The 72,089-nt window shown below is 35.9% G+C and overlaps 7 protein-coding genes across 8 annotated transcripts; 5 read left to right on the top strand and 2 right to left on the bottom strand.

The window, feature by feature from the left end:
• The first annotated feature begins 7,630 nt into the window (after nt 1–7,630).
• LOC113309529 lies at nt 7,631–8,666 on the top strand. The gene is made up of 2 exons (XM_026557959.1): nt 7,631–8,248; nt 8,368–8,666. Exons 1-2 carry the CDS (start codon nt 7,871–7,873, stop codon nt 8,455–8,457), a joined length of 468 nt encoding a protein of 155 aa, XP_026413744.1. The 5' UTR covers nt 7,631–7,870; the 3' UTR covers nt 8,458–8,666.
• A 21,346-nt stretch (nt 8,667–30,012) lies between these two features.
• On the top strand, nt 30,013–31,335 carry LOC113312151. The gene has a single exon (XM_026560905.1). The coding sequence runs from the start codon at nt 30,013–30,015 to the stop codon at nt 31,333–31,335; it is 1,323 nt and encodes a 440-aa protein (XP_026416690.1).
• Nucleotides 31,336–41,437: 10,102 nt separating this feature from the next.
• Nucleotides 41,438–42,448, top strand: LOC113312150. Its single transcript, XM_026560904.1, has one exon. It carries the CDS (start codon nt 41,438–41,440, stop codon nt 42,446–42,448), a length of 1,011 nt encoding a protein of 336 aa, XP_026416689.1.
• A 5,660-nt stretch (nt 42,449–48,108) lies between these two features.
• Nucleotides 48,109–53,921, top strand: LOC113313134 (probable arabinosyltransferase ARAD1). The gene is made up of 9 exons (XM_026561859.1): nt 48,109–48,658; nt 48,764–48,937; nt 49,497–49,654; nt 49,796–49,943; nt 51,481–51,596; nt 51,706–51,844; nt 52,519–52,629; nt 52,992–53,060; nt 53,688–53,921. Exons 1-9 carry the CDS (start codon nt 48,167–48,169, stop codon nt 53,778–53,780), a joined length of 1,500 nt encoding a protein of 499 aa, XP_026417644.1. The 5' UTR covers nt 48,109–48,166; the 3' UTR covers nt 53,781–53,921.
• An 839-nt stretch (nt 53,922–54,760) lies between these two features.
• On the bottom strand, nt 54,761–55,810 carry LOC113312149 (uncharacterized mitochondrial protein AtMg00810-like). The gene has a single exon (XM_026560903.1). It carries the CDS (start codon nt 55,808–55,810, stop codon nt 54,761–54,763), a length of 1,050 nt encoding a protein of 349 aa, XP_026416688.1.
• Nucleotides 55,811–59,675: 3,865 nt separating this feature from the next.
• On the top strand, nt 59,676–61,428 carry LOC113307653 (pentatricopeptide repeat-containing protein At3g21470-like). The gene has a single exon (XM_026556102.1). It carries the CDS (start codon nt 59,723–59,725, stop codon nt 61,280–61,282), a length of 1,560 nt encoding a protein of 519 aa, XP_026411887.1. The 5' UTR covers nt 59,676–59,722; the 3' UTR covers nt 61,283–61,428.
• A 142-nt stretch (nt 61,429–61,570) lies between these two features.
• LOC113310054 (histone-lysine N-methyltransferase, H3 lysine-9 specific SUVH1-like) lies at nt 61,571–65,183 on the bottom strand. Of its 2 annotated transcripts, none has more exons than XM_026558609.1 (2): nt 62,607–65,183; nt 61,571–61,963 (listed from the first exon to the last, which is right to left on the bottom strand). In XM_026558609.1, the coding sequence occupies exon 1, from the start codon at nt 64,788–64,790 to the stop codon at nt 62,655–62,657; it is 2,136 nt and encodes a 711-aa protein (XP_026414394.1). In that variant the 5' UTR covers nt 64,791–65,183; the 3' UTR covers nt 61,571–61,963; nt 62,607–62,654. The 2 variants fall into 2 exon arrangements, with proteins under 2 accessions (XP_026414394.1, XP_026414393.1); XM_026558608.1 differs by having other exon boundaries at nt 61,571–61,908.
• Nucleotides 65,184–72,089: the final 6,906 nt, after the last annotated feature.

Raw genomic sequence — 72,089 nt, 5'->3', positions numbered from 1 at the left:
ATATGATGATGGGTATATGTAGATGACAGATGCCCCTTGGGTGTTGAGATGTGACATCATATCTTGATGTATCAAGGTTGTGCATTTGCCACGTGTGGTTCCCTCAACATGTGGCAAATGATGAATTATGTGTATACATGTTTAACTGTGGATTAACTCGGTTCCTGCCGATAATAACATCAGTAACACAATCAGAGAAATCAATTGAACCAATCTGGAGTAATCAATTCAGAATTATTTAAATCCTAGAAATAAACAAAAAAAAATTCTTTAAACCATAGGAAGAACAAATCACTCTCTTTAAACCATAGTATAAAAGATAACAAAAACAAATAAAAGGAGAATGCTTGTAGAAGTATATATTTTCTTTTTGTGTTCCTGACTGTGCTTATTTATAGCCAAGCATCTATAAATAATAGGAAACCTAGATTTAATATTTCACTCCACGTGATTGATTATAAAGCAACAACTTCAACTGCATAAATCAATGACTATCTATACACTATTCAATGTCATCGAAGTGATTTGAATGATCACTGCATTTGGCTAGTGGTGTGTATCGACAACTCACTGCGACGTGTATTGAAAACTCACTGTAATGGGTCATTGAGGTTTATTGAAAAATGTAAATGCCATAGATTCCTCACTAATGTGTTTTCATTACTACCAAATTACTATAAAGATGTAAATGCAAGAATCATCCATGTTACACCACATTACTAAGCCAATCTTGTGCAAAGTTCTTTGGATGTTTTGAGGCCAATTTTAATGGGTTGTAGTGTACAGTTTGAGTCGATAATTGGTATTTAGATCGATTTTTATAAATATAAGTGACAAAGATGCATAAATAAGTTCATTTTATTTAGATACTTTAGCAACGTAGTACACTACATCAAAATTACTCAAAATTATCCATATTTCACTGTCGCAGCCAACGCGACTGCACTAAGCCGGTGCAACAAGCCTTTAAACCGGTCGGTGTCCCTAACGGCCGAGTGTAGTCTCGGGAGCGTTTTCCAGAAATGTACCCACAAAACCTTTACTGTCGGCGCAGCCGAACTAATCTTCATCACCGTATTACAGCGGATTTTTTGGTGGTTGTACCATGCTAAGTTCCGGAAATGTATTTTTCAAGATGACGTAACATTCATAATACTTGAACTCTCTTATAATTTCCCTAGCGTGCATAATAGTCGCAAGATTTTACTATAATAAAAAAAACATGAGTAAGTAATTTAGAGACGAAAACGGTTAAGAAGTGGATACATCTACGAAAAAAAGAAACACTTACAAGTCTTTCAACGGTCAATAACGGAGATCTTTAATGTTGCTCATAAATATTTTTTTGGATGCGTATGTATTGGCTCACTACTTTTTTATCACACCAACCCTACTCTTTATATTTGCTTATGTTCTTCGATGAACTTTTATAAATACATCTTTATAGTTATTGAAAACTTGTCTCCAAACTCTAGCAACGGGGACCAAATGACGACGAACCTCCGGGAGAGTAACAACATCTACCCAAGCATTTATTATAATATCTTCTTCTGTGGTATACAAAGGCATTATGGATTGTGTTGAAATGCTTATAGAAACCCTGATACAAAAGGATCACGGTATTTTTAAGGGAGATGCAATTTGATGGAGAAGGCAATCTTTGATTAGGTGTGTGTTGATTGGCGTATGGACAAATGAATTTATAGGGATTGAATGCACAATGACAGATCTGACATTATATCATTCGTGCAATGGGTTAACTGATCGTCTTGTCTTTCATTTGACTGAATGACCTAGCAGAAGTAAAGTGACATGTAAGTAACTAAAAATAAGTTATTTTAAATGTAAATAAATTAAAATTTCATTAAAGTTATATGAGATGCTTTAGCGATTTGATTCGGATTGATGGAGTGACAACACATAACCATTGTGTTATATTTTTTACCTTCAAACTTTATTATGTTATGGGTGTGATATCATTTAGCTTGAAAAAAGTATAATAATTGTAGCACAAATAATCAAACACAACACATTATATAGTGTTATTAAACCGGATATCACTTTCGCAGTCATCGCGGTTACATTTAGCATATATGTAACAAGCCTTCAAACCTGTTGGTGACCCTAAAGTACGAGTGTTGTCTCGTGAGGGTTTACAAAGATGTATGCCCACAAAACCTATCACCTACCAGTGTGTAGAAATAATTTGTGCATCACCAGAAGTTCTTTTAATCTTTGTTAGGAAATGAGGGAACTTGGTCTTTAGAAATAGAAAAACTTCCCGGTGTGGAAATTCAATGCCTTTAACTTGTCGGTACTTCAACTCGGCCATCCTTTCCTGTAACAAATAACAAAACATTAATATTATTGTTTATCTTTTTGAACATAATTATTTATTTTAATAAATAATTATATTTACCATAGTTTGAGTTGTAATAGATTGAGGATCGTGACAACTGACGACAACTTCGGCTTGATAGGCATAATATAATTGCATTTCCTCCTGAATTATGCCATATTTTTCCTTTATGTTATCCATGGTTCTTTCGCGGGAATTTCCAAACTCTAGCTTGTAATTGTGCCGCACCCTCTCCCAAAAGTTTTCAGTAGGTAAGAAACCAAGAACGACTTCACGACGGGAGCTTATATTCACCCAAGATTTCATGATCACCAAATCTTCAGATGAGTCAAACGCAACCATTAGATTTCAAAAAAGGATAACAGACGAAGAAGAAAAATGATGGTTTTTGGCGTGAATTATTTAGAGGCTACCTAGGCTTTTAAAGGAGTCTACGTAGTGTAAATGCCGACATGGATAAGTATGAGTCGTTCTTTTTTAAAGCAAAATAAAATCACTATTAGTGCTATAGATAAACTATGTCAGTAGTCATTATATATAAACACTATAGTTTTGAAAAGAAATGTCATTGCACACGAAAAAGAAAGATCTTTTTTAACAAAGAAATACAAAAAGAAATATAAAAGAGTTTCATACATATTAATACAACAAATTCGTACAATCATAATCCCGGGAACAATTCAAACGCCCTTTTTTGTTGGTTCTGTAACTGGGTCTCAACGACAAACTCCATATTTGTATTTAAATCTACGCTACTATCCCGATTTTCTTCTTGACTTAATCCTGGAATTGAGTATTACGGACTGATATCGACGTCACCCACAACTGGGAAATACCCTTTTGTTTGATCATCCAAACTAGAAGTAGTTTGACGCTTACGACTACACTCACCAGAACCACCTAAGCCCAACATACGAAATGTCTCGTGCAAAGAAGCTTCTTCTTGGGATTGCTCAGCACTAAAAACACTAGGAGATATAACGCCAGTATCGGTAGGTCCATACATAAAACGGTCATATAATAGCTTCTCCAGTGCCTCATTCTTTTGGTAACTTAAATGTGCTAATCATTTCCATTGTTCCTGCAACATCTTCGATTGGTAAATATATAAATCAATAATAAATAAAATGAATACTAATAAATTTACAAAATATAGTTGAAGTACTAACCTCGGTGCCTTGGATATTACTCCAATCTTGTAGATGGATCATTATTGGAAGATTATATATTTCACGTATCCCCTCCGAGTTGACATAAGAAAATGACCATTGTATTGTATGAAATGTTGATGTCTGACTCCGGTTGGGTATAGACAAAGGTTTCTGGATACTGTGTAGGAAGAGGTACGTTTGGAACGAAATGAGAGCTTCTGATGTGACCAACCCCAACCTCGTCATGGTTGTTTACATGAATCAAATCTGGCAACAACGGTCCTATGCTGCTAGATTTCCAAAAAACAGCATACTTTGTCTCATTTGCTACCAAATAATGCATTCTTTCAATGATATCCTTTGTTTTAGTGTTGGAAAAATGTGGAGGCGGACAAGGAATTGTAAACAAACCTAACACCTGCCTCAAACATCTCTCCCCAAGATAAAGTGCCTAATCTTTCTGTTCGACTATTCCCTTGAAATATATTCTCGTTCGACTAACCTCTCTTGCTAAAACTACATCATCATCTCCATAGTGTAAATTTCCGACCAATGGTTGTCAAACAACTGCTCCAGGTGACACTCTCAAATCCATCTGTCTTTTAGCGTTGTTCGCGGAATGTTTCCCAACATCTGTTTGTTGCACACCCTCTTTATGATTTGATTTAAACATATTAATCGCAGGGTACATGTCCTATGGTACAAATGAAGCCATCTTGAGTAATGGTTGACAATTACGGAAGTAAATATAATACCAATACTCCAATATCATCCACATTGCTCTCATGTTATTCTTTAACAATCCACCATAAATAAATGAACCTCAATCATACCCGCCAAGGTTTTTCCAAGATTCTAGTGTCTCCCAATACAACAACCCATGCTTTTGAAACCGTAGACAAAGTCGTTCTGGTGAATACTTGACCAATAACCCAAAGAAGAAAAATTCGTGTCAATTCCTCCCAGTTCTCAGAGTTATCCAAATCCTTCCTACTGTTTATATAAGATGAAAGTTGAGAGATATATACAACTGAGGATTTACAATCCCAAGGTTTTTTAGAACCTCTGACTTCTTCTGGGGGGCATCTTCTTCCATATTTGCAGGTTGGTTATCACACCTCTAAAGTACTTATCATCTAAACTTTCTAAAACATATCTTGATAACCGTCTAGGAAAAGTGATAGACTCACCTTTACATATTGGAATTCCAGTTAACATTACAATGTCTAAAGGTGTCAACCCTATCTCAAACCCCATGAAATGGAAGGTCTTAGTTGTATGCCACCATCTAGCTGACAGTGTATTTGTGAGATGCACATCTGAATTCTTAAAATTAAATGAAAATATAGAGGAAAACCCATAATTGTCTAGTACCTGAAGTGCGCGAGGATTATTCTTAACAACAATTTCGTAATAATCATTTAGGTGCCCCCAACTAGTCCTCATTTTCATCTTCGGTGCATCTTGACCCGATATATGGCCATCTTTACTTTTGACGGACAATTTTAGGTTGGCGTGGTACAACATGTCATAACCTATACACCAAACAAATATAACGTATGAATATATGTCAACATTTTAGAACAAAAACTATAATTCAGACTCACAACAAAGTGTTCCTAACAAATTAGGCATCCAACATTCCAATTGTGAATTACCTAGATAACAAGACATGCAACATCATTAAGGTTATTTACATACAGATATCACTAGAAATACTCCATGTTCATCAATAATTCACTAAAACTTATTATGTTAAACAAATCAAACAAGCACAAATCACTAACTAATAGTAATTGGATTCAATTTATGTTAATCATCACCAAAATAATTTCAATTGAACAAAAATTTTAAAACTATGGTTTAGGTTTTCATTATATTACCTTAGACTATTGAGATGATTAAAGCCCTCAAAACCAAATGCAAAATGAAACTTAGAGTTTCTTCAACAAGCCCAATTAGAATTTTGAGACGTGACAATGGGAAAGAGATAAAATCAGGATGAAGTATCCTCTGCTTGAAAGGAAAGACGAAGAACTGAATTGTATCGTTTTCTCTGGATGTTTTTAGGGAAAAAATTAAACGGGCAACCATTAGCCGATTCAACAGGTGGTTGACTGGTCAAGGTAGGATAACTGTTAATGATGAACCGTATCAAAGAAAACGGACGATGACTATCTGTTATAAGAAGAACAGTTTATGGATTATTATTTTTTTTTACCTTAGAACGGCTAACCATTAGCCGTCCCTAGATTTCTCAGGGAATTACCGCTAGAGTTAGGCCCATTCCAGGATGATGTGTAAAGGCATTTGGGAAGAGGTTGGGCATCTCCATAAGACCCGGTCTAAGGATATTTTAGTTCTTGTCATAAAACAATATTGAATGGGTAATAGTTAGGGTAATTCCTATAGCAATCAACAAACTTTTTATTTTGTTGAGCCACGTGGATGAACAAATTGCATTTTCCACTATGGGAAACAACGCAAAATGAACAAATTTGATATTTTAGGGATCCACTAGTAATTTTATTAATATAAACTAATAAGAGCTGGGTCCCACTAATGATTTTATTTATATAAACTAATAAGAGTTTGGTCCCGCATATTATTTAACTAATAAAACAAATAATAAAAAATAAACCCTAAATATAATAACCGGGTTTGGGAGAGAGAAAAGCAGGGGGCGTTTTTGCTTCAAACGCTGGAGTTTTTCATTCCAACTCCAACGTTCTTCCATCCAACGCCAACGATTGTGGCATGATCGCTCGGCCTTCTATCACACGCGCGCTACATGTTTCATCTCACTCAACAAACCAACAAATTTGTTGGTTGTACATCCATTTTTCATGTTTGTTGTGTCCATAGTGGGATCAAAATCAACAAACTTCAAGTTTGTTGAGTCCATAGGAACTGCTTTCAGCGAGTTGACCACGATTTTTGCACTCCTCAGATCAACTTTTGCTCTCCTTCTAACAAAAATCTAATTCTTAGTCATCAAATTTAGGACTATTCCAAAAAAGATTCATGGCACAAAAAAGATTCCTCTCACAAATTGTTGTTCTCAGTCATTTAATCATTAGATTTTGTTTTTTTTATTAGTCATTAGATTTTAAAGGAGTGATATAATGAAAAGTGTATAAATAGATTAAAAATCGGTATTCACGAAAATACCATTTTTGTAAAAGTGAAGATAAATATTTAAAAACTTATATCTTTCAAATTATGCATCGGATTTTGTGAATTTTATATGTTTGAAATGCCCTTTGTACGTAACGAGTATGAATAATAATATCTAGTTTTTTTTTTCAAATTTTTTCTAAGTTTTTCCAAATTTTTGTATCTTTTCCCCAAGTTAGACATAGTTTAAGAATAAATTGCAACATTCTGTTAAAAAAATTAATTGATTCATAAGTACATAATAGGAAAACAATGATTCATTTTTGGATGAAAAGTATTACGTATGTTATCAAAGCATCACAAAGTAGGAAAAAATAGCATTATCAACGTGCAACGCACCAACTCACTACTTGTCGGATTAATTTTTGATGATGACGTTTTTTTGATAAGGACATGGCAGGTAAATTAGATGTTGACATGCATCTTTTGTATTAATTGATTCCAACAAATCTTGTTTCCAAAAATATATAAAAAAAAAATATTTCTGGAGGAAATATTGGTTATCTTTTCTCTAGAAAAACAAATTGTGAAATCAATTAATAAAAGAGACGCGTATCAACATCTGATTTGTTCCCCCACATCAAAATCCCACATAAAAAATTTATTAGGTAATTATTTCAAGACATCCCATTGGAGATTTTGGGAGGGAGTGTAGCCGTAACCGGCTCCTTGAAAGTATCTAGCGTTCATTTGACCAAACATAGGAAATGTGTTTGACCTAGTCAAATTCCCATACATAGGAGCCCACGTGGGTGTGGTCACTGTGGTGACAGAGAAAATGTTGAATAAAGCATCTTATTTCGTTACTTCCCTTGCTGATTACCGATAAGATTCTTCCTTTTGGGCTGAGTCGTTTGTCATCATTCATCACGCTCCCGTATATATTCTAGTACGAAACTCACATGCCACCCCCGCCCCATACATGATTATTCTGAGCAATCCGCGCTTGCATTTCCCAACGGCTATAATATTCCTCTCCCATCCCATCCTTATAGCTCCAAATCTTAAAATAAACACTGAAATCCATCATCTCAATTGCAGTCTATTAACGGTCATTTCACCCGATTTCAACTCTCAATAACCCCCCTCTCGCCATTCTCTAAATAATCCATCTCCCTTCTCTCCCACCTATCTCTGTCCTGTCTTTCTCTCTGTCGTTTCGTTTGGAACATATTCATCTGTGATGGAGTCTGATACACCAGCTACTACTACCATTACAACTGCCACTGATCAAGCTAACGTAATTCAGCACGTAAACAAGGTATCTTCAGATCAATTACTTCGTAAATTTGCGGCGATGGAAGAGGATTATGTATCGAAAAAGAAACAAGATAGTATTTTGAAACGGGACAAAAAAAGGTGTAGAAAAGATAAGGATGACAATAAAGAAAATGAGAATAGCCCTTCTAGAAGTATGATTGTAGAGAGGAGATCACTTCTTCCTATAACCAATCGGAGATCATCATCGGGGTTACTTCGAAAGATTGGAATTGGGAGATCAGCTCAAGTAATTAAAGCTAGAGAAATGAAGAACAAATCCTTTGTGAGAGCAATTGGGAAGGTAATTAACTAAAATGATTCTTTATTAACGATTTGAAGTTTTAATCAAATCAATTTGGAGTATTATTCTTTGAGTGATCACTAATGCTTAGTTTTTGTTTTTGGGGTTTGGATTGGCAGACATGGCGTAAAACAGTTGAGGGAGCTTCGAAGGTATTCGTAGAGAAACATTACAACAGACATAATCGTTTGATTAACGATTTTGTTTAACTTAATTTTGATTGATCAGGACCATCAAGGTCACTCTTTAAATTTCGCCGTGTGAATTAAGATGGTTTCACCTGAAACTTGATAGCCTATAGTACGAAGTATGTACCATTCGTGTCTTTTCTTATTATTTATTAAGGAAAAATTATTAATAAAATGTAAGAATATCCTGCTCTAATTTCAACAGTTTCTCGCTTGTAGTACCTTGCTGTGAATTTTTTTTTTCTTTAAGAGGAAAGGATAAATTTAATTAAAAATAAGCTTCATCAAAGAGATGAAGTTTACGGTTACAAAGAAAAAGCAGAATTAGATATTTCCAATTATTGCCTCCTAGTTACAAATCAAAATACTCAAAGAGTAACCTTCAAAGAGCTTAGTGTATAAAGACCAGTTATAAAGAGTATATTTTATAGAGATGATTAGCTAGTCAATATTCCTTCTTTGATTCATATATAATCTGTTGTTGCGCTCATTCCAGACGGTCCACCATATAGCAAACGGAAGAATACTCCAAAGTTTCCTCTTAAAACTTCTACACTTAAAAGAAGACCATTCCCATACATTCCTCTTAACAGAATCAGAAAATACCCAAAGCAATTTGAAGTTGTCAAGAAAGTAGCGCCAAAGCTTTCTAGTTTCAGAACAGTGTAAAAACAAGTGATTTTGGGTTTCTTGCTCGGTATCACACAGTAAACAAATGTCATTTTGAATTAAGCCGGCTCGTAATAGCATATCCAGAGTAGGCGCTCCGTCATGACATATTGACCAAATCAGAAAAGACACTTTTAAAGGAACTTTAGGATTCCATACCTGCTTATGAGGGAAAGCCAACAATCCTCCAATGTCTAAAGAAGCGTAGCAGTTTGCCACTGTAAAGTCATCGCCAAATCTCCAAAGTCTACTTTCCTCCAAGGAGCTGTCAAACAAATTTGAAACTTCACCCAAAACCTAATGCATCTCAACAACATCCCCTATTATTTGATACCATCTCACTGACAGATGCATGTTTAGTTCTTGAAATAGTATAGATCCTTGGAAATCTATCTTTTAGACTAACAGTTCCTATCCAAATATCCCTCCAAAAATCAATACTCCCACCATTCTTGAGAATCAGGTTAGAGTTATCAATTACATACTGTCTAGCCTTTAAGATACCAGACCAAAGACTAGTACCAACAGATTTTGTAGTAGTCTTAGGGAAAAATGAATCTTGCTTACCTCCAAATTTTTCAAAAACAATTTGTCTCCACGGTGCTTTTTTTTCCTTGCCATACCGCCAAGCCCATTTACAATGCAAAGCTTTATTCACTAATTTTAACTTCTTAATACCAATTCCACCTCTAGCTTTCGGTAGATTTGCCTTAGACCAAGCCACCCAACTTCTCTTTTTAACCGAGTCTGTAATGACCCGTCCCTCCACCGATACTGTCCCCACTTAGCCACTGCGGTTATCCGGCAGTGTGGGGTTTTCAACGGGCATCACTGCGGTAATCCAGCAGTAACTTCCCGGATGGTCACCCATCCCTGGATTGCTCCCGCCCGAGCACGCTTAACTGCAGAGTTTTCTGCCAACTCTGGAGCCAATTGTGCTGAAAAGGCCTCGGTGTTAGGGAAGGACAAATCATTACTTATATTCCATTCGGCCAACCACTGCCGAATATCGGGGTATTACAATACCACCACCTTAAATTGGAGCTGTCCTCGGCTCCAGAATATATTCGCAAGCTCAGATCTCCGACGTTCCCTACCCCTCATGAGAAGCACCTGGAACAACCCCGTCCAGCGTGCCTTCCCACCCTCGGCAGGTGAACCGTCGTCGGCTCTGATACCATTTGTAATGACCCGTCCCTCCACCGATACTGTCCACACTTAGCCACTGCGGTTATCCGGCAGTGTGGGGTTTTCAACGGGCATCACTGCGGTAATCCAGCAGTAACTTCCCGGATGGTCACCCATCCCTGGATTGCTCCCGCCCGAGCACGCTTAACTGCAGAGTTTTCTGCCAACTCTGGAGCCAATTGTGCTGAAAAGGCCTCGGTGTTAGGGAAGGACAAATCATTACTTATATTCCATTCGGCCAACCACTGCCGAATATCGGGGTATTACAGAGTCCGAAAAACCCCATAGAAATTACGAACAATTTTCTCCATCTCCTTGACCACAGATGCAGGCATTTGAAACATAGAGAGATAATATATCGGAAGACTTGCAAGAACACTATTTATCAAGATAAGTCTTTGATCCTTTGATATATATCTCCTCCTCCAAGTGCTCAATTTTCGCTGACATTTTTGAATTACTACGTCCCAAATCTTCTTGCTTTTATACTTGCTCCCCAATGGGATGCCGAGATAATTAATGGGAAAATGTAGTTAGCTGGCAACCAAAAGTAGATGCACAATTTGCACCATTGTGAGAATCTCCAATACCAAAAATAGCACCTTTCAAAAAGTTAACCTTTAAACCTGCCACAAGTTCAAAGGCAAACAAAATATTCTTCAGGTTGAGAAATTCCTCTTCACAATCATCCAAAAAAACCACCAAGTCATCAGCAAACTGCAGATGGTTGATGACGGTACCATTTTTAGCAACTTGAAATCCAGTTATTAGACCTCCGGCTGGTGTCTTTTTAATCATTAAAGACAAAATTTCCACCACCATAATGAACAAAAACGGAGATATTGGATCTCCCTGCCTAATCCCCTTCTGACTCTTAAAGCAGCTTGTAGCTTCGCCATTAATAAGAATTGAGAACCTAGGAAACGAGATACACCATTTGATCCAATTCCTCCATCGAATACCAAAACCAAATCTCTCCATCGCAAAATCAATAAAATTCCATTTAACATTATCGAAGGCTTTCTCAAAATCAACCTTACAAACAATTCCAGATTTATTAGCTCTAATTCTTGAATCAATCACCTCAGCCGCAATAATAATACCGTCATTAATCTGCCTATCATGAATGAAAGCTCCTTGGTAATCAGAAATAATATAAGGTAAAACTGTCTTTAATCTTTCCGCCAGCAGCTTTGAAACAATCTTATAGACTCCTCCAATAAGGCTAATTGGCCTGAAATTGTGAAAAGAAACAGCGCCGCTAGTTTTAGGAATCAGCTTCAAAGAAGTCACATTTAGTCTCCAGTCTAGATTACCAGTAACTTCAAATTCCTTAATAACTTTCATAAGGTCTTCCTTAATAATATCCAACGAGGCTTTAAAAAAGTCCATGGTGAAGCCATCAGGACTCGGGGCCTTGTTAGTACCAAAATTCCAAATTACATTCTTCACTTCTTCCTCTGTGAATGGTTTTTCAAGAGAAATACTGTCTGGCACAGAAATTGAAGGCATTTCAATATCCTCAAAACTTGGTCTTCGTACATGGTCTTCAACGAAAAGTGAAGAATAAAAATCTTTCGCCTCCGAAGAAATCTTTTCCTTATCATAACACATAGAGCCATCAATAAGAATACAGTTAATGCTGCTGCAAGTGTATTTATAAGAAGCAAGTTGGTGCAAATATTTTGTATTCTTTTCTGCATCTCTAGCCCACTTTTCCTTAGCTCGCTGACCCCATTTCGTAGCCAAACTCAAAGTAAGTGAAGCATGTTTGCGCTTAGCTTCTTCCCTAGCAACGACCTCATTTGACGGTAGAATGATATTATCTTCTTCTTGCAAATCCCAGCAGTTTATATTCCCCCCAACCTGATCAGTTTGGAGTTGCAAGTCTCCCAAAGACCTTTTCCAGGATTTAATAAAGAATTTCAGGCCCTGTAACTTTTTTGCAAAGACAAAGCTAGGTCTGCCGGAAAAAGTTAAATTTTGCCACCACACCTTGAGATTAGCTAGGAAATCCAGATGAAACAAGAGATAATTGTCTATCCTAAAAGGTGCCTTAAAGGTTAAACCAGAATTGCAACATAACATAATTGAAGTGTGATCTGACACTGGCCTTTTTAACCTCATTTGCAAGATAGCATGACATTTAGCTTTCCAGTCTTCAGTTACTAGGAATCTGTCAAGCCTAATAAGAAGAGGAGGTTGTTGAGAGTTTGTCCAGGTATACTTACCTCCAGCCATGGCAAGTCGATTAGCTCATTTCTGCTTACAAAACTTTTGAAATATCTTATATTAGTGATGCTACTACCTGAAGTATTTCTTTCTGATTGTGCCAAGATAGCATTGAAGTCCCCTCCTAACACCCATGGATCATCAAACACTAACCGAATATCAGATAATTCTTGCCAACACTGCCCCACCATCTTAAGTTCCATAAACTGCAATGAAAAGCCACTGGAAGTTGTCTGAAATATTTCTGAATTTAATAGAGACTGAAAAAGCACCAATTAAATGATCCTACATATGTAAAACCCCCTCCTTTCACATAATGATGATCCCACCAGAAGCCCCAATGGAAGGCTGAAATAGAAAATTGCAATTACTATTCCCCCAAAGAGATCTAATCAAACCCTCACTTACTGCTTTTTTCTTTGATTCCTGAATTGCACATAAAGTAATTTTATTCTTCCAAATTGCATTTCTAATAGCAGCAATTTTATTGTCACCAAGTCCTCTAATGTTCCAGCACATTAATCTATGATCCATTGACAGAAGAAGAAGCCCTAGAAACAGCAATTGGTTTGAAACCCTCTCTATCCACAGAATCATTCAAATATAAATCAGAGACAACATCAATTTTACCTTCCTCCATCATTATTTCCTGAATTGGTGCTTCCTTATCAGAATCATAATCCCCTAAACCATCATCATCAGCCTCCGACGGAATCTCCATATTTTGAGGGTTCAAGGATTTTTTGAGGATTAAGCTCCGACATATGTCTCTCATATTAGGATGATCACAAGGAATCCCCAATTTCTTGTTGAAATCGATATGAATATTGATTTTTTCCTCCAAATCGATACCCTCTTCCTCTCTATTATTAGGTGAACTCAACTCAACATTAGCTGCTCTATGTAGAATCAGAAGAGAAACTGAATCATATATCTTGTGGCAATTAGGAGTAGTGGAAATCAACGGAGAGAAAGTGTTAGATCCTAAAGAAGCAGAACTCGAGGATAAATCCAACGAAGCACACTTAGAGTGATCACGGGATGGTATTCTGCCACTCATGCCCAAAAATTGATCACCTACGCCTGTGTGGTTCAAGTCATGGACTGGAGACCGGCTATTAGCTAAATTTGAGACCAAGTTCAAGCTCATGTGTCCCTCTCAACGGACCAATGCTGAGCCCAAGTTCTTTTTCCTTCCAACTGTTATCCAAGGGTGAATATTTTCTTCACTGTTTCTCGCTCTAGCTAAAGGACTAACTGAATCCGCAATCGTAGAACTACCCCTTAACCGAGACTCGTTTACCTGATTCCAACTGAATTTAACCCCTTTAGCGCCGAAATATCAGAAGAGTTTAGGTTTGAATTATTTGGAGAAGTAGATTCCGGTGAAGCAGAAGAACTGTTATTCCGAGAATAATTCAAACCCGATATTTTTTCCACAGATTGAGAAGACTCAGCATCCATATTCACAATTTTTGACCGAATGAATTTTGCAATAGGCAGCTTATCTGAAGACTGCTCTTGAATCCACTCAATAGACAACCAAATACCTTCAAACTTAGTGGCAGCTGGTATCAAGCTCAGATCACACTGAACTAGTAATTTACAGCTATTAAGTTTTGTGAAATATATGGTAGAGGAATGGACTTCAACTAGTTTACCCCAAGGTTTGCAAATAGCGTCAAAGCAATTAGAGTCCCAGAAATGAAACGGTAGGCCTCTAATTCCAATCCAGTGATGATTTCCGGCATTTGTGATTTTTATTGATATAAGAATCTTGTGGCTTCCAATAGCGCAAAGTGACCTTCGACCTCCTAATATTATTGAATGGTGCAATAATAGTACCCGTCCTGAAGGACTAATCGTAAATTTCAAGATAAGTGGATTCTTTCCCCGAGTTAAGGACAACCATCCATATATCTTATAGGAGGTTCAATGAGAAAAAACAAATACGGGTACTATTTTATGATTCTTTTATGATGGTCGGTGTGAGATAATTTCTTTTTCTAACTTACATACTAGTTGTGACATTTTATGATTCTTTTATGATGGTCGAGGTGAGATAATTTCTTTTTCTAACTTGCATACTAGTTGTGACCTCCTTTGCATGTTGAGTAAAAATAAGTACAAAATATTTTTGCTAAAATAGCATTGTACTATTCAAAATCGACTCAGACCAAGAAAGTTGATCAAAATAAGACCGAAATTAGCGAGACCTAACTAGCATTTGTGTTTTTGGGTGAAAAAAAATGTATTATAAAAATACTTTTTAGGTTTTAGATATCAACAGCGTACAAGAAAAGCCTAAACCAAAAAATGGTCGTTCACGTCTTGCTTCAGTCACAAAGGTGGAGACAATGAGTTGATCTTAGGGGAGGGAAGCAGAGAAGATTGAGATATCATTGGGTGATGAACTTTGCAATGTGGAGTTTTTGAACTACTATGTGAAGGCTAGACTTGTTAATGGAAGTCTTATTCTTATATGAGAGACCTTCCTTTTTGATGATTGAAGTTATCTATTTATAGTTGTAGTGAACACACACCGATTCCCTGTAAATAGTAGAAGTTGTGAAGAAGTGGAGAAGTGATATTCATGGAAGTTGTGGTGAAGTTTGATAAGTGCATAATTCATATGATTTTAGTGTCCATTCCATACTTGTTCTAGCTATTATTCTTGCATATTTTCGTATTATTATTCTTGTTTTCTATTGTTGGCCCCTATTAGGTGAATCATCCAAAAAGGAGCTACAAAGTGCTAAAAGGAGCTAAGAAGAGAAGTGTTCCAAGTATCCAAGTGCCCAAGTCCAAGAGAAGTGGAAGAAGTGCGACGAAAAGGAGCAAAACACTCAAAATCAAGAGACGGGACAAAGACCGGTGGATTAACTCATTCAAATTCAGGATTTCTCATCACCATCTTGAAGAGAACTGAAATAGAAAAATAATTCAAAAAGAATGAGGTCATTCCGAGTTCGGACAAAGAAGTTGTGGGCAAAACAAGCTTTTTATTGAATACCGAAGACAAGCAAGTATGCATACGGGTATGCATACCTTGGAACGAATTTTCAGTATGCTTACGGGTATGCATACTTATTCCCCTGGATTTTAACTGAAATTCAAGTATGCATAGGGTATGCATACCATGGAAGGCCAAAACTCACGGTTATGGTCCTTATTTAGTGTTTTCGGGTCGGGTTCTTGAACCGAACTAAATACTTGAAGGCCAAGCAATGTAAACCTATATAAAGAGGTATCAGGTCATGAATAAATATCATCAAGAGGTCACGAAATTGTAAGACTTGGAGAGAAGAAACATCACACAGAGCGACAACTAGGGTTTCAAAGCGATGCTTCAATCGTAACGATATCTCTTAACTTTTATCATATGTATATCATGGATGTTTCTATATCCATGAGTATATAAACACCTATTGATTGAGGATGAATTCTAAGTTGTAAACAAGATTTGAGTTATTATATTAATCTACTTTGAAGTTCTTCATATGATTATCGTTTTTTTGTATTATAACGAATATTTATGACTGATTGATAGATTATTTAGGTGGCAAACTAAATTGATTTGTTGATTTCATATATTGCTAGTATTGAGTTAGGAGATAAGTAATCTTCGAATAACTTTTACACAAGTAGAGAACACGAGACCTTACAAAGGGATTTTGTGGAGCGATTGTGGGTATAAACAACACGAGAAAGTGGACCTTGAGCTAAGAGTCTAACTACTAGGATCAACCTATAAATTCACAAAAGATAAAGCATTCAACTAAATTACACCTTGAGTGAGCTCCTACTACGTTGTTTAGACGAATAAAATCTGGTATCGGAGAGTTTCTGTACTCAGTGATAAAAGGAATTTAGGGAATAACACTGAGCTAGCTGTTATTCCACGGTTGGTGATAATCTATGATTAACGACGAGTAGGCAAGTATAATAACTCATTGACGGTTTATTAACGAAGAAGGATTCCTCTATCATATCTCTCTTTATTGATTACAATTCAACTTTATTTGCTTTGATTATTTATTTTGTTTAAAATCTAAAACAAAACCCCCCATTTGTGACACTTTGACGACTAAAACTCACTGCTCTTTGTGGGAACGATCCTTAATTCCATTATATTACCAGTTAATTGTGTGGAAATAAGATTATTAATTTGATTGCACTTACGACAGCCATCAAAGTCGTGTCCACTGTGTCAGGGAATATTGTATGACCACTACTTTCTCATCCTACCAATCGCTCTTAACCATCCCACTACTTATTATCTTCTCATCATTGATGTGTTACTACTTCGCATGTTGCTGTAAACCTCCAGACCATACCCCAATGAGAATCCCCTCATGTAACATATTTGATGTTTCATAGAAAGTAGTGAACACTACTACCATTTTAGTTAAGCCATGGTAATGATTTGTCAAGTCTGATGAATATAGTAAGTCTAGTAGTAAATTGCATCATCGTGACTTGAGTGTTGAGATTGACGACGTCATTGAGTAAGTTAATGCTCAGAAATGAAAGCAAGTTACCGATTGTGGCGTCTTTAGTGATCACAGATGAGAGACTCACTCGTAGAGTATTAATGGCTCAAGGCTTCGAGAAGGTAGCTCATACTCAAAACACCCATGAGCAGGATGAAGAGAACGGTATTGGCCAAGAGCTTGAGGCATTAGTTACCTCTAGTACTGTTAAAGAAATACCAGTATGACCTTGAGAACTATCGGTGCTAGTATTAGGGAATAATAAGCTAACACTGGTTAATCTTTTCAAGACGCTCTGTAGGATTTGAACCCACTACACCGGATTTTAGAAACCCACGGTATTTATTAGTGCATAACAAGCTTGATGAGATATTTGACCTTTGGCTTGATAAGATGCTAGAGCAGAACAGAAAATGACTATGTTAATGCGAGTTAGGATCGACTTTCATTGGAATAAAAACGAAGCCCCAATATGCCTGGCAGTAACGCTGGGCTAGCACAAAGAGTAGAGCTCGAGCGCTGGCCTAGTCTTGACGTTGTGGTGCTAGTACTAGGATAGTGCCAAGACAACATAGGTCGGCGCTGGACTATGCCAACACTAGGAGTTATTGTGACGTTAGCCTAAGTGCTAGAGCCAAGGTGTTGGCTCCAGCACCATGAAGAGGAAATTGTCGCTTGCAGTCAACGTCGTGAATAGATAAGATGGCGCTGGCAATATCCAGCACTGTGAAGAGCTAATGTTGGTACTTGGTGCACCAGCCTTGATAGTTGAGGTCAGTACTTGTTTGTACTAAGTCCTTTGAGTGGTCAACATACAAATGCTAACATCAATTTGACTTTCGATGCCAATTTTAGTCGAAGCCATTATCGTGAATCTTAAAATATTTTGTTCTTTAGGAGACGAACACATAAATATATGAAACCTAATGTAGGGGATTCATATTCCAATAGAAAGATTTCACATGGATTCCTAGTGATTAAAAAGTTGGTTATGGGGTGTTTTGATATAACAACAAATGTCTAAGTTACCCTCCATCTAAAATAAGAACCTAAAAACTAAAATTAAGACCTAATTCTAATTCAAAAATCGGCTCCTCTTCTTCTTCTAAACTTCCTCTCCTTCATCAACATTGAACTCTTCTATTTTTTTTTATTTTTTTTATAAACTGAAATCATTTTTATCTTCTTCGATTAATCAGCGATTCGAAAAACTTATAACCCTGGATTGAAATCTCTATAACCATAACCAACTAACAATAGGATCATGGAGTATTAGGATTAAATTGGTTGAAATTAGGGAGGAAATAGGGTTGCAGATTCAATAACGGTTAGGTATTTTTAATTTCCTAACCATAAACTTGTTCTCTGAAGTTATTACGGTTAGGAAACTAAGAACTCTTAACCGTAAATCAAAAAAATAAAAAGAAAAATTGTATGTTGTTACGATTAGGTTTGTAATTGTAAACAGATTTATAGTTGGGTTCGACTTTTATATAACCTAATCGTAAGAAATCCTAAATTATATATTCTTTTATAAGTTTTTAAATAGGATTTACGGTTGGGTTTGATTTTAAATAAGTCAGTCGTTATTTTGTTGCAGTTCTTTTTTTAACTAATCGTAAAAAGTCATGTGAAGTAATAGGTTATTGATTATATGTATTAATCTTTGTTTTTGGGAATTGGGTCACCATGAGATACTATATATATATATGGTAATAAAGGATTTATTAAGATTTTTTAGGAAGAATAAATCAATGCGGAGATTTCTATCTCATTGTTGAGTAACGTGTTTGTAAAAAATTAAAATCACTTAGAACAAAACAAATAAAATAACGTGTTGAGTAACGTGTTTGTTTTACAAACTAAAGACTCATGGTTTTTGTTTTGCAAACATGTTTCATATAAGAATAAATTACCACACACATTATCACCAACTCCATTCTCGAGCTCAAACACCGTTTTCGATTCTAACCGAAGGTTTATAATAGCTTCAACATCCTACTGCTCCGTCTGATATCGAGAACACATCACCATCAATATCCTTATCAATCATGATCATTAACCCATCGATAATGGCATCAATGAATCAAAATCCATTGCCCATCAGCAAAAAAAATTCGAACCCACGTTTTATCAGCAAAACAATAAATCATGATCTTAGCTTCAGAATCTCCTATAGCTCGTCGTAACAACCACTTGACAGCTACAAAAAGGAAGGGTAGTGACGTAGAGAAATATTTACGGTCGGTAGTATAGCAACCAAAACTGTCTGTAAGCAACCTACAGTTGTTTTATTTTTTATTAACCAATCATAACCGGGTTTTTTTTTACAAATTGGATTTTTCCCAATTTTCTTTAGTTGCGGTTAGTAGTTCAACGTTACCTAACCGTAAGTTTTCTTATGGTTGGTTGCGAAGGAAAAATCCAACTGTAAACCGGCTTGAAAAGCGGAAAAAAATAATCTTTCTACGTAATATAGGGTTTTTCAAAAAGAAAATTCTTCTCTATTTTTCTTCTACTTCTCTTCCCCCAAAAGGAAAAAACTTATAACACACTCTAATTTTGTATCACTAATTATAAATCAAAATCATTAATCTAATCTAATAACTAATGTTAATCTATTAAATGATTAAAACTAATTAAATGAGGGTCGTTTAGCCATTATGAAAAATATTAAGACATGGGATTTTGAAATTACTACCTGCTGACCCGTTTTTGTCCTATTAGTGAACCTCCTCTAATGTAAAACCCTTATATTAGGTTTTAAATATATATTAAATCCCGAGTAGGGCATAATGTTACAACGGATTCATGGAAAAGAAACATAACGTCATTATGTGTTATCACACGTTGCATGGCCACGTACGAACAACTATTACCTAGCTGATATACAATGGTTCACCTATCAAGATAGTTAATATATACAAAGTGAAAATCATTAGTTAAAAATTAGTGCAAATTAACGACGAAATAAACAAAACACAATAAAAAAAATAAGAATCATATGAGGGTTTTCGAGCTAAAACAATAGTATTGCTATTTGATAGAAAAAAAGTGGAGATCATCGATTCAAACTATCAATAAAATAAGAAAATAGAAGTTGAAATAATTATCTCCAAATTCTATATTAAAGAAAATAAAATCATCGGTTCAAACTATCAACAAAACAAACAAATGTAAGTTGAGTAATTTTAGACTGCCTGGTATGAGTCAAATGCTTATTCATAACTCAAGTGACTTTGAGAAAGGGAATATTTGGCTATTATGTCATTCTTCATTATCAAATCCAATAGTTATTTTAAGCACAAAGCAAGCCATTACTGTCAAAGTGGGAGATGTCCTTGTTACTGGTATTCATGTTGCATGCTTAACAGTGGACAGGGGAGAACTATGGGAAGAATTGATGAAGTTTAATGCACTACAACTTCCATGGCTAGTACTTGGAGATTTTAATACAGTTTTAAGTTGTGATGAAAAAGTAGGTGGAAGGAGCCCTCTAAGAGCATCAATGACAGAATTTAACAATTGTTTAGACTATTGTGGGCTTCTACAAGCTTCAAGATCTGGAATTCAGTTTTCATGGTGCAATAACAGGGTGGGTAAAAAAAGAATATTATGTGATCTTGATAAAGCATTTTTTAACAATAAATGGTTGGACCTGTATGCTACCTGGAGCTATAAAGTGGGAGTAAGAGGAGTCTCAGATCATGGCCCTTTGTTGGGAGGTGCAACTGAAATTTCAAAGCCTCAAAACATACCATTTAGATATCAACCAATATGGACTTCTCATCCAGAATTTCTGCAACTTATAAAAGAATCATGGGAAGACGAATGTACGGGAAATCCTGCTTTAAATTTTATGAGTAAGCTCAAAAGATTCAAAATAAGAGTAAAAAAATGGAAATGGGAGGTCTTTGGAGACTTGAGACTCAAAGTCAAAGAAACTGAAGATGAAGTTTTAAAAGCTGCATTACTCTCAGATGTTGAACCAGAAAATGTAACTCTATTCAATAATTTAGTAACTGCAAGAGGAAAGCATGAGTTGGCAGCTCAACAATACAGTGAATTACTAAGATCAAAGGCAAGAATAAAATGGGTGAAAGAGGGTGGTGCAAACATAGGCTTTTTTCATACTTCAATGAAGGTCAGAAATGCTCATAACAACATTGCAGAACTTGAAGATTCAAATGGAAATACAATTGTTGAACAAAATCAAATTGCAGATATGTTAGTGAGCCATTTTCAGAAGAAATTTGAACATCAGAATATAAGTTGTGAAGTGATTAAGATTTTTTCAATGTTATTGTTGTAGTAAATAAGATTCGAACTCAAAGATTTGTGAAGATTAAATTTAAATGTTTAATAAAATTATATACAAAAAAAAATATTAACAATGGTGAGAGGTACTGGGACTAAGAATTTCACCAAATTCCATTCATGTGATTCAAATAATAATTCCATGCAATTATAGCTCAAATATTAAAAATATGGACTCTTATTCTATGCCAATATAGATTCTCAAAATATTAGTTATAAATCGTAAGCATGGAGCATCAAACATTTAAGCAAGCATGACCCATCAAATAAAATGATAACTAATTAATTCGAACCATAAATAAATTAAAAACAAGTGCAAAAGTCATAAAAAGAATTATTAAAATTACCACATGCGTGAAATAGGGCTCCATCCGTCGTCCCAGTGTTGGGATTTAGCTTCTCATATTAATCACTTGCTCAAAATACATGTTTGTTGCTCAAAAGTTGATTAAAATGATAAAAATGAGTAAAACAGTGAATGTACGACCCACAGAAGGTGTCACAAAAAGAACGATAAGAGACAGGTGTTGCTGATGTTGAGACTGCACTGCGACCCTCCAGTGTGCGCCTAGACACTGTTTATTAACGAATGTCTACGTCAGTCTGTTCTTCGTGTTCTAGGTGTTCTTCATCATCATCAGCAGCAGCAGCAGCAGAAACAGAGTTTGATCAACTCGTGATTTCTTGCTCCTGAGCTATCCTCTCGACCTCCAACTCTCGACACCCCTTCTAGGACACCCAGGGAACCTATTTATACCCAACAACGACAAGAAATCACGCTCATTAACTCTACATGATCCTCCATTACTCGGTGTTAAAAGAAAATATTTTCCGAATATTCTCTTCCCTGAAATGATTCTCCACGCGTAAACAACTTCTGATACTCCCTTATTTAGCTTCTACACGCATCTTTAATGACTAAGTGTCATCCAAACACGAGCAGCACATCAAACTTGCTGAAAATCCGTGAATATCATTTTCAAACCCGTGTTGCCCTGATTTCTTCCACGTGATTATCCAGCCAAATTCAGTCGAAACAATCACTTATACCAGCTCTGTTATGATATATTACATCTTTCCACAAAGTTTCAGCGATTGAATCGCACAAAATCACGTCCAAATGCAATCGAGAAAATCTGCCAGTGAAGAGCAAATATTTTCCCGCCAAAATATTTTTTTGAATTTGTGAAGAAGGTCACCCCTTATCCAGTGGTCGCCCCCTTATCCGTTGCTGGAGTCCGAATAACACATGTCCCTTGGGGTGCCTTTAGTAATTTTTCTGGGGTGTTTCCAACACTTTTTCTGGGTTCCTCCGGTGCATTTCTGGGGTGTCTTTAGTACTCTATCCTAGGGTGTAAAACACCACTTTTCGAGCCAATTTTGCCGCAAGAGCTTATTTTTCCAAAAACATCTACAAAAATATAAAATAACACAATAAGTATTTAATCGAGTCTAACAATACAGAACATTGAGAACAAAATAGACACATAAATGCGTCTATCAAATACCCCCAAACTTATTATTTGCTAGTCCTCGAGCAAAATTTATTTTTGAAAAGTGACCGAGTTAATCTCGGGTGGGTTTATCAGAGGTGTACCCACAAAAAACCATTTACTCCAAAACCTAGCTATCTATGCAGAACCTTGGAAGGCACTAAAGAATCTCCTTGGTTGGCATACAAACATTGACTATAGGAGGAAGTACCCTGATGCGAAATTCCAAAATTCATATATAAGTGACAGAGCTCTACTCAGATAGTTTCACTATGGACATCATAACCGGAGTCAAAACTAATCACATAGATAGATAATGAGATGGATATAGAAAAACATAGATGGTTTTGATGTTTACTAGGTGAACGGTGTTTCCCATATTTGTCTGAAGACCACTACTAGGATGAACCTATCCTAATGGACTGAGATACCGGTCTGACTAATATCAACACACTGGCATATACAAGGGAACCAGTGGTTGATAATCTTAACTCTAGGTCAACACAATTGGCATATACAAGGGTATCGGTGATTGACTAGATATAACAATTTTTTTTGATTATTTTTTTTTTGATTAACGCATGAATAGATCTTTTGGATCCAAGCGCATGCTTCTTGTCAGCAGATTACATGATAGTTCCCACGGGTCCTGCATTCCACGATTGATTAGGCGACGGAGACAGGGAGAACACACACATATTGTTATCCAAGTGTTAATGTTTATTCCGATTGGTCTAATTGGTATGGTCTTTTTCTTTCTTTTTTTTTTTTTTTTTTGGTATCTCAATCACTCTATTCCACCCTAGCAGTGGTAACAACTTGAATCGTGGGCCCCACCTACTCTCTTAGAGAAACATAGTTTAAAAACAAAACAAAATAAGAATAGAAGTGAAAAGGACTCAACGAGATATGGTGAAACTATCATGTTATTACTAACACCTGAGCTCTGTGCTTTTATGAATAGACTATTTCGATGTTTCCATCTAATCAGATTGGTTCCTCAACTCCTATAACCAAGATGTTCCCATCCACTTAGATTGGTTAGTGCCAACCTTAATAAGCATAAATTTCTAGGCTCTGGAGTTTATTTATTTATTATGTAACTGAAAAGTTTCTCCCATACCCCCAAACTTAAATCTAACATTGTCCTCAATGTTCTAAAGATAAAATTAAAAGCATGAACAAGGAGAGAAATTGTTACTATTTAAAGCAAAAGAGTTAAGGAAAGATATTACCGTGTTGCATGAGATTGGGTTACCTCCCAAGAAGCGCTAAGTTTAAAGTCTTTAGCCAGACATCGGAAGGAATTAGTCATCTCATAGAATCAAAAAGTAACAGTCGAAATAATTGTGGGTCTTCAAAACCAAAAAGAGCTGACCAAAGGAAACTACAATAACCCAAGAAAGTTAACAAGGATAGCATGCCCTTATCTAGTTTCCTGATTAAGATATTTATATATAATTGTGGTTCAGGTTCTATGAAAGGGTCTAAATAAAATATTTTCATTGATTGCGTTTCTTCATAGGTGGGATCCGAATCATTAGGTCCTAGAGTCTGGAGAACTCAAATAAGAACTTAGAAGCACAAAACAATAACCTAAATAATTGAGGATCCTCCAAGTCAATCAGGTTTGACTTACATAACTGACCACAATGAGAGTAGTGGTCATTCTTAAGAAAATGTGTCGATTTTATCAACCTAAAATACTTAGGCTTAGTCTCAGAACTTAATAAGTGACACATTTGAAATTTATACGTTCCCACAATTGGAAGCAAACTATTTGGTGGGAAAACAAATTCAATATTGGTATTATTGCCTGGCCAAACCACATCAACCAGAGGATGGGTTTCTAATGACTGAACTTCTTCCTGGACATCATTAGGTTCGGGAAAACGAGTATGAAGGTAATCTTGTAAAATAGTCGAGGCAGAGATATCAAGTCCAAAATGAGGGATCTTTGTAAGAGCTAAAGGTATGGCACAAGGAGAATGATAATCACCCCCAAACTTATATTTTTGGGTATCTCTAGCTAGACTAGCTACAATTTCCTTAATTTCTAGATCATTGGAATCCTGAAAATAGTCAATTGCTTCTTCGAGGTTATACTCAAGCGACACATCCTTACTCATATTTAATAGCTCTACGAGTTCATTTTCTTCGTCTAAGACTATTGTTTCTAAGTCGCTAGACTCTAAAACAGCATTTTCGGAATAAACCCGTTCCTCTAAAGCATTATCGGCTTCGTAATCAAAAGGAAAAACTACATCATCTAAAACGGTGGTATCCCTAATAAAATCCTCTTCCTTTTGAATAGGTGAATAATCATAAAAATTATTTGGATTTGAACTAGAATCATTATAAAGCTCAATTGGATTAATAGATTCCTGATCACTATGCCTACACATTTCAGATTCTTCATTACTACTATCCTCATCATAATAGTACGAAGATGATTGAACCTTATCTAAATAAGTAGTGTCTTTTATTCTAACCTCGTCCTCTAAATTAGGCAAATATTCACTATTGATATCAAGGGTAGAATTAGAAACACTATTTTGGAAATTTAGATCATTTCGAGCAGCATTACCTAACTGTTCATTTTCTGCCTCTAGACGTGCCTGAATTTCACTGAGCATAACACTTATACGTTCACTACTCTCGTTTATCATCTCAGAATACCGTGTACACTCTTCTTTTAAACTATTCATTGTAACTAAACGTTTATACGTCCTTTTAATCCGTTGTTGGGTCTCTTCTAGAGAAAGAACAGGTTCAGAAATATCATAATCAGGACTAGTTTTTAAGTAATTTTCCAAAAACGTGTAACTAGTACTATAATGTTCCTGATTTTCTTGCTCTTAAGACCAATTCGCGTGTGGATATTAATTGGGCTCACTATGGTATGAACCATAACCTTGAAAAGGATGGTGTTCCCAACCACTATTCCCAACATGGTCATAGAAAGGATGATGTCCATATTCAAATTCAGGTCGATAATCATTGTATTGGCTTCTATCATACCAGTTCGACATTCTTAATTGCAAGGGAATTCTACACAATCACAAACAAGGCTGACTCGACCAAATCAAACCTATAAAATCTAGCAAACAACAAGCATGATGGCTCCACTTAGATTGTTTCTAGACCAGCTTCTAATCCTTCGAAAGGGAATTCGTTACAATTTAAGCAAACCCCTCTGGAATCAATCCGAGTCAAAGTAGGTTGAATTGAGGCGAGGGAAGCTCAGTGGAGCTTTGATACCCAAGGCCTCACAGCTATCACAAGGCGGCACAATCACGCATTCAACTCACAGAAACCATCATGAACTTCGAAGTATGCTAAAAGAGTAACCAATATTTTTCGAATGACTTTCCTACTAAGCTCGTTACCCTATAGGTCTCGTTCTACTCAAAATTTTAAGCTTAGGTTCGCGTTTGGTTTCGTTTTCCTAAAGCGGGCAAGAAGGAAACGCTGATGAAATCCGAGTCCTTATCTTTATTTGTCCAGGCCTTGCCCTTTACTAGGAAATTAAAACAACCATATTCAAATCCTCAGCATATATTCACCTTAAGGCATACAATAAACCCGCTGACAGGGGATTCGCGGGTGTTTCGAAAGCTTACCTCCAGTACCAGACGGGCGCAGAACCGCTGAAGTCGACTCGGGCCACGACTCCTATGTCATGTGCGAACCCGAGGGGCCGAGACGATATTGTAATCGTCGTCCTTCCCTGCAAACAGTTTTATATTTAATGTACCCTTCCTTAGGGTTTAAAAAAAATAAAATAATTGTCCAAGTCCAAAGTCCAAATAAAGTGCAAAAGAAAAGAAAAAAAATTAATAATTACAAAAAATGGAAGGTCTCTAAAAAAAATAATAAATAAATTCTCTCTTTCTTTTTTTTTTTAAATTTTTTCTTTCGCTTTTTTTTTTTTTTTGCTTTGTCTTTTTCCTTCTCTTTTAGATTTAAGCTTTGATTCCAAGTCTTTAGTATCCAACTTCAAACCTGTAATACAAAGACACACCCAAAGAAACGTAAAAAGAGCAAATGAAATAAAAAAAAAAACCTAAAAATTCTACCTAAGCACAAATCCGCGTCGGCGGCGCCAAAATGATTAAAGTTTTTGAGAGTCGTTGTTGTAGTAAATAGGATTCGAACTCAAAGATTTGTGAAGATTAAATTTAAAGGTTTAATAAAATTATATAGAAAAAAAAATATTAACAATGGTGAGAGGTACTGGGACTAAGAATTTCACCAAATTCCATTCATGTGATTCAAATAATAATTCCATGCAATTATCGCTCAAATATTAAAAATATGGACTCTTATTCTTTGCCAATATAGATTCTCAAAATATTAGTTATAAATCGTAAGCATGGAACATCAAACATTTAAGCAAGCATGACCCATCAAATAAAATGATAACTAATTAATTCGAACCATAAATCAATTAAAAACAAGTGCAAAAGTCATAAAAAGAATTATTAAAATTACCACATGCGTGAAATAGGGCTCCATCCGTCGTCCCATTGTTGGGATTTAGCTTCTCATATTAATCACTTGCTCAAAATACATGTTTGTTGCTCAAAAGTTGATTAAAATGATAAAAATGAGTAAAACAGTGAATGTACGACCCACAGAAGGCGTCACAAAAAGAACGATAAGAGACAGGTGCTGCTGATGTTGAGACTGCACTGCGACCCTCCAGTGTGCGTCTAGACACTGTTGATTAACGATTGTCTACGTCAGTCTGTTCTTCGTGTTCTAGGTGTTCTTCATCATCAGCAGCAGCAGCAGCAGAAACAGAGTTTGATCAACTCGTGATTTCTTGCTCCTGAGCTATCCTCTCGACCTCCAACTCTCGACACCCCTTCTAGGACACCCAGTGAACCTATTTATACCCAACAACGACAAGAAATTACGCTCATTAACTCTCCATGATCCTCCATTACTCGGTGTTAAAAGAAAATATTTTCCGAATATTTTCTTCCCTGAAATGATTCTCCACGCGTAAACAGCTTCTGATACTCCCTTATTTAGCTTCTACACGCATCTTCAATGACTAAGTGTCATCCAAACACGAGCAGCACACATCAAACTTGCTGAAAATCCGTGAATATCATTTTCAAACCCGTGTTGCCCTGATTTCTTCCACGTGATTATCCAGCCAAATTCAGTCGAAACAATCACCCATACCAGCTCTGTTATGATATATTACATCTTTCCACAAAGTTTCAGCGATTGAATCGCATAAAATCACGTCCAAATGCAATCGATAAAATCTGCCAGTGAAGAACAAATATTTTCCCGCCAAAATATTTTTTTGAATTTGTGAAGAAGGTCACCCCTTATCCAGTGGTCGCCCCCTTATCCGTTGCTGGAGTCCGAATAACACATGTCCCTTGGGGTGCCTTTAGTAATTTTTCTGGGGTGTTTCCAACACTTTTTCTGGGTTCCTACGGTGCATTTCTGGGGTGCCTTTAGTACTCTATCCTAGGGTGTAAAACACCACTTTTCGATCCAATTTCGCCGCAAGAGCTTATTTTTCCAAAAACATCTACAAAAATATAAAATAACACAATAAGTATTTAATCGAGTCTAACAATACAGAACATTGAGAACAAAATAGACACATAAATGCGTCTATCATGAAGATAATTTATTTGACTCCATTCCCAAGGTAATAACTGAAGAAGATAATGCTCTCATGGATGTTATGCCCTCAGCACAAGAGATTAAAGATGTTGTTTTTTTATGGATCCAAATAGCTCTCCTGGTCCAGATGGATTCCCAGGTAGTTTCTACAGATTTTCATGGGACATCATATGCAAAGATTTAACTAATGCAATACAATACTGTTGGAGATGCAGATTCATACCAAAAGGGATGAACTCCAACTTTCTGTTTTTGCTCCCTAAAATACCTGGTGCTAGAAGAACTGATCAATTCAGGCCAATTGGTTTTTCTAATTTTTTCTTTAAAATCATCACAAGAATAATTACCACAAGGTTACACTCAGTTCTGCATAAAGTAATATCTAGTCAGCAAGGTGCTTTCATAAGGGGGAGAAACATTCATGAGAAGATTGTACTTGCTTCAGAACTTGTAAATGAATTAGATACCAAAATAAGAGCTGACAATGTAGGTTTGAAGTTGGATATCACTCAAGCTTTTGATTCAATGAGCTGGGAGTTCATTTTTGAAACACTAAAGCACTTTGGCTTCTCTCAAGTGGGAATTAATTGGTTGAAGATAATCTTTGAATCTGCAAGAATTTCAGTGCTTGTAAATGGAGGGCCATTTGGTTTCTTTGAAGTAGGAAGAGGGATCAGACAAGGGGATCCACTATCTTCCATTCTCTTTGTGATAGCTGAAGAAGTATTGAGCAGAAAGTTAACTAAAATGATTCAAGAGGGCTTAATCCAAACAATGGTTAATAGAAATGGTTGGCAGCCATCTCACTTGATGTTTGCAGATGACATTTTTATTTTCTGTAATGGGCACAAGAGAACATTGGATAACTTGATGGGATTACTAATGGAATATCAAGTTGCATCTGGACAAGTAGTTAACAGAGCAAAAAGTAAATGTTTTGTTGGAGGTGTTACTGAGGAGAGAAGATTAATCATTGCATTAAGATTACAAATGGAGCTTTCAGAATTCCCTGACAAATATTTGGGGGTAATACTATGTCATGGAAGAGTCAAAATATCTCAAGTTTAGGGGATAGTGGAAATGCTACAAAAACAGCTTGCTGGTTGGATTGGTAAGCTACTTGCATTCTCTGATAGATTGATCTTAATTAAATTTGTGCTCTGTAGCATTCCAATATACAACATGTCTGTCTACAAATGGACAAAATCAGTGATTAAAGAATGTGAAAGAATAATCAAAAATTTCCTATGGACTGGGGATCCATATGTGAGGAAATTGGTAACTGTAAAGTGGGAGGAAGTTAATGCACCATTTGCTGAAGGGGGTCTTGGTCTTAGAAGATTAGAAGGGGTAAATAAAGCTTTGCTATTAAAACTGCTTTGGAAACTTGAAACTGAAGATGAAGAATGGACCAGATTCATGAGGGCAAAATACAAAAATAATGAAGGTCACTGGATTACTGGTTACAAAAAATAATCCATTTGGTCTGGACTTAAATGGGTGATGAATGATCTTAATGAAGGTAGTAGATGGTTTGTGGGAATGGAAGAAATATATCAGTTTGGCAGGACAAGTGGATAAAAGAAAATGTCTTGATTGATCAACGTCAAAAAGATCCATTTATACAACAACACAAGAATTTAAAAGTAAGTGATCTGATTGTAAATAGTGAATGGCATATATCTGATGAAATGTTGCAATATATTGAGCTAACTGAATTACCTGTTATTGGGTCTGGGAGTGACAAAAGAATATGGGCAGCTGACTTAAATGGTAAGTTTTCATTTACGAATGTTGTGCATCAGATAAGAGAGAAATTCCAGCAAATCAGTTGGGCTAAGTATGTGTGGAGCCCTTACATACATCCCTACACATCAAGTAATGTATGGAAAATGCTAATAGGAGCATGTGCAACTGAAGAAAATATCAGGAAAAAAGGTTTCAATACAGTTTCCAAGTGCTATCTATGTGGTAATGGACAAGACAACATGGAACACATCCTACGGGAGTGCTCATTCAGTCTAGAGATTTGGAAATGGCTTACAGGTATGTTCAATCTCAACATTCCCACCAAATTTGAAGAAGTTATTACATGTGTCAAGAAACATAGTTCTGCCATAAGACAAATATGGTATATCAGTGCTTTCTCAATAATGGTGGAGTTATGGATGACAAGAAACTTGAGAATGTGTGAAAATACCAATCCAAATGCTGAAAAGTTTAAGCACAAGATATTAAACTTCACAAAAGAATGTGGCATGAGAATTAATGGCACACTGAAGAACTGTTTGTATGACTTGAACATTATAGTCAGCTTTGGAATTAAGGGGATCAAAACCAGAAACTCTTTTGTGAAAGAAGTATTCTTTAGATTGCCTCAAATGGATCAATCTTTAATCTGTTGTGATGGTGCAGCAAAAGGTAATCCAGGAGCTGCAGGTATTGGATTTATTTCTAGAACAAGTAATGGTTCATGTTTGGGTGCAGGGAGTGGAGGCTTAGGAATCACCACTAATTACATTGTTGAAGTAATGGCACTAGTTGCAGCAGGGGAATGGGCAGTGAGTAAACATCGCATGAATGTATGCTTCAGTTTGGACTCTATGGCAGTCATAATGGAATTTTCAAGCGGAAAAATTCCATGGATAGTCAAAAACAGATGGAGCAAGGTGATTAATTCTCTAAGCATCATAACATTCAGACATTCTTACAGAGAAGTAAACTTCTCAGCTGACAATTTATCTAAGAAAGGAACTAATATGAGTAGAGGAAAGGTGAATCTATATGATGGCAAACCAATCTTTTTGGGAACATTAGAACAAGAAAATTCACATTATTTTAGATTTACATGAAAATTCTTTAGGAAAAGATATATCATGTAAATTGCTTTTAGTTGCTTTTGGTTTTTTCAATAAGATTGTCTTGGCATGTCAAGACATCTATTTCATTTGAGTTACACACTTTTGAGTAATAAAATTTATATGATTTAGAAGAAAAAAAAGTAAGTTGAGTAATTTTCTCCAGATTTGTATAGAAAACAAAATAAATAAAGAAAAGAATAATCCTCACTGGATGTGTGATTCTCTACCTAGGAAAAGTTGTGACCGCAACCTTGTTGAAACTCGTACAGATCACTGACAGACCTATGAGAAGGCTAACCTGCGCTTTAGCCCCCTCTGATCCACTAGTGGAATTTTTTTTGAAATCTCAAAATTTTGGATTAGGCTACTACCCTTAGCTCAGGTCAAAATAAGTTAAAAAGGATACTCGGGTCCGTCCCTAGTATTGATGATGACGATGAGAAACGATGAGAAAACTCATTAGAGACAAGAAAACTCAACAAACCCACATAAAACCTTTTTCTCTCTTTTAAGAAGCTACTATAGAACGCGCGATTGGAGGATACTAAAACTAATTGGGGGATATAAATTACTTCCGCCAACCAATAGTGTTTGTTAAGGGGTGTTTTTTAGGGGCAAAAATATGAAACTACCCTTTAAAACAATAAAAGCTAAATCAAACATAAAAATACCCTACTCCCTTTTAAATTCGAAACATTTATCACTCCCTTTCAAATTCCCTTCTCCTTCTCTGCCGACTCCTCACTTTGAATTTTTTTTTTTTACATTCGGTAGGGATGAAGACCATGCCGGTACTAAGTGCCGGCATGGTTATTTAGGATGAAGACCATGCCGGTACTGAGTGTCGACATGGTTATTTAGGATGAAGACCATGCCGATACTGGGTTCCTCAGTACCGGCATGGTTATTTAGGATGAAGACCATGCCGATACTGAGTTCCGGCATGGTTATTCAAGATGAATATCATGCCGATACTGAGTTCTGACATGGTTATTCAGGATGAATACCATGCCGATACTTGTTATTTCAGACAAATTTTTTTTGTATGTTTTTGTCCTCAAACCGGCATGGTTCATTTGAGAATCGACCATGACGGCACCACTACCGGCATGCTCAATAAAACTTTTACCATGTCGGCACTGAGTTTTTCAGGCGTAACAATGGCGGATTCAATGAAAAAAAAAATCAAATTTCAATACATTAATATCTATACATGGGTAATTGGAGTACTTGTATGTTCAGCTTGTTTACTTTCCTGGGTTGGTTCTTCACCTAAAGCTTCATGATCATAAATATCTTGATTTAATGTTGTTGCCTCAACAAATTCAACGTTAATGATTTATACTAATCATCATCAAACGAACCTATTAACTTAACTAATTATAATTAACCATTAATTAAACATGATTAGTGAGGGGAGGATTAGGAATTAGTTAAAATACATGGATAGGGGGTGACCTTGCTTTACTATTTAAATCCTATTTTTGTCTTTTTCCTCTGTCCCCAAATTAGTTTTAGTATCCGCCAATTGCGCATTCCTACTATACTCATACTTCTCTTCCTATCACTAGTTAGATAAAAACAGTAAAGTAATAGTGTCATAGTAGAAAAAGAAATTGGTAATTATTTTCTAAACATTTAAAACTTCATCCAAACTTTTCATTTTTGTTACTATTATTTTATATATGTATTGTAAAGAAAACTATAGACCTGCTTGATAGTTCAAACTTTGTAGGACACAGTTGCCACCGGCTGGGGGTGTTTTATTACCTGAGCACAGTGTGGTTATTCATTGGCTTATAAAACTACTTTATTACCAACAACCAAACACTCCTAAATATGTCTAGCAGAACTGGCCACTTGGCCCGAAATCCACCCCCATGAGTTCATGACTGAAAATTCCTTTCAAGTACTAACCCAAAAAGTACCACAATAACAAATATATTTTGATATAACCAAATTTTCTGAATGACCCAAAATTCATTTTAACTACTAACCCACAATGTACCATAATGGCGAATATATATTCAAGGATCCGATCTACCTTGACTCCCAACATAAGCTAGGATCGGTTCTACCTTGATTCCTAATATAAGTTAGGATCGGTCAACCTTAAGATCTTCAATGAAAACCGGACCTTCAATCCTATTGGTTTTTTTCCCGAATATGAAACAAGTTTGTACGCCTACTTCCTTAAACTCATGTAATTAAACATAGTTTTCTAGGCATGAAATCAAACCTATGTTCACTAGACAATCTAGTAACGATTTATGTTTATGTCGCAGTTACGAAGTTCAAAAAATAATCATTATACTTCGTAATTCAATATACCAATATAAAACACTTATCACTATTGATATATTCTTCCTTGACACTTCGATCACAATATGATGGTCAAGTCTATTATACCATACTTTATATATAACTTCACATGTTATGTTTTCAATCAGAATCGACTTGAAAGCTTAATTACAATATAAAAATGGAAACAAGTCAAGTTATGTATTCTAATCTTAAGTGGAAGGATGATGTCAACATTGATGTCAATACGTGTTCGGAATCTTCAGGTCTTACTTGTATGTCTCAACATTTCTAGACTTCCTAGTCTAAAGTAACGATGTTGACTCTAGTAATTTAATCAAGCGACTTATGAGTTTATATACTAAAATATGACAACCAACCTTGACATAGCAATTCTTGGTGGGCTCAACCAAGCAATGCTCTAACAATACTAATATTTGAATAAAGTTTAAGAGATTTGGTTGATGACCATGACAATACAAAGGAACTTTCAACCTACATCAGGTTGATCGGTTGTGATATAGTTGATAGGGTCTCTACTAGTTTATTCCGAATAAAAAAAGAGAATAAAAACTATGTTTAATTAGATAAAATTTTCCAATTTAAAGTTCATCACATCTATTTTGTTTGGGATGTAGATAATTAAGAAAAAGTTTCTTTGCCACGTGGTCTACCACATCACCTTCGTTGTCAGTCAGCTGATATAATGCGGGTTGAATAACATTTTATATCAAAAAACCGTACTATGGTTTTCAATCTTCCTATTTCGGGTAAAAAAACAACAACAAAAACAAGTAGTAAGAAAAATAGCAGTAAAAGGACAAGAAGAAGAAGATCACAAAAATTCAGTAAATTATCTTCTTTCTTTGCTTGTGTTTTCATCGTATAGACCGTGCATGTTAATACTATACTAATACAAGTAGATAGATAAATAGATTAACTAACCTGCACATTATTTATTTTTTTACAAACTTATTTTTATTTCTCTTTTTGATTTTTTTTTCAACTGATTTTTACGATAACTCTGGATCCACATGGATTATTCCCGTGTAAACCCCGTGGAATACTCATGTGGCATATTCTTTTCATATTTCTTAATGAACAAACATATTTAGGCATACCCATAAAATGCATACTATTTTATATAAAAACTATTTTATAGTTTATACCTATTTAATTTACATCTCTACACTTCTTCGTGGCTAATAGTATTTCTTCTTATGCTTTATTTCATTCTCTCTGGAAGTTTTGTGTGGGTAGAAGATTAATTATTCCTTTTATAGTATAAATTATATTTTTTCATGTGTTATCAAACTCAAAATCATAATCACAAACCGACTTCAAATCAAATGTTAATCAAAATCTCATTGTTGGTATTAAAAATTAATTTGATTTTGGTTTGAACACTAATTTGGGGATTAAGAAAGAATAATGAATCCTAGATTAAACCGGGTTTATAAGATTTTGATTTTGATTTTTTTCTTCTTTTTTAGCTATTTATTTTCGTAAAATCATGGTCTCATTGTGTTCAATTGTGAAAGACATAAGTATTTTTTCCCCTTTTCGCTTTTTTATGTTGTTGATAGTTTGAACAGATTTTTTAACCGATAGTTTTCGAACTACATCAGTAGTAACGTGTTCAATCCTCATATTATTGGGCAGCTGGTAAAATATCTTCATATCATCTCTTATATTCTAATTTGAATATTCTTTAATGTATTATTTTTAAAACAACTACCCTCAAAATGAAGAAAACAGTAAGATACACAAGGATGTCCATCATTTTTGCAGAACCGAAGGAAGTGCAAACCTGAATGACACACAAAATATTTGGAATGACATCCCTCTTTGACACATCAATATGACCTGCAAGCAAAATCAAAGCCAAAATACTGAAACATCTACAAGGTCAAAGGAAATTCAAGTCGACCAACCATACCGCATAAAATAAACAAATGACGTGTATCAACCGTCAATTGCACCTCATCTGATAAGAGATCCATTATTTGTTGCACATATATAATTCAAACATCCATCGAGAAAACCAAAGAAAATATGGGGAAAGAATGTTCAAAATGGGATTCAACAATTTATTTTATTTTTTACTTTTTTGATTTGGAAAATAGGTTTGGATTTATGAAGTTAGAAAGACATGAATATCAGGAAAAGAACATAATAAGTCAGTAAATATTTCTTTTTTGCTTGTGTTTTCATCTATATTAATTTAACATGCAAATTATTTGTTCTTTTCCAAATTTATTCTAAAATATTTTCATTCCTTTTTTTTTGTTTTGTTTTTTCAACTGATTTTCACTTTCTTTCCATCAAATAACAATACTATCATATTTAATCTTTTTATTTCTTTAATTTTAGGTACGGCAGTATCCCTCTTCCTAGAGGAGGTTACAGGGATAACCAATGGTGGGATAACCAATGGTGGGATAGCCAATGGATTTTAATTCTCGCATCTCGCTTTAAGAGTCTCGCCAAATAAAACAATCGATCTAGTGTCTAGTCTGAGAGAGTGAAAAGTTTTTATTATTATTTTTGTTGTTTGAGTTTGGTTCGTGAAAATGACACTATTGGACATCCTACAATGACACGGGGAATTATTGTTTATACAAAGCCAAAAAAATATGTTTTCAAAATAGGGAATGAGGAAGATCACAAAAATTTATTCAAATATTTCTTTTCTCCGCTTCGGTTTTCTTCATACAGAAGGCGCATGCATGTTATCGTTATACAGTACAAGTAGATAGATAGATTCAATATCTTGTTGTTTTGAAAGTTGTTAATGGAATATTATACATTCGATGATTCTCTTGTATAACTTGTAAGTCCTTCTAATTAAGTAGATGATCATATGATCACTTAGATTTTACACTTTATAAGTCATCACATATTTACTTACTAGTACAACTGTTACCACGGTGGGAGGGCCGACCGAAGAAGAATCTGAAGATGGCGTTTGTCCGCGACTACTTTCACATTCCGTTTCAGGAAAAATGATATTTTCTCCCCGTTTCGAAAAAAGTGATCCTTTCACCTCGTTTCAGAAAAAGTGATATTTTCGCCTTGTCTCCGAAAAAGTGGTACTTTTGCCCCGTTTTGGAAAAAGTGATGCTTTCGCTCTGTTCCAGAAAAAGTGATACTTTTTCTGGAACAGAGCGAAAGCATCACTTTTCCCAAAACGGAGCGAAAGTATCACTTTTCCCCAAATGGGGAGAAAGAATCACTTTTCCTGAAACGAAATTCGAAAGTATTACTTTTTTCTGAAACGGAAAATTAGTCGATCCATGAACCAAAATATGGTTGCATGATGTGTTATGCATCCTTTGTGGTGGTTTGTATAATGGCTATGCATTCAATTTTCGAGAATTGTGCCTAAAATGAAAGTATCACTTTTCTTGAAACGAAGGGAGTACATCGTTTTATTAGTTGCAATAGAAAATTAGTTGATGCATAAACCAAAATATGATTACATAAAGTATTATGTATCCTTTATAGTGGTTTGCATAATGAATATATTTCAGAAGAGTCTTTCATTTGGGCGAGGTCAAGGCGGTTTTGAGGCGAATTTTCTCGCGACGTTGACTTAGTCAACCTTGAAATCTTCTTCGATTTCCAGTTCATTCCTGGATCTTAATCTACAATTCATGGCTAAAATCATGTTCTTCTTTTAATTCTAATCTATTTTCATTTAATTTTCTTTTTAAATGATATATTTTCTAATCTGCTGAGTTCCTCTAATTTTTACCCTAATTTTGATTTCGACCTAATTTTGATTTCTTCCAGATTTCAATGCTTTTAATCTTTTAGGTTTTAATCATGATGATTCCTATTGTCTATTAATTTGTTTCTCTTTTTTGTTTTAATCATCTGACTATTGTGATTGTTGTATTTTTCTTTCTTCTCTTTCTATCTTAGGTCATGAGCTAATGGAGGCGCAGTCATAGAGTTGCAGTGGCATCATCATGAGATTAGAAATATTAAGAGTGATTACTGAGAAGACGGGGTTTTGCAATAAATGGTATGGTTTATTGATTATTTTTACTGTTACTTCATATCTCTTTAAAAGATTAGGAAATTGTTCTTGAAGAAATGGTTGAAGCTTAGTCATTCTGAGATTTTTTTGGGAGATTGAGATCCTACTGATGGTAGGGATTTGATTATATTCTCTTTTGTTAATGATTTTTATTCTCTTATAAGTCCTGCAATTTTGGTTTGGTTCGGTGTTTTAAGTCCTATGTTTATGATGGCCTTGGTGTGATGATTCAGTAGGTTATTAGTCTTTAATCGACTGGAGGTTTCTTGTTGGAATGAATTTGCAGCTCCTTTCCATTAAAAGTTGTGTTTAATTTTTATATTTAGTTCTGCCTCAGAAATGATCTATTCCTCATAAGTTTTTATGCCTCTAAGCTCTGAGAGTGAATTTATGAATGTCCCTTCTCAGAATGATGATTTTAAGGATACTATCCCACTTGAACTTATGCCATTAGCTACTCTTCCTCCGGAACCGGTTATCACTGATGAGGAATTTGAAATGGAAGTTGATCTCATGATGATGGTCCTAGACTCTATGGCTGCTGAACCCTCCTTGGCTCATGACCTTGTAAGTTCCCTTATTGACTAGTTATTGCTTTTCGTTTTTCCTGCTTATTATTTCTTGTTGTTTGTTTGCTCTTTTGATCTGGTTTACTTTCCTCATTATGAAGTTCTTAAGTTGGAATATCAATGGGTGTTGTTCTGACAAAAAATGGAGACACTTGTTTAGTCTATTTAGGAAATATAAATTAGATGGTGTTTGCCTTTTAGAAACAATGGTTGATGTTGATACAGTTAGAAAATATACACATCATTTACCTTTTGATTCCTGGACTATTATTCCTGCCGTGGGTAAATCTGGTGGTTTGGCTTTTGGGTACTTTGAAAAATCGAATATTGAAGTGCTAGGTTATTCTCTGAACATGATTCATATTCTCTGTGATATTTCGCCTGCTATTAAGAATTGTATGATCTCTTTTATTTATGCTCTTTAAATCTGGTTGGTATGAGAAACCTTCTTAGTAACATGAATGACAACAATAGTAACCCTTGGCTTTTAGTCGGTGACTTTAACTTTATCCTGCAAAGTTCGGAAAAACAAGGTGGAAACCCTAACAGCTCTTTTCCTCCCAATTTTGTTAGAGATAATCTGTTAAAGATGAATATGAATGAAGTTTTCTCCTATGGTAACCCTTTTACTTGGTGTATAGAAGCTTTAAAAACCCGATTGATTTGATTTTTGAAAAGTTGGATATGGCCTTTATGAATGAAAAATGGGTCACAGTCTTTCCTCAAACTAGAGTCACTAATTTAGGGAGGATCTACTCTGATCACAGTCTTGTTTTGGTTAAATGCTTTCACTGGGAACGAAACATTAATATTCCGTACAAGTTCTTCAAATGCTGGCAACTAAACCCGGAATTCAAAAGTATTTTGAATAATTCTTGGACTAAAAAGGTTAATGGGTCTCCCGCGTTTGTAGTTGTTAATAAACTAAAGAATGTGAAATTTGATTTGGTAAAATGGAACATTAATTCTTTTGGGCATATTAAAACTCAATTAGTAGGCTTAATTCTGAGTTAGAAAAGCTTCAAGCTCTGCCCTATTCTTCTACGATTGGAGAATATATCTTGAACTATTCTAAACAGCTGGATTACTGGTATGAAATTGAACATAGTTTTTATATGCAGAAATCTAGAATTAATTATTTTACGCAGTATGATAGGAATACTCAATTCTTCCATAACACTGTTAAAATTAGAAACATGAATAATACCATTCACACTATTAGAGATGATCAAGGAAATTGGTTAGAGGACAGAGAACAAGTAGTTCAGCTGCTCTCTAAACATTTAAAAAAAAATTATACTACTTCAAACCCTTGGAATAATGACATTGAATAAGCTTTAAGGTTTGTGAATCCCATAGTCTCAGATGAGGTCAACTCATCCTTGATTGTGATTCCCTCAGCTCAGGAAATCAGGGATACAGTTAATAATTTGGCCTCATGGAGCTCCCCGGGGCCTGATGGTTTCCAGGAGGGTTTCTTTCAAGATAATTGGGATATTGTCCACTCTGAAGTGGTCTCTCATGTGTAGAGCTTTTTTATAAATAGATTTCTTCTTAAGCAAACTAACTTCTCTTTTATTTCCTTAATACCCAAAATCAAGAATGCTTCTTCTCCTTCTGATTTCAGGCCTATTAGTTTATCTAACTCTGTGTATAAAATTATTTCGAAAATCTTGACTAATAGACTGAAACCTCTTATGGACTCTTTGGTTTCACCTTTTCAGTCTGCTTTTGTTGCCAGTCGTCAGATACATGATAATATTGTCATCACACATGAAATTATACACTCTTTTAAAAGGAAAAAGAAGAACTCTAAAAATGGTCATTTAACTATTAAACTTGATCTTTCTAAAGCTTTTGATAGATTGAAGTGGTCTTTTATACTTGTTGTTTTTAAGAAACTTGGTTTTTCTGAAGAATGGTATCAAATGATCCTTCAGTGTATTAGTACTGTCTCATATTCAGTCTTGGTGAATGGTTCTCCGGGTGAAACCTTCCATCCTTCTCGGGGCATCAGGCAAGGTGACTGTCTTTCGCCTTATATTTTTATTCTTTGCATTGAAGTTTTGTCTCAGTTGCTCTTAAAAGCTGAAGAAGAAAAATTGATATAAGGCTTCAAGTTCAAAAAGAATAGTCCATTTATCTCTCATCTTTTTTCGCCGATGATTGTATGTTGTTTGTCAAGGCTTCTGTCACATATGCTAGGAATTTGCTCAAAATTATTAATGTTTTTGCTAAGGCTTCATGTCAGGCAATTAATTTTGAAAAATCAGGTTTTATAACTAGTGGTAAGATGCATCATAAACACATAAATTTTTTATCTAGAACCCTTAAAATGAAGTTTCTTAGTATTTCAGAAAAATATTTAGGTACTCCCCTGTTTATAGGTAAGGATAAAACGACATCCTTTGATTTTCTTATTGACAACCTGTACTCTAGATTGGTCTCCTCTAAGAATTCCAATCTCAATGTGGCTGGGAGAATAGTAGTAACTAAGCATGTTTTGTCTGGTTTGGTTATCTATCATATGGCGTGTTTCCATCTTCTGAAATATGTCACTTCTAAAATTGACTCCATACAACGTGCTTTCTGGTGGTCAAAAAAGAATCCTAAGCGCGCCGCATATTTTCGATCCTGGGGTGATATAGGTAAATCTAAACTAAATGGTGGTTTAGGTATTAGGAACACTTATGCTACTAATAGAATCTTTATCTGTAAGCTTGGTTGGAGGATATTGAATAATACAAATATCTTACTTTCTTATTTTTTGAAAGACAAATACTTTCCTAATGAGAACTTGTTAGAAATTGACAAAGCTGTTGATTCCTCCTCTTGGATCTGGAAAGGTATTGTTAATGGATTACAATTCATTAAAACTAACTTCGTGATTAAAATTAATAATGGAGCTTCTTCTCGTATTTGGCATTCTAACTGGATCACTGGAAACCCAAACCCTCCGGTGCCCAGTCATCCTTCTCATACTAATTATGTTTTTGTTAATGAGCTTCTTGATGTTCAGAATGGTTGTTGGAATGTCAGCCTGTTATCGACCTTGTTCTTGCCTTAGGATGTAACTAGGATTAGGTCAATTAGAGTAAACCTTAATATGAACGATAAGATAATGTGGTCTCATACTAGGAATGGTAAGTTTACAATTTAATCGGCTTATAGAATCTATATGAATGATGTTGCTCCCTTTGCTGATGCTTCCTTTTGGAGGAAAGTTTGGGGCATCGATTGTTTGCCCAAGATTAAATTCTTTTTGTGGAATTTTTTTGCGTATATGATTCCGGTTAATTCCCTGTTAAAGTTATATAACCCTGATGTGGATGTGATATGCCCTCTATGTCACTGTCATGAAGAAACAGTTTTGCACTTATTCATTAAATGTCCAGTTGCTAAACACATTTGGTTTGGGGTTTCTTTACTTCATTTGGTCTCCTCAGATTTGGATTGGATTGATGATTACTTTCTGTTTTGGCATAATCCTGAACTTGGAGACTCTCCCTTTAATGTTTCTTGGCCTAGCATAGGTGCTATTATTACGTGGTGTATCTGGAAGTTAAGGTGTGATGTGATCTTCAGAAATGCTTCTATTGATCTGAATAGGGTCATCTTGGATACTAAGAGAATTTTTAACACTTACATTTCTCCTCAGAATCGTCCTGTTGTTGTTCTTAGTGATGTTAAGATCCCTGTTGCTGAAGTGGATCATTTTATGTTTGTTGATGGTTCTTTTAAAGACTTTAATATGGGTTTGGGTGTTATTTGGTGTGATGTTGTAGGAAATGTAAGAAGTTCTCGATCGGACTATGGTTTGATTCCAGATGCAGTAGGTGCTGAAGCTGCTGCTCTAATTTTGGCTATCTCTTGGGCAGAAGAGATGAATCTTTCCATAGTTATTTTTGTCAGTGACTGTCTTCAGCTTGTGCATTTCATAAATGGAGTCAGTTCTAATATTGCTTGGAGAAGTAGTGATCTTCTTGAACAATGTCGGAGTTTAATTTCTAGTTCAGTTTCCTTTAAAATCATGTACATTAAGCGTGTGAAAAATCTTCTAGCTGACCGGCTTGCACGTCGGCCTAAAAAACACAGTATTACGGGTCTTTGGGTCTCCTTTTCTTCTTTTTTGAACTCTCTTATTAGGAAGGAGAACCTGAATGATGTTTGTACTTCTCTTATTTCTTAATCTATGAGTGTGTTTCTTAGCAAAAAAAAGCATAATGAATATACATTTAATTTTCTAAAATTGTGCCTAAAATGATAAATACCTCCGAATTTTTCGTAAAAACTCAAAATTTGATGTTGTTGTTTGTACTCATTGCATAGCTTTTTTTATTACCTTTCTAACGAGATAAAATTTGTAAAATTCCAAGGTACCGATTTTTAGATATGTTGTATTAAAGTTTGCTTTCCAATTATACCCCTAAAAAATAGGATACATAAGGAGTTATAGTAATTGGACTAAAAGGGAGGGATAATTGTGTCAAGTGAAAAAGACCAACCATGGACACCAAATCCAATCTTTTTGTATCAATTGATGACTTAGAATTTACAAAAAAGTGGCCATATAAAGGTCCTCCCTCGCTTCGTTCGGTCGGCCCAATTATGTTATAGTTTCAGTTCAAATACCTTATATGACATATTTATATGAATAATTAATTTTCATGAGTTATCTTTTTATGTATTCGATCTTCAATATGCAATCTCCAACGCTTGAAACTAATTGGTAACCAAGTTTATCATGATACATTGTTTGCTCTTCAAATCTTTGAGGGTTCATACTTACGCAATTGACGATGACTGTGTATAACTTAACATTTTAAGACCTATATTATACAAAGTAGATTTATAATATTATTTGAATATTACAAAATCATTAACGTTGAAAACATTGCGGGTTTGACATACCAATGGCTATTATGTTCAATCGAGTTATACTCTAACAGGCAACCATGGACACAAAGATGAGATCATGGGATATAATTTTAAATTAAGGACTAACTTCGATGCAAGATATAAAATGCATTCATCAAATATTTTGATTGAAATGTCATAGGTTTGATGAAATACCCCATATCTATTTTTTTACTATAATGCTTGATAGTCTTTCAGAATCTCTATTTGTCATAGTTTACCCGAACAGATGAAACATACTTTCATTTGATTACATATATATATATTGGTTGTTCGAAAGTATCTTGAAAATCTTATATGAGAATTCGTAGTTGCAACTTCTTCATGATTTGTACACCAACATTCATCTTCTCCCCTCAAATATGTGATTCGATTTATTTTTTTTTGTTTTCTGCATTGGTAAGTGAAATTGACTGGTACTTTTGTCCCCAACCTTTGGACAATTAATCTTCATCCAGTGTTCCCAATAAGTGGCTTCCATGATATGCATTCAACTGATACATTATATATTTTCCCTGCAAAAAGAACTGTTAGTTGGCCTTAGAGATTGAAAAATAGTAATTTTGTTAGAGCACTGCTCGGTCGAAGTCGAAAGTTTTTTTTATCTCAATCTTGTTAGTTGAAAAATACTATATCTTGATTTCTAGTATACTAAAAGTCAACTCTCGGACTGGGATTAGAGTATGGTAGTTGGGCATCAGAAATCACCGAATACCCATGAAGATTAAAGATTGAACGACAGCGAAGACATCAACAAAGACGTCATCAACAAAGGTATGAGGATACTGATTTCATTTGGAACTCTTGTTTAATTCTACCTTTGTAATCTATCAAAACAAGTGCTCACTCTATGGAACAATTCCTATGACGGTAAATATACATTTATATATACACTCGAGGATATTTGATCCCAAGACTTCAGTACAAATGACCTTCATTCCCGGAAAGGTCCTCATCTTGTATTAAATGAGAATACGAATTCAAGGAGCCAAGAATCCCCAATACCGAATTATAACGAATAAGTTATGAGTGATTTACTAAATCAACACTAATTACGTGTTGGTAAGGCAATTCATGAATAGGATACAGTCCACGAACTTTTGAAACGGTTCACGGACTAAACCACAAAAACGTGACTAGATGCTTTTTTAGTCAAATTTTTGATGTTTTATCTTCTAGGCAAGATGTTTATTCTTCCACACACAACTGCATGCCATTTTAAAGTATGTCTAATGTTTTATACTCATTCCTAAGTTAAATTGTGATTTATCTTATTTATTAAGAGACAATTACAAAAATAAAATTTATGATAAATAATTATTTTGGCTAAAGTTGTAACTTAGGAAAGACTCTCAAAAATAAGGGAGTCTTGAAAAAAGTAAAATAACTCGCGAACTTGCTTAGTATTCAATCTACCATTCACTACGTATAAAGGGTTCATGTAAGCTACACAATTATCTCTTGGAAAATTTGTGTGTGCTTCGTAAGGTTGTTTTTCACTAAACCTGTTCTCAAGAACAAGAGTGAGACAATAAGACTTTGCTTGGGGATCGCGAAGCATAAGTTGGTAATAATTTTTCTTAGATAGTTACGAAACTTGTATCTAGGTTAATTCAATAATCCTTGTCTATTCTAAGGTCATTATCTTTTGATATAAGTCCATTCAAGGACTGTTGATCACAAACCCTAGATTTGAAAGATTTCAATATACGATCGTATACCGACACTAGTTGGTCAAAATATGGATTAGAAAGAAAATTCATATAAGGTGTCTCATAAATTCCTTGAGAAGTTTTATAAGATATCTCTAGATTTATTTTAGTTGTTCTTGTTGTAGAGTATATTAGGTATCTCTACAAGTTTTGAAGAGTATAAACCCTAACTCTACTAGTTTGTTTTCATATCTACTTTTACCTAGTAGTTGTTCAAAACAAATACAAGAATTCCAAAACCTTGATTTACTTCCAAAGGGAAATCAAACCGGTTTTTAGTGAAAGCAGAATATCAAAAATCCTTCACGTAGGTCGAAGCAACTCTTACGTTGCAAAGGACGTCAACTAACAGAATCAATTGCGTTGAGCCTTATGAGATTCAAGAGACGTAAGGAGCACGACTGCAGCTGAATTTCTTGGAGGGTTTATTCAGTTTCAACTACATTCCAGTCCGAAATACGATAGTTGGCTAGTGTCTGTAGCCACTTAATACTGTTCGATGTTCAAATCTGGACGAGGTCCCAGGGTTTTTCTGCAGGTACAATTTTCCTCGTTAACAAAAATTCTCCGAATCTTGCTTTATTTTTTACTTCCGCATTATGTTTGTGTTTGACATAATTAAAGTAAAAGCAAGGTATTTGATAATCAACCTAGCTAGTTTTTAACTAAAACTGTATAACCTACGAGATTTGTTCTTGTGAATTAGTATCTTGAAATATAAATTATAAGACTTGTTTTTGTTAATATTTAGTTTGTGTATTGTTCAGGTACCTCTAAGAGTTCTTGTACATAATCAGATTCGCGGATCTTTTGATCCGAACTACTGATTATACAAAAAATATTAACTGTATATACAATCATGTACAAGGATCTTTTCTAAAGGTCTACTTGTTGATAGTATTAGGTTTTGTCTTATAGGTCAGAACAAAAAAGTTGGTGGTGTACCTGATACCCTCTCATTTTCAAATTCCTTTTTAAGTTTCCTAATATTTTCTTTGATATATATGATCAATTTTTTTCTTACTCCGAAAAGAAAAAAATGAACTTAAAATTTTAAGGCTATTTTGAAAATCAAAACTAGAAAATTTAGATCAAAAGTTAGAGGCATAGGAAAGAAAATCATGATATTTACACCAGAAAGCCTCAAACTTGAAGTGAGAAGAAGTTCTAGGAATGGAACGACATGTGTTAAGAAGGATGGACAATGATCACCGACAATTCTTGGAAAATTCGAAACAAAAGCATTTTGAAGGAAAAACACCGTTCAAGAGAAGTCTTCAGGATGTTTTTTTTTTCTGACTCTGCGTCTGGATCTGACTCGGTCCGAGTCAGATGTCGGACCGTTTGTTATTTAGTTTGAGTCAGATCTGACTCGCGACCTGACTGAGACCTAGACCCTGACTCAGACCCATTTAAGTCAGAAAATAAAATGCCCCTGACTCACGTATTTTTGAGTCATATGAGTTAAATCTGACTCAAAAAATAAACATATTGAGTCAAATCCAGACGAGTCAAGTGAATTCAACCAGATCCAAACAAGTCAGATTAGTCAATTCCAAAAAGATTCATATTATATGATGTCTTGTCTCAATTCAATTCTGGGTAGACCGCCCCAAAAACCATTCCAAAACCGTCATATGAGTGGGGAGGGTGGGACCCTCCCTCAGGGAGTTAGCAGAGGGCCCATTAAAGTGTGAGTTGAGTCCACCAACTGAGTCTGAGCGGTTTCGGGGGAGTTTAAAGGGCCGGTTTGTTTAGAATTTTTGTTATTTTTTTCGGTGTCCCAGAGGCCAGAGAGTAAGGGTGTGCATCAAATCCGGAATCGCGGATTTCATCCGCAACCGTCCGCAAAATTGCGGGTGAAAACTAATCCGCAAGAGTCTATGGGCCGGACACGGGTGAGTTCTCAAATCCACAAGGTTTGGCGGTTTGGTTGCGGTTGGTTTTGTAAATCCGCGGATTCACCTGCACCATTATGATTATCAAAGATTCTTCTTTCACAGGTCATGTATCCTTTCTTACTCTGCTACCTAAGGCAGACCCTTGTGAGTTTGAGACTTGCGACCATAACATAATGGAGAAAAAACTGAAGACCTTCTTCTGTAATCTTAGTAATAAGGATCGATATATTTAGCCTTTGAAAAGAAATTCAGTTTTCAAATCCCGCCTAAATCTCTCAAATCCACCTCTTATAAGAGCTATAATCCGGTAACAGTGACAAAACGAGTTCCTTTGTCCATAGATGGAAGATAATTTCCTTTAGGATGAGAATCACCACCACATCATTAATGGCATCACTAACTGCATTACCTGATTGCATCCAGGCACGACACTAGTGATGGCAAATAAATGTGTTCCTTTACTAAGCAAAAACAATTTGAGGGGTGATCAGTTAGTCCGTGTACAAGTTGAAATACCAAAGAAATCGAGCAATGAAGAAAGGAAGCTAATCGAAGAGCTTGCTGATCTTAACAAAGCTAAAATCCCGAATGCTAAAAGGTAATTATGGGGTTATATAACTTTCTTAATCTTTCTTCTGTTAGCTAGATAAATACGTGTTTATTTACAGACTCTTATAGGTTTTTCGCTTTTATAGCAGGAGGGCACTATTTTGGGAATTTTCAATCCATAACTATATTCATGCTAATACAAATAAGTGGTTTATCATAACTTAGTGATGGGATTGCAAGTTTCTCGATTTTTTGCTGATACCTGACTTGTGAGTTTTACACGGAAATGTTCTCAGTTAGTATCACATTGTCCAGTGAATAACATATCTGGTACGCGAAACTGAGTCGGACTTTCTAACAGTTAGACAGTTAAATTTTTATCTATTCTAAGAGATGGAATAATACTGCCCATCCATCAGGGTAACGTCTAATCATCATGATTAGATTAGTTTTTTTTTTCTTTTGAATAACCTGACAAAATCCGCGGTTAATTCGCATTCGGCCCGTATCATCCGCTGACCCGCAGATGTTAAATCCACGATTGATTGGGCCGGACACGGTTTGATTTTCCAAATCCGCAACTTTGAGGGATTGGACGCGGATGACCCTAATCCGCATCCGTCCGTCCGTTGCACACCCCTACTACCAGAGAGGGTCCAAACTACAAAGCCAAAGCCCGAAATCTGAATATCAGGCCCATAAAATAGATTTGGGTAATCGGGTTATATCGCAGAATTTGAGAGAGAATGAGAACAAAGCGTAAATTGACAAATCTCAGGGCTTCTACAAGTGAGAAAGAGAGTTTTCCAGTGAATCTCATACCTGTTAATGGCTGGGAAGTATCAAAGGGAGAGATCCTCATCTCCATTTTCTTCTTCTTCGACAATTTTTATATCAATTATCTCTCTTGCCGTTATAGTTTCTCTCTTCTTTATCTTCTCTTCCTCTCAAACAAGTTTTAATCGAAACACTTTACCTGTTTTTGAGAACCCTAAAATTAAACCCGAACTCTCCTTCGTTACTTCTCTTGAGAAATTTCTCACTTCCAGATCTCGAACTAAGAATCTACATGACGATACTGCTGTTGCTAATGAAGAATCTGTTAAAAAATTGGATGAGTTGATTTGGAAGAATGAAATGGAGAGAGTGCATGAAGATCAGTTTGATTCGGCTTCTTCAATATCAAATGTTCTGAAAGTTTATGTCTATGAAATGCCAGCCAAATTCACTTATGATCTACTATGGTTGTTCAGGAATACTTATAAAGATACTTCAAATCTCACTTCTAATGGAAGTCCTGTGCATCGTTTAATCGAGCAAGTAAGGATTTACTTGTTACTGAGTTGGATAATAGTTTTTTTTCTTTTTCTTTTTGAAAATTTATGAGATTTGATACTGATTTGTAGTGCCTAACGGTTGATGCAGCATTCTATAGATTATTGGCTATGGGCTGATTTGATTGCCCCAGAGTCAGAGAGGCGGTTGAAAAGTGTTGTTAGGGTTTATCGGCAAGAAGAGGCAGACCTGTTTTACATTCCATTCTTCACAACTATCAGCTACTTCTTACTGGAGAAACAGGAATGCAAAGCACTTTATAGGGTGTGGGCGCGTTTTCAAGGTTTTTCGATTTGTGATTTTATAGCAAGCCTTGCCATGTTTAAAATGCTTGTATGAAGTCATTTGAAATCCTAAATCATTGCAATTAGAAACGAAACTCAATGATGCAGAAAATGATCAATTACAACAGTTTGTTGAGTAGTTTATACATATGGATGCGCAAATTGTTGATTAACGTAGTATATGAATACTGTTCATTGCAAGAAAAGAACATATACTATTGAAACTATAAGCAACTAGTGAAGGTGAGTAAGCAAATGTTAAGTGCATGAATACAATAAGATGAAATACTCGATTTATGGAATGAATTTAGCATGTAGACTGAAATTTAAAATTTCACTTGTTTATCTACTAGTAATTAGGATTGCGATGGAGGATGAGAGCATAGTTTAGCCGCTTAGATATGGTTTCGTTGGGGTTGTTAGTTCTAACATTGTAGTAGGTATTTGTTGGTCTTTCTGTTGCTCTTTGTTTATTTCCTTACGTAATCTATTCCCAGGTATGATTTAAAGATCTTACCTCCAGCTTCTTATTGATGTAGGACGCGTTGAAGTGGATAACTGATCAGCCTGCTTGGAATAGATCTGAAGGAAGAGACCACATCCTTCCAATTCATCATCCTTGGTCTTTCAAGTCAGTTCGGAAATCTGTGAAGAAGGCAATTTGGATTCTACCCGACATGGATTCTACTGGGAATTGGTAACAACCTTGCCATAAGAATCATGCATAAACGCTTGGGAGTTTTTTTTTTTTTTTTTTGTTCTCCTTCTTCTTTTGTGCGGAGAAAGCGTGAAGGCAGCTTTGTCATTGCTGTTGAAAAAACTACTCGTGATATCGTAGGTACAAGCCTGGTCAAGTTTGGCTGGAAAAGGACCTTATTCTTCCTTATGTTCCAAATGTTGAGGTATGTGATGATAAATGTATGTCAGAGACCGAAAAATCGAGGAATACTCTACTATTTTTCCGTGGGAGGCTCAAAAGAAACGCGGTAAGAGCACTCCTTTGTACCTACCTCATAAGTTTCTTTTGCAGTGTGTTCTACAATAATATTATATTTTGGAAGGAAAAACTATGTCTTTTGATTTTACACTATGCAGCTCAACTGCATAGGGAGAGGGCAGTTACGCTGATGGTTGCATGTAATTTTAATTTTGAACACCCTTCAATAATTATTTACTCATAGGCACTTCAGATACGAATTTTTTACTCTGGAGCACACACGTGCTTTTGAGTAACTTCAACAGTTCGAGTGATGAATCTATAGATATCCATGTGGTGGGACCCCATCTAGATCTTGTATCTTCAGGCTGAAATACATCTGGTATGATCCTATGACTGAATCAGCCACAAGCTTAGATATTAGAGTGGGTGAAGTTTTCTTTTCCCGGTCTGATGGACAATCACCTTAATGAAGAGAATAATCCAGGCCTAAATAGAAAAGGATTGGATTTTATATATTTTTGTATAGAGCTTTGGACCTATGAATATCTGTTTAGAAATCAGGCTATATTGACATAGGTCATTAGATATTTTGAACCGGTTTTTATTATCCTCTGCAGTTTATGCCTCATCTATCATGCTAGATGGTGTTTTGCCTCATGTTCTGTTCCTTAGATCCGTTTCATTCCACTTCACATGTATTTTACTTAGTATTCTGGTAGCTCCTGGAACTGTAGTGCGAGTGTTGATATAGGATGCTGATGAGTTTTGAACTCAGGTTGTAGTAGGTGTCAGCATCCCGACAACTTTACCAGTCTACTATGGCTTCTACACTAGTTTACGAATTCTAAGCTGCCAATTAGCTGAACTTCTTTATCGAGAACGGTTAAAGCTGCTGCAGATGCCTATCTAATAGAGTGGTAAAGTTGTTGGGTGTTGATACCCATGACCTGAGTTCAAAATTCGTTAGCACCCTAATTCTCCATTACCTATGGCAAAATGAAATAGAGTAGTTGGTCTGTCACATCTGAAAGGCTTAAGTGTCTTATTTGCTGATAAAGCTGGTAGATGAGTTTGCACTGGTCCCTTTCCTTCAAATGTTCTCCTCTCAAGTAAAAGGGAAGGACTGGTAGTCTTGCTTTCACAAGCTTGCACTTTAGGCATATACTCCAATCTTCTTTGATATTAGTGTTGCCATTGGCAAACAGGATTGACTAGCTCCTTTTATATCTCCCTAATTGCTGGCTTACTAGTGATCGAACAACACAAAAAATCTTACTTTTTCTCGTTTGTTTCCTCTCATTTACTTGTAAGAAAGGCACAGACGGAAAAAAGTTGACCATGCTGTTGTCCGTATGTAAATTGTTGAATGGGAAGGCCTCCTCCTAGAGATGGGCCTGGACAGTTGAATTAGTTCCTTGCTTTAGTACTCAAAGGGATCGACTTTCTACTATCCTTCATTCCAGGGGTTAAGCCACATATTTTTTGATTACTTTTTTGTTGATTTGGTGATGATCCAACTAAGAAGAACTGATTCTGTTCTATCCATATTTCTAGTTCTGTAACAGTAAGATGTCTTATATCAGGGAGGAAAAATTCGAGCCAAACTAGGAGCAGAACTCAGTGGTGTTGAAGGTGTCGTTATAGAGGAGGGCACAGCTGGAGATTCAGGGAAGAAAGCAGCTCAGGAGGGTATGCGGAGGTAAGCCGTGAAATAACATAGAAGGATTATTTTTATATTTATTTCCTATTGTTGCTTCTTGAGGAGATTTTTTGAAAACCAAGTGACGTGTTTCTTTGTTGGACTTCAGGTCTATCTTTTGTCTAAGCCCTGCTGGAGATACTCCATCTTCTGCTAGATTGTTTGATGCTATTGTCAGTGGATGTATACCTCTGGTAATTAGTGATGAGTTGGAGCTTCCGTTTGAAGGACTACTTGATTATCGAAAGGTAGCTATTTTTAAGCGACATTCTTTGTTTGTATTTATCCATGTTCTCGAAATAGTTAAATGCAGTGCAGTGAGTAAATTCAGGTTATTTGTGGATATTATCCTACATAGTTTCAGACTTTCAGTCAAATATTTGGCTTGATAGAACACCGTAAATATCCAGGATTGCTTTCACGTAATCGATATGTTAATACTGTATAGGTTCTTTATAACTTTATATAGTACTTCTATCTGTACTTTTTTAGATTCTATATTTTGTAAAGCTTATTTGCAGGTTTAGCATGAAGTGAAGCTAATGGGATTTCCAAGGTAGCATAAAGGAATAAACTAACAGAAAACAGAACAGTAGAAAATCAAACTAGATGTCGACAATTTGAGTTTATGGCACGAAGCAAAAGTACCCTTTGGCAATCTGCCAATTATTTTTCTTAATCAATAATAAAAGTCTACCTAAAAACAGACTCAAAGAGCTGCTTATATACTAGAACAGAAAACCCCACGAGTTGAAAAAAAAAACACAATACTAATAATTTAGGACCGAAAACGCCCTTCTATAGAGTGAAACTAATGAATTCTAAACATATCAAATATGCGTGAAATGCCCCTGCATCAGAAGTCATAGATGGTCTGTAAAAATTGTAACTTGATTTCTGAAACTCTTTTTTCCACTTGCAGATAGCTTTATTTGTGTCATCAAGCGATGCTATTCAACCAGGGTGGCTGATAACATTCCTACAAAGTATCAAGCCTAGTAAAATCAAAGAGATGCGTATTAATATTGCCAAGGTTCGTACTGCCACAAGCTTGTGTCACCGCTTATTGTACTGCACACATCATATGAATTGGCCATGAATTTTGATTAATAAAATATATCCCTTTCTTTATGCCTTTATGCATTAGCTGAATCCATAGACTCACTTGTACCGTCTTAAAGTTGCTGTTTTGCATTCTAACTCTATTCTTCAAAGAATACTATTGATTAAACTTGGGTTTTTCATTTGGCTTGAAGTTGCTGTTTTTGCATTCTGACGGTTTCCCGTATTATGCAAAAGCAGATTATGTATTTCCTGAAAGAGCTATAGTCCTAGGACCAAACTTGGGATTTCCATTTATCTAAAGATTAACTTGTTACTGTCTCAAATTCGCAGCATATGAAGCATTTCCTGTATTCCCATCCCGCTCAACCTTTGGGCCCAGAGGATTTAACATGGAGAATGGTGTGTGATTCTCTTCTCCTGCAGGAACCAATTTATTTTATTTCTTTGATTTTAACTGATATAATTAGTGTTCTTCTTGTAATCACATTACATTCCAGACTTAAATTTCATAAATCCACCTAATCTCACTTCACTGAAGTTAATGTTGAGGTATAGGCTTTTGGGTTGTTCTTCACTATGAATATCAAATAGAATGTAGTCTTAACTTTAAGTTTTGTTTATTCAAGTCCTAAACTTCTAGGCTGGTTGCCTGTCTACCTTAGATTCCATTTGGTTCATGGTGTTGGAGCCTCGTATGTTGAGCAGAGTCTGGAAGGATACAAATTCTTTTGTCTAAAATCACTCGTACTAAGGGCCAGTTTAATTACTTACCCTCAGATCATGGCTTGAGTTGTTAAGTGTCCTCCTGATGCATCAAGCAGATTAGTCTCTGCGATGTTTTTGCACTAATGCTTCTCTTTTTGTTCGTTGCTTTCTGTCAGGGAAAAAAACAGTTCATCTATCTGCTTTTTTCTGTAATGATATATAAAACACTAGGAGAAGTTTTTCTTTGAACTTCTTATTATCTTAAAGGTCATCTGAAATCTACTTCTGAGATGCTTATATTTATCATCTTTGCCTGTGCAGCTTGCTGGTAAGGTTTCAAACATCAAGCTGCATATCCGTAGATCACAGCGCGTAGTGAAAGAATCAAGGCGCTTGTGCACGTGTGAATGCTGACCAGCAGCAAATATCACAACTCTCTTCTAATTCTGGCTCAAGCTAAAGACCATCAAGAGCACCACTTGTTCTGCTTTTCCTTTTCATCTATTATTGGAACTGGATTTACTCCAATTTTTCCATCAAAAAAAAAAAAAAAAACAACTCTCTTCTAATTCTGGCTCAAGCTAAAGACCATCAAGAGCACCACTTGTTCTGCTTTTCCTTTTCATCTATTATTGGAACTGGATTTACTCCAATTTTTCCATCAAAAAAAAAAAAAAAAAAGAGACGAAGATCTGCTCCAATTTGTTTTTAAAGGTTGTTTGTTTCGTGTTTCCTTGTTGTTTGTGATTAAATATAACAAGAATAGTGTAAGTCAATTATTCCAATGAATCTATTCAACCACATTTGCTATCTGGTATGTTCTCAAGTTATTCAACCAACTTGTTCAAAACTTCTGACCACAAACGCAGCATCAAAATTCCTTGGAAATTCAAGTTTGAAAATCCTGATCATGGTACTGTGAGGGGGTTGTCCTATAAATGAAAGAACCTTTGCCTGTTATTTTACCTATGCATTAATGAACCGATTTCTGGTAGGATTAGCTGGAAATGTGATCAAAACTTGATACTTGTGTAAGAACTGTGTTTGTATTCAATGAATGTTAATTTTACAATAGTACAGGACTGAGTCTTATATAGACGCACAGACTCAACTACAAAACAAATATTACAGGAGGTGACTGATATATTACAGGCGGTGAATGACAGACTGTAATTAAAGTAACAGATGTAACAAAAACTAAATCATGTGGCTATGATTAACAGTAAGAAAGTAGTCCGTATAGAGTACGGATGCTTGACTCAGTCTAACATCCCCCCTCAAACAGATGCACATACAACATGCATCAGTTTGCCCTTCAATAAGCTAAACTGTGACTTTGACAATCCTTTGGTAAATAAATCTGCGATCTGACTGAGAGTATGAATATAGGAAACCTACAGAAAACCAGAACTAACCAGATCACGAATCATATGGTAGTCTACTTCAATATGCTTTGTGCGGGCATGGAAAATTGGGTTTGCAGTGAGACTTCCTGCACCAAGATTGTCACAGTATAAACGACAAGGGAGAGATAAGTAGACGGATAGTTCTTCAAATAAGCAAGAAAGCCACAATATTTCAGCAGCTGCATTTGCAAGACCTCTGTACTCAGCTTCTGTGGAAGAGCGAGAGATTGTGTGTTGTTTCTTTGAAGACCAGGACACTAAGTTGCCACCCACAAACACACAATAACCTGATGTAGATTTGCGTGTATCAGGACATCCAGCCCAGTCACTGTCACAATAAGCAGTGAGAGTGGAACAATCACCATCTTGTAAAGTAATGCCTTGACCTAAAGAACCTTTAATATATCGGAGAATTCTTTTGGCCAGCTGTAGATGAATATCAGTAGGCCTGTGCATGAATTGGCTCACATAGTTAACTGGAAAACTAATGTCAGGCCTGGTGAGAGTTAAATATTGAAGACCACCCACTAAGCTTCTGTAAGAAGCAGCATCTGACAATAGAGTTCCATCAAAAGCAGACACCCTTGGACCTGAACCAACTGGCGTTTTGCAAGGTTTACACCCAATCATATCATGTTTTCGAAGTAAATCCAAGGAATACTTATTTTGAGTAAGAAGCATTTTGTTAGCTGAAGAGTCAAAAACAGCTTCAATACCCAAAAAATAGTGTAGAGGACCAAGATCTTTCATTGCAAACTCTGACTTCAAGGAAGTAATAAAGGAAGTAAGTAGAGAATCTGAAGTACCAACAAGAATAATATCATCAACATAGACTAGGAGAATCATCCTCTCAGAATTCTTGTGATAAATGAACATGGAACTATCACAACTAGAGTTCTTGAAACCACTTTTAATAAGATACCCACTGAATCTGTCATACCAGGCCCTAGGAGCCTGTTTAAGTCCATACAAGGATTTCTTAAGTTCACATACATGAGTAGGATGATCTGGATCAACAAAACCAGGAGGTTGCTCCATATAAAAATTTTCTTTTAAATGCCCATGTAAAAACGCATTGAATGGTAGTTTCTAAGGATTTCTTTTAAATGCTCATGCTCTACTTATTTGAGATTGCTAAGCTCAAAACACATCTAATGGTAGTTTCTTTAACTACAGGGCTAAAAGTCTCATCAAAGTCAATACCATCCACTTGATGATAGCCCTTAGTAACTAATCTAGCTTTGTGTTTATCTATGGTACCATCAGCATGTAATTTTGTTTTATAAACCCATTTACAACCAAGTACATTCATAGAGGGATGATATGGAACATGAATAAAAGTGTCATTCTCATGGAGAGCAGTATATTCATTCTTCATGGCATTAAACCAAACTGGTAACTTACTTGCTTCTTTAAAAGTTTTGGGTTCAGAAGGTGATTGAAGTAAAGTAGCAAGTGCAACAGAGACAGGATGTTTCAGTGTACTATTTGCTACAAAATCCTTAGAAAGAGGTTCAGGAACATGAATACCTGACTTAGATCTTGTATGCATTCCTGAAGGAGCTGGAACAGGAGCAAATGATGTTAGATAATTCATGTGAAGCAGTATCAACAGTACCAGTTGACTCAGCTATGGTAGGATCAACAGTACCAGTTGACTCAGCTGTGGTAGGATCAACAATGATAGTTGACTCATCTGATATGGAAGCAACAGTAGCAGTTGACTCAGTTGTGGTGGGATCAACAGTACCAGTTGACTCAGCTGATATGGAAGCAACAGTAGCAGTTGACTCAGCAAATGGAAACTTAGTTTCATCAAAAACAACATGAGTAGTGACATATATCCTATGAGTGCGCAAGTCCATACATCTGTACCCCTTATGATGAATATTGTATCCCATAAACACACAGGTAGCTGATTTGGGCTGAGCTTATCTTTCCTATAAGCTGCCAAGTTTGGATAACATAAACACCCATACACTCTAAGAAGAGAATAATCTGGTCTACACTTGTATAGCATTTCATAAGGAGATTTAAAGTCAAGGAGCTTACTGGAAAGTCTGTTGATAAGAAACACAGCTGTTAAAAAAGAATCAAACCAAAACTTCTTTGGAAGAGAAGCATGAAAAGATAAAGTATTCCCCATCTCTGTGACATGTCTATGTTTCCTCTCTGCTGAACCATTTTGTTGATGAAGATAAGGACATGAAATTCTTAAGGAAATACCACTAGAATCAAGAAAGTCTCTAAATGGTCCTTTAACAAGCTCAAGAGCACCATCACACTGAAAGTTTTTTATCTTAACAGTAAAAAGATTCTCAATAAGAGACTTGAACAACTTAAAGCAATGAACACTGTCTGATTTATTCTTCATTGGATAAATCCATGAAAATTTTGTACAATCATCAACAAACAGAATATAATACTTGTATCCCAGATGACATTGTACAGGAGCAGGGCCCCAAATATCACAGTGAACCAACAGAAAAGGTAGACTAGAATTATTACCAGTGGCATGAAAAGGTAAACATTTATTCTTAGCCAACTGACAAGATCCACAAATAGAAGTACATTTTGTAGATAGTTTGATAGCAGTACTGGTGTCAAGCTTATGGAGAATCTTCTGAGCAGGATGGCCTAGTCTTGAATGCCACAAAGTTGAAGAAGCTGCTAAAGTAATAAAGGCAGTACTATGAGGAGAAACAGTTGGTTGTTGAGTAATAGTATTTGAAGTAGATTTTCCAGATATTATGGGATATAGTCCATGTTGCATCCTCCCTCTAGCAAGAATAAGGTGGCTCCTCAATGACTTTATTTCATATCCCCAAGGATATAACAAGAAAACACAGTTATTTTCCTTAGTAAATTGAGCAACATGCATTAAATTGTGTTGCAAATGAGGAACATAAAGTACTTTCTGTAGATTAAACTGCTTAGATGGAGTAGATAAAGTTGAAGAACCTACTAAAGATATAGGAAGTAACTTACCATCTCCAACCATAACTTGTTCAGTGCCAGAATGAGCAGAAGTATTCTGTAAACTGAAGCATCATTTGTCATGTGGCTAGAAGCTCCTGAATCGGGTATCCAAACTGGTCCTGAGTGAGTATGACTCCAATATCCTCCACTCTCATAAGCAATATCATTAGGAAATTGGCCATTATAATCAAACTCATTAGAAAACCAAGGAGAAGAAGTATCACTCCCTGCATTAAGATCAAGTCCAAGAAAAGCCTTCTGAGGAGGAGTTAAACTGTTTCTTGAAGGAGCATATCGAAATCTACACCGATTACCTTGATGACCTTGTTTATGACATATCTGACAAGGAATGGATCCATAATCGATAACTTGCTTTCGAGCAGGATTAAACTCAGTTTTTCGAAAACCAGGAGGACAAGTTGGTGTAGAAGATGGAGACGATGATGATGAAGGTGATACATGTGATGTAAATGAAGGTGTAGGTTTTCGAAAATTAGAAGTATAAGGAGAAGGTTGTTTCTTCACAAAGAAAGCAGAGTTTGTTGGATCTGAAATTAGTGTAGAGAAGGAATCTGAATCTTGTTCTTTCAAGAATTGCTCATGACTAAGAAGACGAGACCGAAGTTCAGAGAAAGATAACGGAGGCTCTCTGTTTTGAACACTAACAACAAATTGAATAAACTCTCGACCTAGACCATTAAGAATATACATTACTAGATCAGAGCACTGGTTCACCAATTTCTGCTAAAGAATCTGAAATTGTCTTGATTTGATGAAGGAAATCATAAATTGTTCACGAGCCTTTCTTGATTGAGTGAAGTTGAGATCTCAACAAAGACTTACGAGCAAGAAATTGATCACTGAAAAGTTTCGCCAAATGCATCCATTTTTCTCTGGCTGTGTTTTTACCAAGCAATTCAGAAGAGAACGATCTAGCTACTGCAGCGTTAATGCAAGATCCAACAAATTTATCAACTTGTAACCACTCAAGATAGTTTGGATTTGGTGTTTGAGTGTTGTTGATCATCACCATAGGAGATTCAGGTGGAACAATTCCATCAACAAAACCATAAAGGTTTGTACAGATAAGAATGGAAGAAATCTGATCTTTCCATACAAGATAATTTGAGCCATCTAATTTATCAGAAACAAAATTATTTATGTTTTGAAAAGGAATTGTAAATCTTGGCTGAAAAACAAACTGATTGTAGAAGGAAGACTGTAATGGAGGTTGTTGTGGTTGTATTTGAGGTTGTTGTGTTTGAAATTGAGGGAAGTAAAAACGATGAAGATTTTGAGAAAGTAATGTATGTTGTGGAATCTGTATTGGTGTGTGATGAAGATGTTGTTGTTGTGGTGTATTAAAAGGCGGTCGTGGTGATGATTGTTGAGTTGCAGATGGTGGTGGTGGTGGTGGTTGAGATGAAGAAGAAGAAGGTAAAGAATTTGGTTGTTGAGGTTGTGGTGATGATAATGGTGGAAACAGCTGTGAATTGTTGATGTTTAGTGTGTTGTTGTTGACAGCGGAAGATGATGTGGTGTTTCGTTGAGTGGTTCTCACCATTTTTAGGGTTAAGTTGCAGGTTTAATGGTGATTTGAAGGTTGTTACAGGTGAGGATCAGAGAGAAGTTGAAGTTCCCTTTTTGGTATCTGATACCATGTAAGAACTGTGTTTGTATTCAGTGAATGTTAATTTTACAATAGTACAAGACTGAGTCTTATATAGACGCACAAACTCAACTACAAAACAAATATTACAGGAGGTGACTGATATATTACAGACGATGAATGACAGACTGTAATTAAAGTAACAGCTGTAACAAAAACTCAATCATGTGGCTATGCTTATCAGTAAGAAAGTAGTCCGTACAGAGTACGGATGCTTGACTCAGTCTAACAACTTGATAGTAAGATATTCCCGAGAGAAGACTGAACTTCACAGTTTAGCAATTCAGTAGAATCAGCAGCTCATGCAGTCTTCGGCTGGACTCATAAGAAGCTTCATCTCTCAAGGGTCACACAAGGAAGCCCTTCTCCTCTATTCTAAAGTCCGACCTGAAAAAACCCACCAACTTGTAGAAGTAATTCCTTTACTTCTTAAAGCTTGTGCTTCCCTCTGTTTGCTTCACCATGGAAAAACTTTACACGCTGAATCAATCAAAAATGGTATCGATTCTAATGTCTTTGCAGGAACTACACTGATAAATATGTACTCTAAATGTCATGTAATATTTGATTCGCGTAAAGTTTTCGATGGAATGCCTGATCGGAATGTAATCACTTGGAATGCCATGATAGGTGGGTATTCGAGAAATGGTGATATGGGTTCTGCTTCATTTCTCTTTCAACAGGTGAACAATCGTACTTCGGTGACTTGGTCTGAAATGGTTAATGGTTTTTCAAAGAATGGCGATACTGTTTCTGCAAGGCGTTTCTTTGATCAGACTCCGCTTGAGATGAGAAGTGTAGTAACTTGGACTGTAATGGTAGACGGGTATGTAAGTAATGGGGAGATGGAATCTGCAAGGACTTTGTTTGAACAAATGCCTGAAAGGAACTTCTTCGTCTGGTCATCGATGATATCTGGGTACTATAAGAATGGTCTTATGCAAGAGGCTAAATCTATTTTTGATAAGATTTCTGTTCGAAACTTAGTGATTTGGAATGCGTTGATTTCTGGGTATGCTCAAAATGGGTTCTCCGAGGAAGCGCTCAAAGCATTTCAGAGAATGCAGGATGAGGGGTTTAAACCTGATGAATTTTCAGTAGCAAGCGCCTTATCTGCTTGCGCTCAGTTGGGTTCGTTGGATTGCGGCAAAAGAGTTCATGATTTGATTAAGCGAAATGGTATCAAGTTAAATCAGTTTGTTGTGAACGGATTAGTGGATATGTACGCGAAATGTGGAGACATTAGTAATGCAAAGCGCATATTTGAGAGGATGAGTTCTAGAAATGATGTCTGCTGGAATGCAATGATCACAGGCCTTGCTGTCCATGGGCGAAGTAGAGAGGCTCTTGAACTTTTTAGCCAAATGGAGGAATCAAGTGAGAAGCCAAATTCGGTTTCCTTCCTTTCTGTGCTCTCAGCTTGTGCGCGTGGGGGGTTCACTGATGAAGGATTACAAATTTTCTCAAAGATGAAGGAGAAATATGGCTTAGAACCGGGAATTGAACATTATGGGTGCTTGGTTGATCTTTTGGGACGCGCAGGGCGAGTAAATGATCCTTATGATTTGATCAAGACCATGCCTGTGAAGCCAGATGATGCAGTTTGGGGAGCTTTGCTTGGAGCTTGTAGGATTCATTCTGATACGAAGATAGCAGAGAAGGTGGAGGAAGTCGGTTTATTAGATCAGAATCAGCGTGCTGATGATGACGCACATTATGTGATATTATCCAACATATATGCTGCATCAGATGGATGGGAGAACGCAGAAAAGATGAGGGTGATAATGGCCAAGGGTGGAACCCAAAAAACTGCTGGGCGCAGTTCAGTCATGCTTGGGGAGCACTATAGCAGCCTTGTATAGAGTTTTCCCTGCCATAACCTAAGAAGAGGATACTCACAAAAGCTCCCCCAACCATATTAATATTAACCCAGAGTAATTTAACCTCATAAATCATCTTCCATCTTGTGTATGACCATTTTCACTTGTACCTTTTACGTTCTAAAACAAATGCCACCATCTATTTCACCATCTATTTCACGAAGATTGGATCGAGAACGAATCCCATGTTTTCAAATAAATGACGAGAATCAGTCCTCTCTACCTTTTCTTGGATTATAAGCAAAGCTGAAAGGCCATCCTTGCATCGGATAGAGAATCAAGCAAAAGTGTAATAAAAACGAAGCAACTTAAGTTTAAAACAACACAAATACAACAACCGGAAACACATCAAAGATCCGATAACTTAAAAGCCGTCGGTGTACTGATTGATACAAGATACATTAGGAGAACCCCTTGGACCGATTCATACAAGTTTTATTACAGGAACCCTTTACACTGTTGTTCCATAACTTGATCTGTAGCTGCAAAATTTGTACCCCTCTCTCCAAAATAGACCAAAAAAAAAAGAAAAAGAAGAGGAATATTACAACAAAAAAAGCCCTGGGTACACTGTATCCTGTCCAAGTCTCGTCCTCCAGCATGAAGAACTGAATAAAAAGAGAGGAAATTGTCACATACTCCCTCCGTACCTAATTAGATGACCTATACCATAAGTGGAGTGATAGATTATTATTATTATAAGAAATATGTAAAATTTGATAGCCATATTTATATTCATTAGATAGGTGTTTTAAAATGCTTTCCGATGATACAAAATTTACGAAAATCCGTTGTATAGTTTGGGAGATAAATCATTTCTAAATTTACTAGTAAATTTTAACTAGGTCATCTAATTAGGGACGGAGGTAGTATCATCCTATTAGACATACAAATGCCACATTCTGATATCAACTTAACATGTAAAGTCAATTTCAAGATGAACTACCAAGCTTCATTATAGAAGTAATGAAGTTAATAAAGGAGAACGCGAATCTGCATAACAACACTGCATCTACATGGGTAGATATGCAGACAATGGGAACATATGGAATCCTCATAACTAAACAAACGAGAAAATTTGTAGTTTTTTCCGACTTTTAACTCGTATTACGAGTTAACGTATAACTAATCACGAACCTTTGTTAAGCTACTACATCATAGTTTCTAAGGACCCAACAAGCTTCTAAAAATTCAATAGAACACAAAAGAAATTCTAAATAATATAATGCATGGAATGGTGAAACTCAACACGAAAAGATGAGCAAGAAAGCAATGATGCAAACAGAAAGATGTAAATACCACTCACCCTGTAGTGTGCTCTGGAGTTCAAGTTCAGCTTTCTGTTTCTAAGCTGCTAGCCAAAAAAACCTCTGCATTTTGGTGATTTACATAAGCATTCTCTCCTACCAGAATTACCATTGCTACCCGGGGCAGGCCCATAATCAAATGTCAACTCTGTCATTGGGGGAATGTGTTTGATCGCATAAAACACAATATGCGGACAACTTTCATCATTATGGTCGTACAAGACTGGCTGCCAAAATAGGTTGGGGGAGCAACTATGGTTTATGAACCGAGCTACGTTCCCGAAGCTCTTTGAGCTTATTCTTAGTGATAATGGGGAGCTAGATACCTCATCTGGATCAGTAGGTTTCTCTTCTTCTAGTATCTCAGGTAAGTAATTCCATTTGAAATTCTTGTCAAAAGAACGAGCAGCGTTAAAGATATACTCATCATCTTCATCCACATCTACTCTGCTCAGCTCTACAACCTGACCCGCATATTCACATACAAACGTACCGGCACGAATAGGATCCCAAGACCGCAGACCCCAACCCTTACCTTGAGTCTTAAATACCTCCAATTTGATTTTCAAGCCATTTTGAGACACTTGGTTTTTACAATTAGGGTAGCACAGGCACGAGGGACCACATTCATGAACAAAGGGACTTCGAATCACAAGAACCCCGTTGGAAATATATGGGAGATCACCATTGTTTTTTATCACACAAGAACAATTTGGATCACCAGGGGCACAAGAACTTCGACAGTTGCACCCAATCGAAGGTTGCATCGAGTTTATTGGTTTTGAATACTTAATAGTAGGAACATATGTAAAATGTGCCGGGCCCTTCTCAGCATCCACATCATTCACAAGGCAAACTGGTACCTTTTCTGTACCAGAGGTCAAGTCTGGCAGTATAACTCCAGGCCTGGAGACTGTATTATCCCTCCAAAGCTGTATTGATTTCCAAAGCATAAATGCCTCAGGCTGCCCAGGTACTCTGACCAATTTATACTTGAAGACATTGGTTCCCGCCTTCCCTTTCTCCGTCCATGACTCTTGAAGTCTATATAGACCATCATATACATATATCCTGGCAGAAACATTTCCCACATCCTTCATACCTCGAATAACCCTTACGTCATTACCTCTGCGCAAGCTTCTCTCCAAAGCAAGATTTCCCCTTTCGAGCTTCTGATCTGATGCTTCTTTTCCTTCTTTCTTGTTAGCTGCACCACCTTGTCCGCTGTAAATTAATACATCACCATACTCAGCATCATCTTCATATCCTCCAGACGATACAATACTCACAGCCAAAGTTTCATCTTCTTGATCAATTTTAAGACTCATGTAATCAATCCCAGCCATAACAGGAGCATGCAAACCCACCAAACACATTTCCATCCTAAAAAAGTATATGTCTCCTATCTCAACACCAGGAACAATTCCTACAATCTTCTTTGCATTTGTCCGAAGCCCATAATTAAACATTAATGTCCCTGCCTTTAAATCCGCCCGTTTTATACCCACTGTTACTTCTTTTGCATCTTCTATCTGGGCAAGTTTCCGTCTCAGTGCATCAAATTTCAATAGAAGGTCATTAACAGTCTCTCGATCTCCATTAGCTGGTACCATAAACTTGAGATCAGGGTTAGGCTTTATTTTCTTAGGCCGGGACCTAGATCTCTGACTGCTCCCACTTTCTAGAATATCCATACTGCTCAAATAGTTAGCTGTTCTTTTCTTACTATTACTATACCCATCTTCTTCAGATTCTGATATTACCACAACAGAATCACCTCTAGTGCTTGAACTCTTTCTCGACCGTGTAGTATCACCATTCTCTGCATTATATCTAGGTGCAGGAGGAGGTGTATAATACGAAGGCGAAGCCCCGTTATCAACATTATTATTGTAACCAAAACCACTACCACCATCTTGATTTGCAGTTCCATTATTCTGGTTGTTTTGGGGGTAATTTTGTTCAGAGGTTCTTTGAGGTTCTGAAGGATTAAAAAAAGGGTAAAATGGAGAATAACCTTGAGGAAAAGGACCAAAAGGGGGTGCATAAACAAATGGAGGTGGAGTTTGATACCCTAATGGTGGAGCTGGAAACCAAGGTACTAAACACCTTAATGGCCTTACATCTATCACCTGTGACTTATCATAACCACTTGAAGACGAACCCACTTCTGTTTGTTCCATCTTTAACTCAACAATTACTAGTTTTTACTCAAACTTAGAAACCAGAAATGAACCCTAAAAACAACATGCAACTGCATACAACAACAACAACTAGTACGACAATTACAGACAAAAATAAATTGAGTTCTTACCAACAAATTTAGTTACAGTCTCTGAGCTCAACACATTGAAGATCGAGGAATAGAGAAGATCTAGAACAACCTTAAATGTTTTTTTTTTTTTTCTTTAAGACGAGAGACTGATGAGATCAAGATGAGAAGTTTTTGTTGAGATCTGGGTGTGTATCAGTACTCTCTCTGTCTGTAAGTTAAGCTCCTCTACTCAGGAGCTTGAAAGAATCACTCAGAGAGACAAATTTGATGACCTTTTTAGTAACTTGTTTCTGAAAGGGATTTTAAAGATCGCTGTAATAAATGAATTCTATTCATATGACTATTTTCCATTAATAGAATACCGTTGGATTGTATCTAGAGATCTCCGTCTAGAAAGGAAAGCAAGGGTGCAGGTATTCCAATTTTGACAGTGTTTGCCAATGCGAAATGTGGTAAAGGTTCCTAATGCGGTACACGTGCTTACGCAACCCACAAAGTATAGCTACAGGGATTAAAGTAGTAGCCTGTATTTTACAAGTGTGTAGTGTGTCGTATTGAAATCTGCAACAACAATCGTTTATTCCAAATCAAGATTTATTCGGATATGGGGTACAATATCTGTTTCTGAAAAGATTTGGGTATTGTAATTAGTATTTCATATTTTCAATGGAAAAATGATACTATTTGTGTTTTCAGGTTTTAAGATTTGCATTTTTAATATTTTTTTTTTATTGTTCATGATTATTTCGTATCGTGTTGTAGTTGTATTTATATTCACCACTAGTGCGATTTCCTACAATCCTCAGACGTTTCAACTGGAATGGTGGATATATTCAAGTGTATCTTCGAAGATAATTAATTCGATGTGACGATGATCAAGATTCAATTAAACAAGATCAATGGATACTGGAATTGGTTATGATAATAATACTTAGTGCAAATTATCCTTTTTATAAAGGATTTTCTCATAATGAAAAAGAAAAAATTCCAAATGGTGGATGCAGAATCAAAACATTGCTCCTCCAATGGCATTGATTACTTTTATGATCAACAATTATGTACGTTTATTATATTACAATCCCTACGTTGTTGTAATATTTTGTTTTTGTAATTTTATGTTTATTTATTTGATGTGCAAATTAGAGCGGACGCTGTAATTTTTGGGCGTTCTTGTATATACCCATAGAAATACTAATAATACCAATTAGTTATGTTGGTTATAGTTTTTTCAAGATGAAAGTCCTAAGATTATTTGAATTTGTTTATACGTATTGTTAGAGCATTGTTCGGTCGAACTCGCATGCGTTGCTATCTCAAGCATGTTTGTCAATGTTAGTGATCAAAACTATATGTCTTGATTTCTAATTTACTTATGACTAAGTCTCGGTCTAGGATAGTCAGGTATAGTTGAGCTCCAGACTCCATGGCGATTATCTTACGAAGACGAAGAACTACTCAAGGAACCAGTGGAACTTCATCCGACCAAAAGGTATGTGGAGACTTGAACTCATCTGTCACTTAAAAGTCTATCTACTCTATCTCCTACTCTTGAGACAAAAGTCGTATAAGTATGATAGTTTTCATACATACACATTTGCTATTTCGAGTCGAGTTTACTCGCCTATCTTTTTCTTGAAATATGTGTTGGTAAGCTTTGCTTTAACCATTTTCATCTTTACCTGTGACGAAAGTCATGATGACGTTTCAATCTTGAAAATAGCTTTGATGACGATAGTCGATTCTCTTTGTCTAACGACTATTATAACATTATAGAAAATTTTTTCAATGATTGAAATGTAGAGTTGAGATTACCAACTATGGATATAAGCATATATAATGTGCTCGCACATTAGTGTATAAATCCATGTGTCGGAAACCAAGTGCGTGCATATGTATGCATGCGGTATTGGTGAAGGAGACAGGTTAGGTACGCATACCCGTACGCGTACTGGTGGAAGTTTTCATAACGAAAATTTCTGTTGTAGTTTGTGAAGTTTGCAAACTGAAAACCAGTCACCTTGGGTACGCATACCCGTACGCGTACCCATGGAAGTTTTCGAACCGAAAATTTCTGCCGAGTTTGTAAACTCAAATTCGGTAGCTAAGGTACGCATACCCGTACGCGTACCCAAGCTGGTTATTTCTCAAATCGGTAGTTTCATGAACTTAAACAATAAATCAATAAGGAATGCAATCTTTGCAAACCGTGGCTATATTGTTCATGAATTGATTCAAGTGAATCAAACCGATTTTGTTTCAATTGTGTCTATGTATAAAGATCGAAGCAATTGAACAATTCTTGAACTAGTTCTTATGAATCATTTGAACTAGATATGAGAAAAATGAATACGGTTAATATGAAAGTGCTCATATGGCTAACAATTGGTTAACTATTTGTGAACCAACCCAATGTACACGTTTAGGTACGGTTACTCAAACCTAAATGAATACATTTCATTTGTGTGTGAGACAAGCTAAGTGAATGCAATCTTTGCAAACCGTGGCTATATTGTTCATGAATTGATTCAAGTGAATCAAACCGATTTTGTTTCAATTGTGTCTATGTATAAAGTTCGAAGCAATTGAACAATTCTTGAACTAGTTCTTATGAATCATTTGAACTAGATATGAGAAAGATGAATACGGTTAATATGAAAGTGCTCATATGGCTAACAATTGGTTAACTATTTGTGAACCAACCCAATGTACACGTTTAGGTACGGTTACTCAAACCTAAATGAATACATTTCATTTGTGTGTGAGACAAGCTAAGTTTCGATCTAATGGTTGAAAGATATTAGCTTGGATAAGTCAGGTTTTTCATGTAACGGTGAATATTGAATGCTTTGTTACCAAGGTAACTAAGATTGCAAACCCTGGTTTGAAAACTATATAAGGGAGACGTCTAGCAACTGGAAAAGCTAATCCCCGCACCTCCTGTGTGATACTAGTTGGTTTTCTAGAGTCGATTCTCCTTTAACCGTAGGTTTCTTCTCGAGACCCTGTCGGTTAACGACTTAAAAGACTTCATTGGGATTTTGAAGCCAGACGAATCTACTTCTCTTGTAGTTGAGCGATCTGATCTTGCCATTTTCTATCGTACGAGTTCAATTGAAATAATTGACTTGAGATTCTATCTCCGATAGGGCAAGATAAAAAGAAATCACAAACATCTCCGTGTCATCGTTTGTGATTCCACAATATCTTGTTTCGCTACCATACGATTTAGATTATTGTGAGGTGATTGATGATACTAGGCTGTTCTTCGGGAATATAATTCCGGTTTATCAATTGGTTCATGTTCACCTTGATTTCTATCAAAAGACGGGACAAACTTGTAGGTTTATCTGTGGGAGACAAATTTATCTATCATCATAGAATTTTCTGTGTGATACAGATTTGTTTATTGAAGTCTTCGACTTTGGGTCGTAGCAACTCTTGGTTGTGGGTGATATCAACTAAGGGAATCAAGTGCGTAGTATCCTGCTGGGATCAGAAACGTAAGGAGCGCAACTATACCTTGAATCAGTGTGAGATTGATTAGGTTTCAACTACAGTCCAGACCGAAGTTAGTTTGTAGTAGGCTAGTGTCTGTAACGGCTTAATACAGTGTGGTGTTCAATCTGGACTAGGTCCCGGGGTTTTTCTGTATTTGCGGTTTCCTCGTTAACAAAAATTCTGGTGTCTATGTTATTTTTATTCCGCATTATATTTTATTATATAAATTGAAATATCACAGGTTGTGTGTTGTATTGATAAATTGTGAAATCCAACCTTTGGTTGTTGATTGGAAATTGATTGATCCTTGGATATTGGTCTTTGGTACCATCCAAGTTTATTATCCTTGTATTTGATAAAGACTCGCAAATTCTTATTTGCTTGAAGTAAAGATCAAATCAAGTGAGAGAGATATTAACTCCTCGATATACTTTTCTCTAGATTGATTCTGACTGTCTAGTTGATTCTCTAAAAAGTATATTGGAGTTAGTCCATACAGATTGCTAATCGAAATATTGGGTGTGGTTGTTAGACCCCCGCTTTTTAAATTGGTATCAAACCAGGAAAACACGTTATTCCTTATAAGTTTGTGTTTGTCAAATCCTCAAAAGTCTATCCCTATGGGAAATCTTTTTCGGAGGCTTGCTCATGGCATCTGCAACGCACACCAGAGTTCCTTAAAGACTGCTCTGAGATTATTTTTCAGACCGAAGATCTCTCATGATAATCTTGTGCCATCTAGAATATCGGAAAATCTAGATGTGAAGAAACAGTCTAAAGGAAAAATTAAAAATTTCTCTAAAAAGAATCGTCAAAGAAAACATGATCAACGCTCAAAGGTATGGACCCTCACAAGAATTACTCTTAATCTCTTTGAGGAATACTATCATAAAGGATCGATTGACAATGATCTATTTAGAGCGTCTGAAAATGTTTTAAAATTCTTAGAAAAGATTAACTCCATAGAAAAATTGAATCGTTCTGATAGAAGTTTTGTACCAGTCAAATCATGTTCTAATGATGTACAAACTATCCCGACTACCATCTCTCTTGAAGTTGATAAAAAGATTTCATGTAAGGTTGGTAAAGGAACCATTTATCAGAAAAAGTCATCTCTGTGTCATAAGAAAAACGGACCAACGGATTCTGAGTTTTAGCACTATGATTTTACTCCTAATTCTCGTCACAAATGTCAACCAAAGAATTTGCATGAGAAATTCTCTGCATTATACACCACCTGATTTCAGGAATGGCATCACTCCATTTGTATATAACTTGAAATGGGGCAAGTAATTGGTTGACTTTGTTTGTGATTTTTTTTCTTCTTATTCATAAAAGCTTTTCAAAAAGGCTTGTGCAGGTATTCCTTAGTCATACTGGTATTTTTATTCTTGTACTTGTACCTCTAAAAACCTACATTCCTTATGTGGGTCGCGGTTTGAGAACGGGTTCAAGCCCAATTATGGGTATCAAAGAAGTACGGATACTCCCACTCTTCTTCCTCCCTCTTCTGTCCGCGTTCGTGAACTTTTAGAGTTCAATTTTTTATTCTCCATTAAAGCTTGTTGGAGAACAACTTGTAAAGGGATTTCTCAAGATAAAAATTCAAGTAAGTAATCTCTTACCACATCCTTATTTCCTTCTAGAATCATGAAGAATGTTAAGGGTTCAAAAGTTTTTCAAATAACCTAGGTTCTTCATCCTCCTCAATTGATCTTCCTATTGAACAAAACTCTGTTAGGACTAGATTTGTGGATGAATCCTGTAGAAAAGTATTTGAAAAGATTTCTTCTACTGGGTTTATTTTAGAAAAGAAATTGGATAATACTAGTGGGTATAAGGAGGATTTATCTTGTTTTGAAAAATTCAAGCTTGGAAATATCTTTGATGGCCTTGGTGAAGGTTATGATACTCTTACTAGAATCTTCTATGCCAACATTCATGATGTTGTTCTTGAGGACATGGAATTTAAGACCATGGTCAATAGAGAAAGGATTCTAGTGAATAGAGAATTAATTTCAAAGGTTACCAAACCTCTTTGGGTAATTTTCGTCTTCCTAGACCAAGCAATGAAAGACCTTCTCATGAAACCATTTCAAAAGGTCTTTGTGGTAAAAGTTTTGTGTGGAATGGAGGAAAATTTTCTACTAATCAATTAGATTTTCCTCTAAAGTCTTTTGGAAAATTGGGTATTTCTAACCTTTGTCCTTCCACGGTTGAGAACTCTTGTTGGAGTTGTGAGTTTGCGAAATTGGTCTATTACCATGTGATGGAAACCAAAGGTATTGACATTTGTGGATTCATTATTTTTGAAATGTTAGACATAACTTCCGTTGACAAGAAGTTAGGCTATCCATGCTTGGTTGAGCGTATTTGTCGCAACTTCTCCATTGAACCTATTGGGAACTCTATTGGAAACCCCCAAGCTTGTTCGGCCGTGTACTTTCAATCCAATGAAGGAATATGCTTACAAGAGACAAAGGTGTGACACAACTAATGGCTCGAGTGATCCTTCTACGAAGATTCTTCGCCAAATTTACAAAGGTGCTTGTAAATTGAATACCAAAGTAAGTTGTGTTCAAGAACAATTACTTGTGATTGCTACCAAGTACCCCGATATTAAAGAAGACATGGACAAGGTTCGTTCCACCTTCATGGTCTCCGAATATGAAGATGATGAGTAGTTTCTCGTGCCTCTTTATTTTGGTGTTGAATTGATTTTTATTTATATAGTAAAACTTCTTAAGAGAATTTTTGTTTAAGAAGGATAACTAGAGTTTGGAATAGCCATTATTATGAGTACACATAGCTATGTCCAACGTTTTCATCTTCATGTTTTTAGATTTATTTGTTTAAATTCTAAAGTTTGGTTTGGAAGATGATTTTTGTAGTATTAATCTTTATGATTTTATATATTGCAATGTGTTATGGGATATGTGTGTTTGTGTCCGTGAACTATTATCGTCTCATACGATGTCAAATCGATCTAACGGTTGAAAGATATTAACTTGGATAAGTCAGGTTTTTCATCTAACGGTGAATATTGAATGCTTTGTTACCAAGGTAACTAAGATTGCAAACCCTGGTTTGAAAACTATATAAGGGAGACGTCTAGCAACTGGAAAAGCTAATCCCCGCATCTCCTGTGTGATACTAGTTGGTTTTCTAGAGTCGATTCTCCTTTAACCGTAGGTTTCTTCTCGAGACCCTGTCGGTTAACGACTTAAAAGACTTCATTAGGATTTTGAAGTCAGACGAATCTACTTCTCTTGTAGTTGAGCGATCTGATCTTGCCATTTTCTATCGTACGAGTTCAATTGAAATAATTGACTTGAGATTCTATCTCCGATAGGGCAAGATAAAAAGAAATCACAAACATCTCCGTGTCATCGTTTGTGATTCCACAATATCTTGTTTCGCTACCATACGATTTAGATTATTGTGAGGTGATTGATGATACTAGGCTGTTCTTCGGGAATATAATTCCGGTTTATCAATTGGTTCATGTTCACCTTGATTTCTATCAAAAGACGGGACAAACTTGTAGGTTTATCTGTGGGAGACAAATTTATCTATCATCATAGAATTTTCTGTATGATACAGATTTGTTTATTGAAGTCTTCGACTTTGGGTCGTAGCAACTCTTGGTTGTGGGTGATATCAACTAAGGGAATCAAGTGTGTAGTATCCTGCTGGGATCAGAAACGTA

The sequence above is a fragment of the Papaver somniferum genome, chromosome 9 (assembly GCF_003573695.1).
Source record: "Papaver somniferum cultivar HN1 chromosome 9, ASM357369v1, whole genome shotgun sequence".
In the NCBI taxonomy this organism is placed as follows: Eukaryota; Viridiplantae; Streptophyta; class Magnoliopsida; order Ranunculales; family Papaveraceae; genus Papaver; species Papaver somniferum.
This window is presented reverse-complemented; position numbering and strand designations above follow the sequence as displayed.

Bases quoted from the DNA above. Each gene is read 5' to 3' on its own strand.
- LOC113310054 (XM_026558609.1), bottom strand. From the start codon at position 64,790: ATGGAACAAACAGAAGTGGGTTCGTCTTCAAGTGGTTATGATAAGTCA.
- LOC113307653 (XM_026556102.1), top strand. From the start codon at position 59,723: ATGCAGTCTTCGGCTGGACTCATAAGAAGCTTCATCTCTCAAGGGTCA.
- LOC113312149 (XM_026560903.1), bottom strand. From the start codon at position 55,810: ATGGAGCAACCTCCTGGTTTTGTTGATCCAGATCATCCTACTCATGTA.
- LOC113309529 (XM_026557959.1), top strand. From the start codon at position 7,871: ATGGAGTCTGATACACCAGCTACTACTACCATTACAACTGCCACTGAT. The intron at 8,249-8,367 runs GTAATTAACTAA...TTGGATTGGCAG, and splicing joins TTGTGAGAGCAATTGGGAAG to ACATGGCGTAAAACAGTTGA.
- LOC113313134 (XM_026561859.1), top strand. From the start codon at position 48,167: ATGGCTGGGAAGTATCAAAGGGAGAGATCCTCATCTCCATTTTCTTCT. The intron at 48,938-49,496 runs GTGTGGGCGCGT...TTATTGATGTAG, and splicing joins AATGCAAAGCACTTTATAGG to GACGCGTTGAAGTGGATAAC. The intron at 51,845-52,518 runs GTAGCTATTTTT...TTCCACTTGCAG, and splicing joins GACTACTTGATTATCGAAAG to ATAGCTTTATTTGTGTCATC.
- LOC113312150 (XM_026560904.1), top strand. From the start codon at position 41,438: ATGAATGATGTTGCTCCCTTTGCTGATGCTTCCTTTTGGAGGAAAGTT.
- LOC113312151 (XM_026560905.1), top strand. From the start codon at position 30,013: ATGGTTTGTGGGAATGGAAGAAATATATCAGTTTGGCAGGACAAGTGG.